This window comes from Platichthys flesus, chromosome 6, assembly GCF_949316205.1.
Source record: "Platichthys flesus chromosome 6, fPlaFle2.1, whole genome shotgun sequence".
Lineage (NCBI taxonomy): Eukaryota > Metazoa > Chordata > Actinopteri > Pleuronectiformes > Pleuronectidae > Platichthys > Platichthys flesus.
In genome coordinates, this window is record NC_084950.1 from 5,818,032 (window position 1) to 5,876,069 (window position 58,038).

General features: G+C 42.6%; 3 protein-coding genes across 6 annotated transcripts; 1 reads left to right on the top strand and 2 right to left on the bottom strand.

The window, feature by feature from the left end:
* Positions 1 to 252: 252 nt before the first annotated feature.
* On the bottom strand, positions 253 to 5,817 carry LOC133954787 (B-cell receptor CD22-like). 4 transcript variants are annotated; one of them, XM_062389273.1, is made up of 11 exons: positions 5,703 to 5,817; positions 5,336 to 5,411; positions 4,485 to 4,838; positions 4,126 to 4,362; positions 2,837 to 3,193; positions 2,537 to 2,764; positions 2,142 to 2,408; positions 1,556 to 1,640; positions 1,373 to 1,430; positions 863 to 951; positions 253 to 730 (listed from the first exon to the last, which is right to left on the bottom strand). In XM_062389273.1, exons 2-10 carry the CDS (start codon positions 5,388 to 5,390, stop codon positions 871 to 873), a joined length of 1,722 nt encoding a protein of 573 aa, XP_062245257.1. In that variant the 5' UTR covers positions 5,391 to 5,411; positions 5,703 to 5,817; the 3' UTR covers positions 253 to 730; positions 863 to 870. The 4 variants fall into 4 exon arrangements, with proteins under 4 accessions (XP_062245257.1, XP_062245256.1, XP_062245259.1 ...); XM_062389272.1 differs by having other exon boundaries at positions 2,142 to 2,420; XM_062389275.1 differs by having other exon boundaries at positions 2,142 to 2,420; positions 4,485 to 4,657; positions 5,703 to 5,757.
* Positions 5,818 to 9,868: 4,051 nt separating this feature from the next.
* cracr2aa (calcium release activated channel regulator 2Aa) lies at positions 9,869 to 25,314 on the top strand. Its single transcript, XM_062390552.1, has 18 exons — positions 9,869 to 9,937; positions 12,977 to 13,370; positions 15,981 to 16,092; positions 16,209 to 16,398; positions 17,943 to 18,089; positions 18,270 to 18,360; positions 18,465 to 18,560; positions 19,749 to 19,936; positions 20,323 to 20,394; positions 20,936 to 20,981; positions 21,077 to 21,165; positions 21,284 to 21,632; positions 21,819 to 21,951; positions 22,505 to 22,586; positions 22,755 to 22,869; positions 23,205 to 23,306; positions 23,637 to 23,713; positions 24,188 to 25,314. The coding sequence occupies exons 2-18, from the start codon at positions 13,173 to 13,175 to the stop codon at positions 24,273 to 24,275; spliced, it is 2,175 nt and encodes a 724-aa protein (XP_062246536.1). The 5' UTR covers positions 9,869 to 9,937; positions 12,977 to 13,172; the 3' UTR covers positions 24,276 to 25,314.
* Positions 25,315 to 26,675: 1,361 nt separating this feature from the next.
* On the bottom strand, positions 26,676 to 48,711 carry LOC133955626 (protein arginine N-methyltransferase 8-B). The gene is made up of 10 exons (XM_062390554.1): positions 48,286 to 48,711; positions 44,311 to 44,550; positions 42,221 to 42,376; positions 37,356 to 37,419; positions 36,606 to 36,748; positions 35,585 to 35,672; positions 33,812 to 33,927; positions 31,187 to 31,337; positions 28,222 to 28,343; positions 26,676 to 27,383 (listed from the first exon to the last, which is right to left on the bottom strand). The coding sequence occupies exons 1-10, from the start codon at positions 48,352 to 48,354 to the stop codon at positions 27,300 to 27,302; spliced, it is 1,233 nt and encodes a 410-aa protein (XP_062246538.1). The 5' UTR covers positions 48,355 to 48,711; the 3' UTR covers positions 26,676 to 27,299.
* Between the last annotated feature and the right edge of the window lie 9,327 nt (positions 48,712 to 58,038).

Sequence of the window (58,038 nt, forward strand, 5' to 3'; positions counted from 1 at the left end):
ACTGTGATTCTAATGGTTTTCAGATGCATCTGAGCTGAACGTATATGTCTGAAGAAACACACACACACACACACACACACACTCTATTAAACAGAGAAACATAGATCCACTTTCCCGTCCTCACTTTTGCAACCATAAAGCCCACCATTTGGACTTTCCACAATTTCCCTTGAACACTCAATTTAAGACGCGGACGTCTCCACAAATCCTTAATTCTTTATCCGGCAAAACAGGAAACATGCCTTCAACCAGGATTATTGCCACCAGATGGGTCAGATTTTATTTAAGAAAGAATCATAAAATCACGATACATAATAATTCATTATCCATGTAATAACCACATTAATATCATGTATAAGACACAAGATGAGTCACCAAGACGTCCAACATTGTTCAGGGGGTAACAGAAAAAAGAAAAATCTACAATAAACAACTTTAACAACAGGACGGCAAAATGGACAAAAGAAGGAAAACCCAACACACCGAAAGGGTTGTAAGATCTGAGAATCTTCCTTCAACCTAAAACAACATCAGAAATAAAGCTAACAGAAATAAAGCTCTGGAAACTGGACGACTGGACCCATCAGAAAAGAAAGAGAAAAGACACAACACAACAAATCTCTTGCTCTAAAGGTCATGCTGTACAAACCGCTGCTGCTGCAGCCGGGGACGGAGAAATAGATACTTCCTGTTCCCTCTCACATACTTTCATCAACCAATCACGGTGCACCTGAGGAGAAAAGAAAACAGGAAACCATGAGTAGAAAAAGAAATGTACAGTGTTTTCCTCTTTATTCAAAAGTGTGATCTTTTGTACTCTGAAGTCATCCATCTTGGTTCTGTTTGTGACAGTTTCTCTGACCTGATGCTTCACACCAGGTCTTCCTGCTCCTCTGTGTCTTCTGTCCGTGCTGCAGCAGCGTCGTTCTCATACTCAGGACAGTTGTCTAACTGATGGAGGAGAGATGACACAATATTAAGCCTCACTGGACTTTATTCATGAAACCTGCAAATAATCACAGTTCATTCAAAATAGTTTGAACGTAGTTGCGCCCTGACTCAGGGCCCAAGGACACTGCTCACCCAACTAAGCTGCGACCTGCACCCAGTACTAGCTGTCAATCACACGGTACCCATGCCCCAATGCCTGCGGTGGTTTATGGTCTATTTGTCTCTAAATGGATCGTTCACTTCACTTTCTAGACCCAGAGCCTACGTCCATTTTAATATACGGTCAATGGAAAGAACCTTTTACATTTTGGGGCAGATTCAAACAAAGTAGCTGATCCCAGATATGTTTTATCTCTTTCTCTAACATAGTGAGATGAAAACAGTGATATGGAATCATTCTTTTGGCCTCACTGTCTCTCACCTCCATCATCTCCACAGCTTCATTCGCTTCTGATTTCAAGCTCAGAGTTTTCTTCATCCTGGATCGAAAATAACAACAAACACAACATTTGACAAAATGAACTTCATAACAATGAAACTAGTGTTTGAAGACATTTGAAGAAGAAAGTAAAAGACCAGAACTAATGGATTTGTATTGTTTTACCTCGACCACAGAGTCCAGACAAGCACTGGAACCAGCAGGACCACCAGAGTCACCCTGATGATATTCAGGACTATCACTGACTTCCCTAGACAACAGACAGGAGACATTAGCAGTGTGTTTAGACTGATGACTCAGTTTGCCAGGTGATGCTGTTGGTCAGTCAGTATTGTTCATGTGCAATATGATGGGCTTGATATACAGCTGTGACACATCTGGAAATCCTGAGTATTGATGGTTTAAGGTACTGGTGCAATGAAAAGGAGGGGGGTTGTAGGCTGTCAAAGTCAGAGTGCTAAAATCACCTGCTCCAACAGTTAGATGTAGGGTGGTGTAACTACGTCCTTGTGTGTTCTGGGCCTCTCACTGATAATTTCCACCAAGTTCAGCTGTGATATAAGTGATTGTGAAAGCTTTATGGATGTTTAAACAGACGCTGGGTGGATTCCTCTTTGTACTCCTGATGATCTGACTGTGAATATTTATGTGGCAGAAGTCAAATGACCCAAATCTTCACATTTAAAATGTAGAGAACAGAGAATGGGACAGATTTAATATATCTTCACTTGATAAACTGTGTTTCACTCACATGTCACAGTAATAAAGATGTTTGCTGAATTCCTTCCCAGCTCATTCTCAGCTGTGCAGTAATACTCTCCAGAGTCTGATGACCGGATGGAGCTGAGGACAAATTGTGACTCTTCACTGAGAGGTTGAACTCGTGTATCTCCACTTCTCTTGTACCAGGTGTATTTAGCTGCTGGGTTAGCCTCACTGCTGCAGGTCAGATTCACTGAGCTTCCCTCCATGAGCTCACCAGAGGGACTCACTGACACAGTGGGAACCTTTGGAGCATCTGAAGGATAGTCTATATTAACACACAGGATGAGAATACAATTAAAAAATTCTCTGTATTATCTGTTAAAAGTTAACATTTAAATTATTTCCACATTATTGTAGCTCAATGAGGAGGAGTAAACTCACCCAATGTAGCAGAAGGGAAACTATGTCCTTCTATAGCACAGTGATAGCTGTCTTCAGCATCAAGGTGTTGGAGGTGAAAGTATCTTTTTCGTCCAACAGGTTTTTTGTTATTGTACCAAACGTAGGAAAGATGATCAGGGAGCTGACACCTGCTGTGACAGGTCAGCTCTATCCAGGTAGGAGAAGGATTGGCTGTTGATCTCCTCACATGTACCTGGAGCTGAGGGTCTGTGAACAAACATGTTATTTTATTTCAACATACACACTAACATTTCAAACTGATTCTAATGAAAATGTTACCTGTGACAGACAGAGTGACTTTAGAATCCCTAGAATAACCCATTCCAGGTTGGAATCCTCTGAACCTGAACTCGTATACAGTTGAGTCGCTCTCTGTCAGGTTAGAGATTCTCAGAGTGCACTTGTTGTTTCCACAGAGATTCTCCACACGACCTGAATACTCCGGAACAGTGCTTAGATTAACGTAAATCCCATTACTCTCTTGAATGAACCAGGAAGTTTCCCGAACTGTAGTTTCATAGTATTGGAACCTGGATGGGTATGTGTAGGTACAGTTAATGTCCACTGTTGATCCTCTGAATGCACAGATCTTAGTAGAAGTGCAACTCACACTCCAGTCATGTGGACTCCCTACCACTGTAACACAGAGCACATCAGAGAATCAGAAGATAAACTTATACATTTATAAAACTAACCCCATGTATTTTCTCTGTTGAATCACCAGTCGGCAGGTTTTCATTTTAAGATGATGACGATGCCAAGATGAGGAAACTTTCAGTTCACATAAAACACAGGGAAGTGCCCTTTAGACTTCAGTGTGAGGGAGAAACACACAGTTGGAGGTGGGGAACATGAGGGACCTTGTATGAGTTGCTCTTATAATGGAGCAAACTGGCCAATATGGGGGAAATTATCTGTGTCTTTTATGCAAAGTCGACCAAAGATGGACGACACGTCTCCACTTCCTCCCACTCTCCAGAAATGAAGCCAAAATATCCTGGATACCAACGCTGCCATCTTACACATTTGGAACCACAGTCTGCACATTAGTGATCCGTAGATGGAGCCACAGTATCATGGTCCCGCCCATACATGAGCTCGACCAATCCTGAGTCAGCCTCAATAAAATGTTCATATCATCAATTAACTAATTAAAACCAAACTTATGAGAAACATGAACAATAGAGTGTGATAAGAACGACCTAAAATGACACAAACCATCTTGAGAAAAATGTATTTGACTTTTTAGATTGGTCCGTGTCCTTCCCACTAAAGGAGGAGACAGGATGTATGTTCTATACTGCAACCAGCCACCAGGGGGGCGATCAAGATGATTTGGCTTCACTTCTGGGAAACAGTAATATCGGCCATCTTGAATTTACAGAAGCAGAATACCAGTACTAGGACTACACTAGTTTGTCAGTACTGAGAGTAGTATCCCATGAGTTCAATGTGCCCATGCAGAAAAACGTATTTAAAGACACATGAAGTTATGGTGCAATGCATTATCTCAACTACTACAGCATATGGTGCTGTGCTATTGAAAAAATATTGTAGATTAAACTCACAGATTGATCGAGAGCAGAAATCCTCGTGTCCTTCAACAGCACAGGAAACTCTGTATGGACGTCGAACAATATCAAAATAAGAGGCTCTTCCAATCACCTTCTGTTGATTCTTGTACCAGACGTAGTTCAAATGATCAGGAAGACGACAACTGCTCTGACACCTGAGCTCTGCTTTCATGTAACGAGGATGGTAATAATTGCTATCCTGCACTGATCTGTTCACCTGCACATGCAAATCTGTGTGTGAGAATAAGGAATTAATTTTAGTCCAAACTGACAACACACACATGCATATAAAACTGCACAGACACACTCAAGTGAACCAAACAAGATGTAGGAAATAAATGAATGAATGTTACCTGTGACCGACAGAGTGACTCCAGCTGAACCAGTTAAACTCCCAGTAGGTTGGTTTGTTGTTAACCTGAACTTGTACACAGCTGAGTCGCTCTCTGTCAGGTTATTGATTCTTAGAGTGCACTTGTTGTTTTCACAGAGATTCTCCACTCGACCTGCATACTCCGGATCAGTCCTTAGATCAACGTAAATCCCATTACTCTCTTGAATGAACCAGAAGGTTTCCTGAACTGTATCAAGGTTATTTAATGTGGATGGGTATGTGTAGGTACAGGTAATGTCCACAGTTGATCCTCTGAGGGCACAGATCTCAGTAGAAGTGTAACTCAAATCCCAGCCATTCTCACACTGTACCACTGAAACACAGAGAATCAGCTTCATAACGACACCAGAGAACAGAGTTCACCAGAGTTTACTTTTTACTTTCTGTAGAAAGGAAACACATTTCCCTGAGCAGCATTCCATAGCATTTCAACTAATGACTCCACACACTCATGACTATTCCTGCATCTGGAGGAGAGGAACTCAGTTATGATGAGAATAATGATGATAATAATAATAATAATAATAATAATAATAATAATAATAATAATAATAATAATAATAATAATTACATGTTTCAGACTGTAATAATTTGAGCTCTAGACGATAGAAACTTCTAAACAAAGATACAGAATTATACTGATGATAATTCCTTCATATATTTTCTTTCTGCATCACTTTAAATGTATGTATGATATTAAAATGAATGAATGTTTCATTTATATTTTTTCTTTCTTTCTCAAACTCACTTTAGGTGAATCAGAAGTGTAAGTGTAAATAGAGTGACATCATGAATGTAGATGTACAGTACCTGTCACAGTGAGAAGAAGGACAACAAATCCACTTGTTGCTGCAGTTACACTCATAGCTGCTGCTCTCGTCTGTGACTTCAAACAATAAAAACATCCACAGATAAATAATGTGCACAAGATGAAACGCAGTCACATCACAGACACGTCTTCCTACAACACGGAAGATTCGGAGAATAAAGACAGATTCTGGAAGAAAAAGATACCTTAAAACTGTTAACAACCCCCCCCCCCCCCCCCCTTCCTTCCTCTTTCCACTTACTTGCATGCTGAGCCGGATGGTGATAGATTAAACCAAAGAAAGAAATAACATGTTGTTTGTACAAACTGTTAAATTATTTATTTAACAGAAAGTGAGACATTACTTACTGTTTCCACCAAATCTAAATCATCCTCAACTGAAACTGTAAGCAGCGTTGAACAGGCCTGCCCCCCCTCGATCCAGCCAGTTGACGCAGCGGTTTACTTCTCTCAAGCATCCGACACTGCACGATTGAGAAAGATGCTTTTTTTCCGGTGTGGAGTGTGAAGCTGTGTACCTGCTTCCTGTGATGCACCAGTGTGAGAAGAACTAACTACTTTTTTGTGTTCCTGGATGGGCAGGTGTCACTTTAAACGCCACATCCACGATGATGAAATGAGTGGAATTATCTTAGAGGGTTTATATCATTAACCAGAATTAAAATCAAAGTAAGACGATGTCACGCTCCACCAACACCTGCTGGATCTGCAGTGGTGCAGTCAAGCTCCGGCCGTTTGATCCGTTTTCACGGTAAAAGCCCGACCAGCGCTCCCTGTGGTGCACCAGGCTTTTTACAGGAAACATGAGCAGCTTCTACTACCGAACACATCAGCGCTGATTTGAAGAGAAACTGTGAAGAAAGAAATCTGCAGCATCCCTTCCTACGTTTCTACTCTGAGGAGCCACGGCCAACATCTTGAGTCACTCTGCCGGCGGCGCTGGGGTCGGAACCAGTCGAAGACAGAATCCACTGTAGTCAATGAATAAATATGAGACAGCAGGTCGGAGTATGTCAGGTGCGAGTGGAGTGAAGAGAAGCTGCTTGGCAGTCTCCATCTTTTCTCTTTATCTAGCCATGCATTCAATTTAAGTTTGGGAACCAGCTTTAGCTACAAACAACATAACAACTCTATTATTTTGCAGTACATATAAAAACATGTTCCTGTCATTTCAGTTAGTTGTTATTTATTATTTTTTGCACAACGAGAGAAAGCAGAGACGTGTTGTTTATCTTTATTTGCAGTGTTTGTTTTATCTTCCACTCTTTAAGCGATGCAGACATTTGTCTTATTTACCTTTCGATAAACATAAAACAAGCCGGCACGGGCCAAACTGCTTCAAGGTCACATCACCATTCATTCACCGGTTTGGTTTACCAGCACAGTTCCTTCAGGTGGTTTAATCTGAGGGCAAACTGCTCGGATGGCGTGCAGTGAGATAATGGAAAAGTCAGTGTGGTCAGTGTGAACATATGAAGAAACCCATGAAACAACTGGAAACACATGTTTTAATATTCCCTCGGGGGGGAGGCCTACAGCAAGTGGTACTTACATGCAATCCTGTCTAATGGCATAAATCTGGCTGTGTGGGGGAATGAGATCCCTCATGCAAATCTACAGCACTGGTCGACTCAAGAGCTTTACTAATCAATTCGAGTTAATATGTTCATTATAAAGGAACCCGCAGAGGGCAAATGGATTGGACTGGTGAGTCAACTATGGCAGCATTGGAGGCTTTTCATTATGTCACACATCGGGCCGAGTCAGGCGCTCAGTATATCAGCAGCCACCTTGGAAATGGAGCGTGTAATAGCTTGTCTGGCACAATAAGACTTTGTGTGATAAGAAGCAATGGCAGCTGCATGTGCTAACCTGGGCCAGGGTGCCACATGAGCTCCCGCCACATCATCACCATCATTCTTGGACAGTAAATCTTTCACCTGTGTTATTGGGTAGCAGGGGGACAATGGAGGACAGAGCTGTTTGTGAAAGAAATACACACAAGCGATATTATAACTGCCTCTCCGACAGCACCAGATTCAAGACAAATCAACATCTCCACTTCATAATTTGCCTGCTCATCCAATTCACCGGAGCTGGAAAATTGCTTTTCACACAAGATGCTGTACATGAGTTCCACACTGGAGTCTCATCCTTCTCTCGCTTTGCTTAGATCATCCATTCATAAAATAATTTCTATGACTCGGCAGCAATAAATTAAGCATGACGCACTCTATCTCCGTGTCCACACCTCATTAGTGTGAGTGTGTTGGCTGAAAAATGAGTCCACACATGCTGAACTGGATTATTTCGACACATTACCCTACTCTAGAGTGCCACCTAGAGGCTGTGGTGAGAAAAATGACTCCCCAGAGCAGGCATCTATTCAATGCAGTTGAAAGGGAGATGATAAAATCCCAGTTATAAATAAAAAAAACACTTAATTCATGAACTTTGAGTTATTAAAATTAGATTAAAATGACTTCTTCTACAAATATATAAATAAGCCAAAGGTTTTTTTTTGTACTGAACTTGAAAACAACCAGGTTAAAGATAGCGACATATAAATATCCACTGAATCTTGAGCAAAGAGGCTGTGAAATAGATGAAGGACCTGGATGTGAAAGTAAGAGCGTTCACACTGAATCACAGGTGTCAGGACGGCTCTAAATCTGGAGGCTTTGTAGGTGATGAAAGTTCTTTAAAGTAGGTCTGCCCTACATTTGAGTTGTGGATTGTTTACCCAGACTCTGACAAAAGATCAAGAATCACTCATAAAGTTCTACACTCTCTCTGCTGCGGAGCAAGTTCTGCATGCGAATGAGTTCTTCAGTTTTCCTGAGCACAAAACCCCTTCATCGTTATGAGACTATAGGAGAAAAGAGCACGTCCATAGATGGGGAAACTGGAAACCGTGAGCACACAGATTCAAAATGATACAGTGAAAAAACTGTGTCTCTGAATGGAAGAACCTTTCACATGCATTTAGCCACATCAGCAGCCACTGGCACATCCCTGAACCCATAGCGTGATCCCTGAGGCCCTGGAAGACCAGTGGCACAGATGACTCCCCAACACAGTCCGAGACGCAGAGTGGAACCAGAGTCTTCCAGTGTGAGGTCAGTCCTTCCGAGGCCTTAAACCAGTGCGATGTGGCCACACTGGCAGAGCAGACTCTTTATTCCCAGTCTGCTCCGGTTCGTCTCTCCTCGGGTGGAAATGGCTCCCGGAGGTTCTTCAGAAGGGGAATCTTTGCTCATCTTCACAGGCTGGCTGCAGTTTTTTTAATCGATGGTGTTGGAACAGCTGCAGCTCTCATAAGACAAACCTGAGGATAGAGATCTCGATAAAGCTCTTAAAAGCTGATAAATCCATTTTTAAACAGCAGTTTTTCAGCATTTCAACCGATTTCTTACCTTTACTCAGGCAGAAAACAAACACTATTCAAATGATCATCCCTCACCGTCCTCCATCTGGCTCTGAGATCTCAGCTGGAGCGTCCACTTGCACGCATCTGTTCACACACAACCTGAAGATGAGACGGTTGGAGCTCAGGGGCCCTCATCGTCTCCACCACACATGTGGAACATACAAGTGGTTTCGGCCCGTGCATTGACGATGCATGACAGTGGTGGGGCCTGGGAGAGTGGTTTCACACCTGCTGCGCTGCTGCACGGTGGAGCAGACACATGTTTATGGTGCAGTACGAGTCTGTTCCCCCTGTAGATCACACCCACTTGTTGTAAAACAGAGTCCACGCTCATCTGGGCCGTTTATTACACGATATGTGTCCAGATGGGACATGAGAGGGAAAATCTGCTACAGGACGCTGAGAGGTCAAGAGGTGTAATAATATCTTCTATAGCAGCAGCTGATTAAATATGAGATTACTGTTTTATGACGGAACAACTTGTGCTGAAATGTTATTCATCCAATACGAGGAGCTATACTGCCCTCATCTGAGCATACCCGGTACTTCAACTCAACTCAACGTTAACGTTAATGTCAATATTGACACTTTAGAAAACAGATTTTTGCCATGTCACTCCTAATTTTACGTCGTCATAATATACATTTTATAATTAGTTGCTATAGTTGGATTTTTTTAATTTTGGGGGGGGATGTCACATGACTTCAACTAACTGAATTTATTTTAATTCCATTCCTTTATTAACTGATTTAATCTTTCAACAAAATCACCAGACAATTAAACCTTGAAAGAAAGAGGGCAATAAATAAAAAAATGAAAGAAAGAAAGAAAGAAAGAATGAAATAAAAAAGAATGAAAGAGACAGAGAGCAAGAAATAAAGAAAGAGAGAAGAAATGAAAGAGATAAACATGGAAAGAAAGTATAAAAGAAAAATGAATGATAAATATTAGAACCCTAACTTTGGGCACTTCCGTGTGGCTGTTGCTGTGGTTACGTACGATGACTCGCTGGAAGCCCCGCCCCTCCCGCACCGACTCTTAACGCATGTAAAGTTCACGTGAAGAAGAAGAAGAAGAAGAAGAAGAAGAATCAGCAGCAGGAGACGAAGAAGAAGAAGAAGAAACTCCACGAATCCTCTCTGTTCACTCTCTGGTACGTCACTCACTTTACTCTCCACCTGCAGCCATCATTCCTCCAGCCTCTTCCACCTGACTGTGTGTTACTGTGTGTTATTCTTTGTTACTTTGTGTTACTTTGTGTTACTGCTGTTGTTGTTGGGACTTTTGGGGAAGTGCCTCTGCTGCTAACGTCAAGAAATCCATCTGTCACAGGAAGTTTCACAGTAAAAGAAAGTGCGTCTATTGTCGAGGAAGTGGAAGTTTCTACCTTGTTGCACGTGCTGTGGCGAACCGGAGCCTTATCTGACCACTGTTTACATAATGGTTTCCTCCTGGACGTGTTGTTTACATGTAACATTGTGTTATTTACGTGTCAGGTGTAACTTTGTGTGTGAAGTTCTTCCTCCTCCTGTCGCTGCAGATCACTGAGGGTTGTTGTCATTTGTGATCACTCTGCAGGAAACGGGGCAGATTTTGAATTTGATAGCCCGGGTGCCTTCAGCTTCGTGTCAGATGTGTGTGTGTGTGTGTGTGTGTGTGTGTGTGTGTGTGTGTCACATCAGGCTTTTGTATGGATTGTGTTATATTTCTGTATATCAGTTAGACAATGAGAGGACACGAGGAAGAGAAACAGCATTGACACAAACCGGTCATTTGTCATCTTGGAAACCTATTTTAATCTGGTCATACTTTCAAAATGTTGTTTGTAAATGACGAGTGTGATATGATATGAGTGAGTTTTCACAGCTTGACGTTCCTCGGTGCTCTGCCGTACTGGTATTTGAGTGCAGACGGCACAGACAGCAAACGAGTGTCTCTTACAGATATTTAATATGAAGCACATTATGTCTATACAAATTGAAATTGTTGTTGTTGTTGTTGTTGCTCTGTTTTTAAAGTGACTTATAATCAAGAGCGATCTCTTTTAAAGCTGATGTGTCATCACGTCTAATGCTGTGTATTCAGATTGATTCTGTTGTGTCATTTGTGTTTTGCTGTTAGAATGAAGTGACCATTAAGAACAATACGTTTATTACAGTCTGTCCTCCATTAATCTAAATGGCTTTAAATAGAATTTAACTTTGAACTCAGTAACAACTGTGGCTACAGATGTTGTCTGTGGTTAAACACTGTTGAACACAAAAAGGTGAGACAGAAAGAGCCAGCATTTAACCACAGACCATAGAGTAATGGAAAATATCTTTGTCTTAGAGTCACAGTTTAGTAAAGTTAGACCAAGTGTGTGAGAATGAATCTATAAGCACAGACAGTGTTTTATCCGTAGATGCACAGATCTGTATAGAAGCTAGTGTTCTTTTAACCAAGTGTTATTCTTGTCTGTTATCTTTTTGATCTAATACAAAGTCGCTGAGACGTCTCAACACCAAGTTTTAACAAAGGATCCATAAACGAGACAATACGTGACTTGTGTGTGTCTGAGGTTAAAAACACAACTCTGTGTCCATATAATAATAGTTCCTTCTTTTATTTCCTCCTCGCCTTTACTTAAGTTTTGTCCGTTGCACTCTGTGGGCTGCAGACTTTTCCTCGTGAGGTTCGTCATCCTTGAAAGATGTTGCACAATGTTCAGGCTCAAATGTCCAATTAGTACATCCTAATAAAGAGTCAATATCACATGAAGGTCGCATGACTTTGTTAAAGGAAATATGTGATGTTGACATCCCAATTCGTAAATAGAATTATTTAATTTCTTAATAAAAGAGTTTGTGTATAAAATACAAGGAAAAACATAAAACACAAAACATTAAAAGCAACACAGGAACACACAGGAATTCACATTGTAAATTAGTTTTATCTTATTAAAGAGATAGAGCTTTATAGGATGGGAGAAAGTCAAACTGAATTACTTCACTGAGCTCTAAGAGCAAGAAGGAAATATAGATTCCACTTTGAGACGGGTTGGACGAGCTGATAGTCTGAATCTGTGCGTATGAGGTCTCTGCCCTTTTACCTGCATACACAATTGTCACTTGTCCCCCCCTGTCCTGTCTCACATATCTACATGTGCGTGGGTAAACATGAACACTGTCAGATACTCTTGTCATGAATCGACTGAGCTCAGCTTCTGGAAGGCAAGTCTTCCAAACCACTGCACAAAACCACTGCAGCCCCCATGAAACCCACCAAGTGAGTGACATCAGTCAATATTTCCGATCAGACAGGACCCTCGCCTTACCACAACTTTCTTTCCAAATTAAGTAAACTTTTGACTTGTCAGACGACATCAGTCTCAGCAAGGGGCGGTCACGTGCAGTGAAGGAGAAGAGCAGCGGCTGTTTCAGGTGCTCAGCATAAAGAAGATTAACGTTTAATATTCTTATATCAATATTTAAAACATTACTTTCGGAAGTTAATGATCACATTTTCTTAATTTCTGTTAAGGTTAAGGTGTTTTTGAATTCTTAATGTTCTGTTGCTTTATTTTTGATTTTATTTTTATGGATCCTTTTTTACAATAACATGTTTTGATGCACTACATTCATTTAGAAGTCAAGGTGAACTTAAAGGTCCAGTGTGTTAGAACTAAGGTGAAAGGGATCTATTTGCAGAAATTTAATATTTAAGAATTCCTATTGATGTTTTCACTAGTTTGTTACATCTTAATTGTCCAATTCTTGTTTTCTTTACCCTAGAATAGTTCCTTTATATTTACATTGGAAGCGGGTCCTCTGTACGGAGGCTGCCATGTTTTTTACAGTAGCCCAGACTGGACAAACTAAACATCTTTTGAGTTTTTAGAACGACTGAAGTCTGCCACATGTTTGGAAGGGGAGGTTGAGGTGCGGGGCTATTCAGCTGCCACATCCAACTTCACCACTAGGTGTCACAAAATTTTACACACTGAACCTTTAATAGTCATCCAGACCAGAGAGCACAGCAGAACAAAATTCGGTTCAAGCTCCATGTGCAGCTCTAGTAAGTAGAAATCAGACAGTAAACATAAACCTTGACATTGAGCTGTAGTAGAAATATGATATTTCTATGTTGAATACATACAGACAAGAGGCTGCACTTATTTATACTGAAGATTCTGCTCCTGTCTATCTCCTAGGTTTCATCGACTAATTAAAGAGGTGGTTGCTAAGAGATGATGATCTGGGACATTGTTTAAAGCCTCTGATGTTCAGCAGCCTGAAGCGCCACTTCTCCGGGATCTCTCTGCGTTTTTTTTATTTTCCCTGCACCCCTGTCTGCACCTGGCTCATGTGAAGTGACACGACAAACGCTTTTGCATCAAGGCGAGCACCATGGCGGCTTTTACTGTTCCCAGTACCACCGCCAGCACCAGGACCACCGCTGCAGCCAGGACAGCAAGCCGGCAAAGGCAAGGAGGCGGCGGGGAGAATAGAGACGCGGGACAAAAAAGCTTTCATGAGAAGACCCACGAGTTCTTCCAGATGTGTGACGTCGAGAACAAGGGCTTCATCACCCGGCGCGACATGCAGGTGAGGCTGCTGACACGAGGAGTGAGGGAAGTCCTCTTAAAAAGGAGAACTTGTTTTTTATGTTTGTATAAAGTACATATAAAGTTATACTCCACTGGAGAGTCATAACAACACACTAGAAGATACACAATAAATAACTTTAATAACTTTTGAAGACACCTAATTTCCTTAGTCAAGTTATGTTTCACCCCTTTTTTTGTTGGTTGGGAATAATTCATGGATTTTTTGTGAAAAACAAATCAGGCTTATTAAGGGAACTGACATTTGAGTTTGTGAAATTTTACGCAGCCTGATTGAATTTATGAGCACTTGTCGGAATAGAGTTTTATTCTAGTTAATAAAATATCAGTGTGGATTTTATCATCTGAAGTAGCAGAGGATTCTATCCACATTTTTTCTAATTTACAGAGATATGATCAAATTTGTCCAGAAGGGGCATAAAGAGCAGACACACTCATTAATGATTCTGAACAAGACATGAATAGGAAATTTGAACCTTTATTCACAGCGGCATAAAAGACACTGAGACACAGGGAGCGAAGCGTTGTCATGCCTCTCCTCCACTCACGTTATTGTGCAGATTCACTTGTGCTGCTGATATTCATCCCTGACGTTGATAATCCTTTGATGAAGCACTTGTGGGCTCTCACTGCAGGAGCGTAAATACATAGAGGAGAGGCTTTGATCCGGTGTTTATGATAATGGATTTTGAAATTAGATGGGGAGCAGGACAGCGGCCCGTTCAGCCAAATTGTACTAAAGAGCTACACACTGTATTTAAAAGGTTAATATTAGATCACCGTATTAACAACGTTGATTGAAATTTGTAGGGGTTAGGGGATAGAGTACTCATCCTATCATAGGACTCTGAAGAGAGCCTAGCTCCACTAAGGCCAAAAGCCTTAAATTCAATCAAGTCAATCGATAGTAAACACTGATAGAGTTATCATTCTCCTTGGAAACGTAAAAAAAAAAACAATGTTAAATAAAGCAACAAATCCTTGATCCACCCCCAGAACATAAGAAGGTTCTTCTATGTCCCTTTCTGAACTTGAATTTCACGCTTACTGATGTTTGATAGTCGGGTCTGGTGGGACTCAAACCAACAAACTTATAACCACTTCTTTAGTGCTGATGGTAGAAGTCCACCGACCTGCTCCAGGTTTCGTGGTAATGCCTCCAGGCGTTTTTGTGCAGCGCTAATAAACTGTATGGATAAGACGTTAGAGTCCGTCAGGCAACAATCAGCAGGTACCTGAAAGATAAAGTGCATAAAAAAGCCATCTGCTTTCCATTTATTTAAAACCTACAGCATGGACATGCAGGGCTGGACCTAGAGGGTTCACGAGGTGGACGGCTTTGAGAGGAGTCTGGTTCTCATAACACTAACATTAATAAGGTAGTTAGCTGGGTTGGACGGGTCTTTTAAAACCATCAGGCCTTTCTTTAGTAGTCTGGCCTCATTCACCACCTTCAGTGATTTGATGCTTCGCCTTGTTCAATCATGTCTCCTCCTCTGTATACATTTCCAAAGCAAACAAGCACTCGATGGCTATTTATTTAACATCTTCCACAGATGAGCTACACACTGCTTACTCTTTTCAACACAGTGTTTTCAGTGACAATATTTCCGTGGGATTTTCACAGCGTAAAGTTCGTTTCACACTGTGACCACTAACGGACGAGCTTTACAGCTGTTTGCTGACATGAGGGATATGGTCAGCCCTGATAACACATTTTTACAAGACACAACCGAATGTCTTGCACTGATGCTATTCTTTCCCCGGGTTGCACGGAAGGCATTGGTCAACATTCGCACCAGTGTCAACACAGTGTAAAACACCGAGCTGGTTACAGAGGTGTGGCACTGTTGGCTTTTCTCGTAAATCATCCAGCAGTGACTGTCGGAGTCAGAAGGTTTTTTCTTTCTTTGGGAGGGTCACACATCGGATTATCTGCTTACTAAAGAAACAGCTGTCACTCCTGTCTCTAGTGTTATCTCTGTCCATCCTCTTCAAACACCGCCGCTAAACCAACTTCCAACTTACTGTGGAACTGCTGGTAATTATAGACACTGTATGTACACTGGGATGATCCCCGGAATGTGCCAATACTTTAAAGTGTCTGCTCAAAATAAGAATTAGAAAAATCTTAGTTCACACTGAAGAACGTTGGGTTACTTCATCTGTACTCAAACACATTTTCTGGGTTATTTACTGGGAGTTGGATCTTTTTTATGGAACCTAGCTGCTGCTTTAGCATTTAGGTCACCAACACAAAACATGTACATTATAATAAACTATTTTATCATGTAAGTTAATGCCAACACATATTTCTGTAAACTACCCCAACTGGGTTTGTGTTACACCTAGCGTTTTAAGGCTGTTGAAATAAATCCCAGATCCTGTGTTATTAGAGCTAATTAACTCTCATTTAGACTGCGAGGGCTTGAAACTATAGGAGACCATCACCGCACCACATGATCCCTGCTGCACAAATGACTGTCCTCTCCAGGGTCAAGTAGCAGTTGTTATAGCTACAGTACAGTTAATGGTCTTGAGGCTCTGTCATTGCCAACAGCAGCTGTGTTTTTTGTGTCTTGCTGAACAGAGGCTGAACGGCGAGCTCCCTCTCAGCGCAGAGGAGCTGGAGAACGTGTTCGATTCCCTCGATTCCGACGGCAACGGATTCCTTACCCTCGACGAGTTCTCCTCGGGCTTCAGTACGTTTATTGTCTGTTTCTTCTCCTAACAATCCCTCTGGGGTCCACTCTCAGACCAGTCTGGTGTTTTTGATTGTACTCCTGAGCTTTTATTCTTTTATTCTTTTCTTTTACAGGCCAGTTTTTATTTGGCCAGAGGGTTTCTGTAGAGGAAGACATGGGGGACCATAACCCCAGTAAGAGTTCACCAGAGGTCCTGTACCAGACGCAGTGGGAGGAGAGCCTGACGGGAGGAGACGACGGTGAGGAGGAGAAACACTTCTGCATGCTAATGGAGAGCCTCGGAGCCAACAGTGTTTTTGAAGAGTGAGTACTGTGTGTGTGTCTGTGTGTGTGTCATATCTTTGCACACTTTGTCAACATTTCCTTTGAGCCCACACTATATATTTAGGCGACTCGGCCTGAGACCGTAATCAGCTGTGCAAACTCTACAGGAGTTGAAAGTTTTCCACTCTCAAACAAAGCTCCTGTGCTGCCACTGAGAGCAAAGTGCTCAGATCTCCATAAACCTTTTTCACACCGTTTGAAACTGAATTCATTTTAAATCTGAAGTAGAATTACCTCCAGAAGAAATTCACTCTTATAAAAGCATGTCTAAATCTCTGTATTGGTATTTCATACATTAAAAAGCCATCAGTATGTGGAGTGGAGGTCTGTTTAGGCAGAGAGACAGATGCACTGGCAGGATCTTATGAAACACATGACTAGACTCACCTTTAACAAACAACTCAATAAAAGTAAACAGCAGTGGAGGTGGATGCCAGATTTAAACATCCTATTGACTTCCGCCCACCTGGTCTGAGCTCCAGATGACATCTTGGATTAGATCACATTGTGCAGCGTTAACTGAAAGGGACTGCGACCAGACTTCAGGACATTGTCTGTTTGACTTTCATTCACTAATCACAGTTCACATCCACATCACATTGTTTCATGTGTCAACATGATTACATCATTCATTTGTTTCCTGGCATCGCATAGTTTTTGTGCAGAGCAACAGTCTAAACTACTTGTTAACTACTAAATACTGTATGTTTTGTTCAATACAAGAATAGAACTGACTGTCATATAATAGAGAATACAGAATTAATAAAGCTCTTCATTGATTAGATCATTGAACAAATTCCTTTTGCGTTAGTGATTAGTTTAAAGCTATAAAAAACATTGTGCATGTAACGCAATGCTTTCTAAAGATGTTGGTGGAGAAAGTAGTGATTTATGTATTGTAGTGAAAGTGAAAAGCGCCTGAAGATAAATCTACTTAAGTAAAGTACATGAAAATAAAACTAACTAAGTAAATGTACTTTGTTACATCCCACCACTGAAAATGACTCCTCCCCCAAAGTGAACCTTAGTGCCAAAGTGAACTCCTCCATGTTAGTTTATGGGACATGGAACAAACTAAAAAGTACAAGTCAAGTAAATTTTTGTCATAGTTTCTGTAATTTTAAGTACTTGTTAGCACACATGTTCGTTCAAGTTTCTGATAAGTTTGGTTTTATTTAGTGATTTGACTCACGATTGGTTGAGCCTTGCATTTGCAGCATGGCAGCGTTCCTATCAGGAATAGTTTACTTCATTTTTTCCTGTAATAATAATGAATGGATTTCTGAAGGCAAAAAACACAATGTCCTCATGAAAAACCACAATAATCTGGTCGCTGAGCTGCTTCAATGTTTGTTGCTCTGCTAGAATTTCCACCCATCTCCTTACAGTTTGATTTCTATTCCAATTCCAAAAGGGATAATGAGTTCCTCGTGAAATCATGTGGCAAAAGACTTCAAATGTTATTTTAAGAAATCAACATGCTGCTCTTCATTACATGTGCTCCGTCCTTCTGTCCCTTGCAGTCCTGCTGAGGTGCGTGGTCTGTGGGCTCAGCTGCGTCGGGATGAACCACATCTCTTATCCAATTTTGAGGACTTCTTATCCAGAGTGACGTCCCAGATCAAAGAGGCCAACCAGGACAAGAGGGAGATGGAGAGCGCTCTCGAAAGGTCGGACCAGGACATCTTTGAGTATTTGATTATCTGAAGATGTGGAGGTTTAAGGTCAAGGTTCATCTAAAAGGATGTATTTTTCTGTCTAGAATAGGTGTTATTCATTGAAAGAAACTCTGATTGTATTTTGGCTATCAACTGGCCGTTAGGTAACGCACCTGTATTTCATCCACACAGAAAAGCAGCAACACATGACGATGAGATAAGACGCCTCTACGAGGAAATGGAGCAGCAAATCAAAAATGAAAAAGACAGGATCGTGCTGCAGGTACACACCGATCAGTAACGTCAAACAAGTCTTTCTCCTTGTGTTCAACTCTGTCATATACTGTCGATCTCCTTCCTTCTCACCCTGTTATCTATGGTCTTAAGGACTACGAGCGGTTTCTGTCTCTGAGTCAAGACCTGGAGCTGCAGCTGTCCGGTAAAGAGAAAGAGCTGGAGCATCTCTTCCAGAAGCAGAGAGGGGTGAGTGAGATCCATCAAAAAGTGATTCTCCCCCCAGAGTGCAATGCTGTCTTCACAGACGAGGAGAAAGACTTATCTCAAGGTCTCACGTGAGGAAGTTCAACTGTCAGAGCAGCTGAACACATGAGAAACAAGACGAAAGCTGGACTTACATGGACATCATAGTTAAATACTCAGGACTCCACGATGTTCTGCTTTCATGCAATGCTAGCTATTGAAGCAATGCTAAAAAGATATTCACGATAAAAATTACGAGCAACCAGCGTGAGTAGTATGTACCCCAATGGCTACACAGATAAATATAAGATAAATAAATATACTGATACAATTCCTAACATGTTAAAGTACTTCAATAAGTCCAAAACAAAAATATCATGAAAATCTTAAGTATTTTTTGATACTGAAGGTTGTTTTTACTGCAGCAACCAACTTCCTTTAATAAGTGAAAATATTTTCCTAATTTAATAAACATGATAATTGAATATTTCTGTCCATCTGCTGTGAAAGACTTCTATAATAGCAGCTTTCACATTTAACACTCAGTCATATGTCATTGGTGTAAATCCAGTATAATCCATGGTTCCTCAATGAGTAACCACAGCTTGTGTTGACAAGTTCTGAGAGACGTTAATGGTTTCTGGCTCACACCTCCAGTCACAGACTCTCAGGCTTTCCAGGCTCATTAGTGAACCGGGATTAATTCTGGTCACACCGAGGAGGACTTTTCCTGAGCACCACTGAATAACATGTCGGCTGTTAACTGAGTTTCCTGTTTGCGGGGAACATCATTGTCCCTTCAGTGGAATTTATGTTACAACAGCAGTTTGTTGAGAAACACTCAGATATTGTATCTTCACATCATGTGGATTTTGCTTTCTCATCCTCTGACTAAAGTCGTTGCACATTTAACAGTCATGCATTTGTAGAAGTCAGAGTAACACTTTTATCTTCCCACACACAGGGACTTTAAATATACTGTATAATATGCGACAAATAATCATTAAAATACGACTCAACCCATTTTATATATTGTGTTTACTTGTGTACTTAACAAACTTGGTATTATCCTTGTGGCCTGAGTTTGATCAGAAAGGCAATAACTCTGTTTATCTAGAAATATTTAGGAATCTAAGCTGAGATCTCCTCACTTCTCTTGTTCCCTTGTCTTGACCCTGGATCTGACTCCAGCTGGAGCGCCAGTGCAAAGACCTCCACAGCGAGCAACACGTGACCAAAGTGGAGAACGTGAAGCTGAAGCAGACAAACGACGAGTTGGCGCGGGAGCTGGATCAAACCAGCCAGGAGCTGAGCCTGGCCCAGGAGCAGCTGGGGTTCCTGCAGGAGCAGTCCACACGGCTCCACGAGGAGAAGGAGATGTGAGTCGTCCTGAAGCTAATCTTAACAACTCACATGTCACATGTTCTGCATCAGTTAGTTTAGTTTTACTGGTCAGGACACATCACAAGTTGTTGCTGGGAACAAATTAAGAGGTAACATGAGGGAAATAGATATAATGGTAACCAAATTATTTTGGTTTACCTCATTCTTCTGATTCCTTTCTGGTTTATAAATCTCATGCCTACACTGCTGTGATCTTTAAGAGAGGAGATGAGAAAGGGTTGTGTTTATGTGTCCTATTAACAGATTTTTTTAGATCTGTCATATTTTTATAATTTGGTGCAGGTCATATTTTTTTATAAAATACAATTTCTTTTCATTTATACAGCTTTTGTGTTCAAATATTCTTTGTTGTTGAACACAGGGAAATCTACAGACTGACCGAGGGACTTCAGAGAGAGAGATCGAGTCTCCTCAAACAACTGGACCTGATGAGGTATGAGAGGAAACACAGAGGAGCTATGCAGGGAGAATAACAGCTGGATTTGAGTGTCAACACTTTATGCTGTGAATTATTTCAAGCAAACTACATAATTTAGTTTGGTTAGTGAAAAAACTGTGAGTTCATTTGAGTAACATTATTTATGTCTCTTTGCTTTTGTCACATATATTACTTGTAAATTATTTATAGTAATGGTCAGAGGACGGTTACTAAGTTTACATTTTTATTAAGACAAAAGGCTCGTCTGGCATTTTCAGCTCCTTCTCATAAATGTTCTTCTTAAAAACTATTTCTATAGTTTCTTACAGCTCGTTCTTCAGGCGGCTGATCCACTGACTTGTCATGATCACGATTAGCCACGTTAAGATGTTGGTGCAGAGCTGTTTGTATCACAGTCCTTATAGCTTGTGAATTATTCATCAGTAAACATCATCTCTGACAAGGCGAGGTATTCAAATTGTTAAAGACTAAGGTCAGTTGCACAACACTAAAACGTGTTCGGTAAGACTGAAGGTTTTCTCTTTGTCGAATCCAGGGAAATGAACAAACATTTACGAGATGAAAGGGACATTTGCTATCAGGTACGTGTTGTTTATTAAATCATTTTTCATTCTCAGACTGAACCTTGTATCTTGTTCCAGTGCATGATTCAAAACTTCATGTTCCATTTCTGCAGAATCCAAAGAATCACAACACATCACCGGGTTATAAGCAGAGGCCTCTAATCGGTGCTGTCAAACAAATGAACACAAACATCTTCAATAGGTAAAACATCGAGTGATGATTTAATAATTGAATTTCTCTCTAGGCAAGACGGTTTCTAATGTTCGATCTGCTTTGTTTCTCTTCCTCCCGTGGGTTCTATGTAACTTTCTATGAGCAGCAGGGATGAGGAGGAGCTGACGTCCAGCACTGTGAGGCCGAATCTAACCAATGGCTCCTCTCAGCCGTCCTGCCCAACGGAGACGAGGGGTCACCTCCGGAGGATCATCTCCATTGAGGAGGACCACCTCCCACACTTGCTCCTGAGTGACTGTCAAGCACCACCTCCTCTTCAGGAGTGTAGTGAAGGAGAGGAGGTCTTCGACAACAAGGAGAATATTGACTTGGTGATGAGCGATATTCATCCGCGTGCGTCTCCTGCCCAGCAGCAGAAGACTGGAAATATGGATGAAAGAGATACTCCCACTTCTCCAAGGGGTCAGCCTGTTGGCAAAGAGACCAGTTTAAATGTAAGACTGTGGACAGGGATTGATAAACTGCAGGGAAGGGTCACTTAATGTAGACTAATGTTTTATATAATTGTTTTTATTCTGTGATCATTACTTGAGGTTATCGTTACTCTGTTGTTAGACGTGTTAGAAAGCTCCTGGAGCCTCCTTCCTCTCTCTGTTCCCATCATGCACCTGTCTCCTCAGGAGGAAGGCGGCCTCTCGCCTCCTGACCGCCTCTTCAAGGTCGTCCTGGTGGGGAACTCGAGTGTGGGAAAGACCTCCCTCCTTCAGCGATTTTGTGACAACTGCTTCAACCCGGGCACCTGTGCCACTGTGGGTACGTGTCTCACGGTGCAAACAGACAGAGGACGTCATCTGTTGGTTCCTGTGAGCGAAGGCGTGAACACAGCCTGTGGCTCCTGAGGTCAACCTCAGACTCTGCATGTGTTTGCTGACAAAGCACTTTGATACCACATACCCAATGGTTTTAACACTGAGACAACAGGATGAATAAGATAATATTTTTTTCTCATCAATGCTTTTTATAGTATATATGAATATATTGTATAAACAGTATTTAACGACTTAACTTCAAGCCTTGGTAGAAGCTGATAAAAAGAGGTGAGATTCTCTCAAGGACTTTTGAAAAATGTATTAAAAAATAAAGAGCCTAGAGTTTTGATCATGCAGCTTTCATTATAAATAAAACTTTTACCACTTTTACTTTTTCAGTTTCTTCCACTCATCCATTCATGTTTTATTCAGTCATGAACATTTTCACATTTGATCTTTGTATAGTTGTATATGTTTCTACAGTCATCTGTGGCATATGTATTTATTTATATATTATATGTATGTATAATAATAGTTTATCTCGTCTGAATACGCAGGTATAGACTACAGTGTAAAGACAATAGCAGTGGACAACAGCAAGGTGGCGCTGCAGGTGTGGGATACAGCAGGACAGGAGAGGTGAGGTCAAATTCCTAGTTTCTGGGAAAACCTAAAACATTAATATTACACAATGTGGTTCAGTGCATCTCAGTAGGAAACTCAAAGTTATCTCCTGCAGGACTGAGGAGGTTTTCAGGGATTGTTGATGTAACAACTACCTTCTTCTTCTTCTTCCTCCTCCTGCAGGTTTCGAAGCATCACCAAACAGTTCTTCCGAAAGGCTGACGGCGTTGTTGTGATGTACGACATCACAGCAGAGCTGAGCTTCACTGCTGTCAGACACTGGCTGACGAGCGTAAAGGTAACTTGATGAAATTCAACCCGTGTGACGAACATCTTTAACATTTCATACACCAAGAAGAAAAAGTTTTAGTTTTTTGTTTTATCCCTGTGCAGTTCTTTTTCTGACTAGATTCAGTTGACTGAAATCCGCTTTCTAAGAAATGTTGTGTTCAAAGTATAATAATGTAGAAATTATAAAATCATATATAGACCAGTGTCTGTTCCCTTCTGATTGGTTTTCCATATGGGAGCAGAGAAAAGGTGGTGGGGGGGGGGGGGCCTCAGTGGCTCTTTAACCACAGTGGACTCTCTTAAGAGGATTCTTCCTTTGGTCTGTGTTCTTCCCTTTTATAGGAAGGAGCTGGCGACGACATTCCCATCCTGCTTCTGGGAAACAAGACAGACAAGGAGATTGAGAGACAAGTTCAGAAAGGCCTGGGTGAAAGACTGGCCAAGGTCTGTGTCTGTTTACTACCAATTACATCCAGTAGTGCTGTTTCTATAACTTATGATAATGTGAGTTTTGTGTGCACATGAATCTGGAGTATTGAATCTCTTGATAGTTCTTTATTCCTCTGGTCTCTGTTGTGCTAATTAGTTTCTATGGAAATTGGAAAGTACTTTGTAAGCCCAGATGTTCTATTACTAGAGGATTTAGTTTTTTGAAAGGCCTCCACTCATCATGGTGCAAGAATTTAACATTTATAAAGTCTTCTGTAGTAATCATCATCATCATCATCATCATCATCATCATTATCATCATCATCATCATCATCATTTTTGCAGGACGGCCAAATGGCCTTCTATGAGTGCAGCGCCTGCTCCGGACACAATGTGATGGAGTCCATGGTTCATTTAGCCAGGTGAGCATGTGGTTGTGATCGACGTCACGCAACAAGAAAAACAAAGAAATCCAATGTCCCCGTCCTCCCCTCTGTGTGTGAGACATGGCACTGGCAATGTTTGGCAATGAGCTTCATGTCTTTGCTGTAGAAAACTGAATCAGTGCCATTAATTCTACATTATTGCTAAAACTCTCAGTTATCCACTGTCACTGATTCTGCCTCGAATAATCATGTTGATTCCAGTTAAGTTAGACTGGATATGATTGCTCTGCTATATTTACAACATGACAACATGTCAGCAGGGGGCGCTGCAACTAGCATTTGTTTTAAAGTGGGAGAAAACAACCCCTGCAGGCTTTATGCAGACCTGATGCAGCAGTAGCCACAACAAACACATCCGCCTTCACAGCATGAAGTCTAATGGACACAGGATATTATTGTGTTTCCTGCTTTAGCTGCTCCACAAAATGTATATCTCCCTGTTTTCCTCAGAATTCTGAAGGAACAAGAAGACAGAGAGAAGGTGAAGACGGTGGAGCTGCACGGCAGCCAATCAGCGAAGAGCAAATCCTGCTGCTAACAGTTAAACACACACATAAACACACACAGAGCAGCACTACCCTTTACTTACACAAGTCAGTGAGCAAGCTTTATTTCTAAGTGGTTTTCACCTGCTCCTCAGCCTCATAGCAAAAACACCACAATATCTACTGTCACAGATGTTATTGTACTGGTACAATATTCTTCTACATTTGATTTATCAAACTAATTAAACTAATTTAGTTAAAAGTAACTTCAAATGTATTTTCCACGACGATGTAGTAAAGTAATAATATTATATCAATGTTAGAAATGTTTAAATGTTCCCTGTGAGGGTTTGATATCAAAATAACTGAACAAACTCTTTCCACACACTATCAACACTTTTTCACTTTTTAAAATTGAACAGAAATGTTTCGTCACTCAGACTGAAACTCTCACATATTTATGAAATTCCCTCCATCTGAGAATTCTTGCATTTTAATGTGTGTAAGAATGTATCATCCAGTGTTATGTGTTCATTTTTTGGTGTTTTGCTTTGTCACTTTGTGTTCACATGCAGAACATGACATGAAAACACAAATGTGACTTATCTTAATCAATGTTTGTGATACTTCAGAATAATGTGTCTCAGTTTCTGACAAATTACGAAATGATCACACAGCTCAGAACAGAAGTAATGTACCGAAGACAGATTTTTGCCAAGTTTAAATGAGAAGTCCCAGGATCAAATGTAGTATTTCTTTCTTTGCTGTTATATAAAATATGTGTTCATGTTTGTACAGTAAGTTGTAAAGAGTTGTGTCCAGTTGTGTTGAACTTTTTAAACAGTTGGGGAAACAAAGCAGATATTTTCCCTCTCACGGACCAAATGAAGTTTGATTGCACAAATTATTTTTTCTGTATCTGGTGACGTTGTCAGTGTGTCACAGCTGCACAGGGTTCGGGTTTGACTCTTTAAAATATTCACTAATAGTGCTCCACTACTGCCAGTATCTTGTACATCACTTTCATGTTTATACAAAAATGTAAATAGCACAAAAATAAACAAATGTGTCCATATTTTATGTACACTAAAAAATCTTGTATACAAATCATTTATTCTTGAGACAGTGACTTGGGTTTGAACATTGCTGTTTATTCAGTATTTTTATTTGACATGACAACATATTCAATAGAGGAAATACACCTGGACTCAACATGCCAATTTATTAGAATCTGTCAGATTTATTTAATTATGTGAGAATCTCAACATTGGTGTTAAAGACGCTTTTCCTCCAAAGGTGCTCTCTCAATTCTACCATTATTTTGAATAGATAAGAAGACTTGCCTTGTTTGAAAGCATAAATAACATGTGAACACTGTATTGCTTGTTATGCGGCGCCCCTGTTATACAGCTGATTTTTAAAAGCATTATTTCCACGCGTCTTTAAAACTGATCGACTGTATTTCCTCCTCTTTGTGTTCACGCTGCACTTTGGTGACAGAGGCTGTTTCTGAACACTTTGGATTTCAGAGAAACACACAAATTACAGACTGGGAAAGAGTCAAACTTTTAAAAGAAAGGATAAAAAAACATTGTGTTTATATCTGAGGGAAATGTTAAAGTGATGATGTAATAAAATCCCCTCAGTGTGTACCTTGGCGGTGACGTTAGTTCAGTAAGAGCATAGGTGAAGTGGAAAGATCTTCTTCTTCCTCTTCGTGCCGTCTGTAAACTCCACATCATGGAACCCGGCACAGGAACAGTGTCTCCAGTTTTCATCATTATTACACTCGCTGCTCTATGAAGGTCGGAGCTCGTTAACGGCAGGAGAAGCTGAGAAACATCTGTTCTCAACAGCTTCCTGCTACAAAGGGATTCATGAATGCATTTCAGGTTGGACTAGTTAATATCTATTATGTCCAGGTGTAGACCGAGGGGTGAATTGCTGTGGTTTGAGGGAAGTCTTATCTCAAACCAGTAAAGAGTGCAGGAGAGAATTAGGCTCAAGAGAGAAGAGGAGAAGAGGAAGGTTTTTGCACTTTGAGAATAAAGTCATAATATCATTAATTCACCTGAAATTTAAAGATTTAAGTACATAAACACAGTGTGGTAATCAGTATTAAGGATATCGATGGCTTAACCAAACACCGTCAAGTTGTGAAGTCAGTTATTTCTGGACTTGATGAAACAGAGGAGTGGACTTTATTGTGGAAATGGCAAAGAATTTATCTTCCTCTGATTTAGTTTGACTTCATTCTCAACATTTGGATCTTATTCTCTAAAATGTTGAAAATGCAAAACAAAAATCTCCCTCTCTTTTATTTGATTTCTTATTTCTTATTTCCTTAAATTCTCCTGTGAAGGAGCGTGGCCGGTCAGAGGCAGTTGGGATGGGCAGGTCTGTTATTGGCACGTCAACCTCACAGCTCAACCCGACGACATGGGGGGATGGGGGGATGGGGGGGGGGGGGGCACGTCTGGACTCCAAGCTGTGCACCAGTTACACACTCACAGATAGCTACTTGTACACTGACGATGCAAACACGTTACCTTTCACATACACGGCACGTACGCAGGTGGGTGGGTCCTTGGCTTTGGCGCTCGATTGCTGCCAGTTTTTCCCCACATTGTTAAAGTTACACAACTATAATCAGACAATCATTCCCTACAGTACATAGTACGACATAAGACCTATGCCTTCAAATGGATTCTCTACTCGTAACAGAATGTGAACGGAACATGCGTCGCTCCGCAAGGTTCAAGTAATCGTTAAAAAAAGAGAACACAGAGGAACATCACTCCATCTCACACCTCATGCACATCGATTCATCTTTGACAATCATCGAGACCCTGACCTCTTTTTTTTTGGTCAGTGTTACATTCAGAGCTGTTCACCGTCAGTTAGTGACTTCCTGCCTTCATCTGAGTGACAATAGTGATGTTGTCAGTGGGGCCCCTCTCGGCCCTCTCCTCGGCCTGGTCTTTCCTGGTCTACGGTCGGGGTGGGGGGGGGGGTGTGTGTCTCCGTCTCCCTCTGGTGGTCAAGGGTTGGAACTCGACTGGGCACCGGGGTCAAAGTTAACGCATCTTGTAGTCGTGACAAATGGCCGCTTCACACAGCTGCCCCTTAAAGTTCAGCTCGAAGGTGAAGTCCAAGTCGCGCTGCAGGTAGAGAGAGAGAGAGAGAGAGAGAGAGAGAGAGAGAGAGAGAGAGAGAGAGGAGAAAGTGTCACGTGATGAGCAGGGTGGGCGAAGAAGGAGAATGTCAATTAGGGCCCTGAACTGAGGGGGGGGGGGGGCCAGATGGAAGCCTTTAATTGTGTTAATCCACATCCAAGGACAATTTAGTGAGAACCACCTGAAAGTCTGTGATTGGCTACGTACCGGAGACTGGAGCAACAGCAGGCCAATAGATTACTGCCAAAAGCTTCATGGACCGTTCTAGAGGACTGGGGGGGGGGGGGGGGGGCTGCAGTTAAACTGTATTATCTGACCCTTAATTATGTTAATTAATAATCATGTGCTTTGGGTTCATGTTCTTCTTGGGGCTTGGGGGGGGGTCTGATTTCATGGGGGGTCCTCCAGGTCCCTTTTGGCCTGGCGCCTTTAAATTACCTTAAAACCCCTCCTGGCAATGAGTGAGGAAACATATGTTAAGATGTTAAGAAACCCTGTTTTGGATTTTCACCTGCTGGCAGAATGAGGTTTTACATAAACACAAGCTGCTTGAGTCGGACAACAGCAGAAAGCAACATGTCCTCTCCCTCCGGGGCAGGAGAGGAGCCATGATGATCTGCTGTTGCTCGTCTCGAGGTGGCTGCGGTGCTTCTTCCTGTTTGACCACAATCCAGCATTGAGGGGAAAACCACCTGTGTGGGTGGGTGGGTGGGTGGGGAGGGGGGGGGGACAACTCAGGAAATGAGTCATTCCTTAGCCGCTGCCATTATCAGTGTTAGAGTGCAACACACAGCCATCACAGTGTGAGTGGTATCATACTCACAATGTTCTTCTCATTGGGCTTCATGGCGATGCTGCCAACGATCTCCTCTCCTCTCCGCACCGTCAGATACTCCTCCAGGTAAAACACTGTCTGCTTCCAGTGGGTGTAGGATGCATCTGGTGCTGCAACACACACACACACACACACACACACACACACACACAGACAACACACACGCACACAAGGTTTAGAAATTTTATTCGATAACTCCTTGGTCTTAAAAAAACATGCACAAATGATATCTGCAAATTCTGATATGACGGATTATTAAAAAAGAAATCCTTAATAATGATTGATGATCGTAAACGTAGCTTTTGTCACTGGTTTAAAAATAATAATTAATAAATGCCTCATTAACTATGAGGAAAGCTGTTTTGTAGAATTTAGGCCTTTTATAAGGAAGTTGTTATGAAAGCTTGGCAGCAAACTGTGTCGGGGGGGGAGAAACAGTAAATTATCCACGATGCCTAATTGTTACACCCAGTTAATAATTTTCACTGCTGCCGAGGATCTGATGATATTTAAATTCTCTGTGTGACACAAAGAATAGACACAGACAGAGGAAGAGGAGGAGCAGATGAAGGGAGTTGAGTCTGTGTCTTCGCCCCCCCCAGACGAAGACACTGACGTAAAAGCCAGAAAAGGCACAGCTGCATTCCTGACCTCTGCACAGCTGCTCTGCCTTCATCACCATTTTCTCTCTGTGTGTTTGTGCTACTTTGTGTGCGTTGTTTTGTGAGTGATGGAAACACACACACAAGTAAAACCTGGAAACCCAAGAACCCCCCAAAACTAAGGTAAGTGTATTCCCCAGTGGTCGGACCATCACTGATCGCTTGGCTGAGATCCTAAAGGTCAACGGCTCTTAAATCGAATATCTGCCCCAGGACAACGGGTAACGTTGTCTTCAGAGACGAGCTCTTTGTGGGTCCACACATTAAAGCGAGCTGCCAATCAGGTTGACTGGTGCACAGACCCGGCTCAGTGAGGAATTCACACAGAGAAAGGTAGAGCTGCGTCTCCTATGCTAATTCAGCAAATGAGATTCCAACTCTACCGACCAGCGAGAAACTCTGACTGCTGCCTGAGTCCGCGTGCGTCCGGTTGAACCATCTTTTTAAGACTGAGCGGGGAATAGAACGTACACTTTAACGTGTGCGTTAGATCTGTATCTTAAAGTTTTAGATGAGAAGCTGATTTCAAGACTGACACGAGAAAACTTGTCGCAGGTACAAAAATCAAGTGAGGGCAAAAAATACTTCTTCTTCTTATTGTTGTTGTTATTATTATTAATAATCATACTTTACAGAACAAACTGATAAAAGCCTGCAAGCTAAAATGTATCATAAGAAGCTAAATGAAGGAAGGAAAGAAATCAAATAGAATAATATAACATAATGAAAATAATCTAATAAAATAAGGGACACAAGGATTTAATTGTATACAAATTTGTGTCATCAGATTACTTACAAAAATAAGAGCACGTTCAGACCACAATCTCAGAAAAAGCGTATTTAAAGGAAGATGTTTTAAAAGAGGATAAGGAGCCAGTCAGATTTTCTCTCTTCTAATTAGTGCTAACACACAATCATCAATGTCATTCTTAAGTATTTGTTAAGAGATGTAATTCACTCGAGCACCACTAGAGGTCACTCCCACACTGATTTTGAACCAGGCCCCACACACTCACCTCTGCAGCAGCATTTGACTCACATCCTACTGATCTGAACTGTTTCTAACACAAAGTGGTCCACGTCTTTAAAGCCTCTATAAGCTCCACGTTATAAAGTATATAAGTACGATCAGAGGAATTTCAAACCATCACGAGGAAAGATGACAAAGTCGATTCACTCAAACCACAAAACAGACGTGTTCCATTTCCTGTTTGGGAGAAATAACCAGGTTATTTATTCGTTTAGAAGCCGCTCAGCTCCCGGAGGAAACAAGATAAATGTCAGATTTATTGTACGTTAAGCCGCTGTAATGCCTCGAGCCTGGTTTGACTTCAGCTGTGTTAATACAACAAGTGGCTGGTGATGCTGTTCTGAGTCTGAGCGACTGAGTTCCCGACCCCTGGAGGTTTCATTTCAAACATTAAATGTCAACGGTAATTCAAACCAGTGTTTTTACAAACAAAACACTTAAAACGAATCAGTCATGTGTTCGTTGGCCTTTGGAGCCGTTTACCAACAGAGACGTTTATATTTATCTCTGACAAGGAGGTTATGTTTTCACCACTATCCACTTGTTTATTTGTTCGTTTATAGGTGAGATTTCACAAAACAGGAAGGAACTTGGTGGAAGGAAGCGGGGATGAGTCAGGAAAGAACCCATTCAACTGTGGTGCAGATCTGGATCATGGACCGGATCAAGGATTTTATCACTTTCCTCTTTACCTTTGTGTTTGTCAGCATTTTCCATTGTAATAATTTACCCCCCCCCCCCCCCCCCAAAAAAAAAGAGGTGGTTGAGTTATGCACTCTACTTATAGTTTGAATAATACTTTATATGTGAAGTTCAGAATTTTGTCATTTATTTGTTGTTAATTATGTGTTGCACTATTTGGCTTTTATATTTTGCGACAGCAGATGCAAATTTGGTTTATTGCTAACTCTGGCTCACTCGGTTGTGTTGAGCTTGGCCCCTGATAAATAAACTAATAAACTAATAAACTTAATGAATAAACTAATAATTCCTGCCTTGCCATCATATGAAGATCTTGCAACAAACAGGAAATACTAATGTGGAACCAAAACAAACAAACCTCAGCTTCAGTGAAGAAACCACTCTGTCATGGCCTTTGTGGCGATACAGAGCTTGACCACTGGGGGGAGCTGTTTCCTTGCTGATGTTTTACTCATACAGCTCAGTGAAAGCAGATGAATAAAGTTTTAAATTTGAACCGCGCAGCTTGAATGCTTTGGAGACGCAGGCGTAATGGAGGGGAAAGCGTGCGGCCTCTCACCGGTGCTGAAGCCAGTCTTCTTGTGACACTTGGTGAACTCGATGTTGAAGAAGGTGACCAGAGCGTGGATGTAGTCGTTCCTCTGGATCTGCAGGCAGAAGGCCGAGGTGAACGAGAGGTCCTCCGGCTTCACCGTGTAGATGTCCACCTCCTGAAAGAGTAAAGAGCTCGTCTCACGTTTATCTGGACCACACAGACACAAGGGCGGCGGTTCGAGAGAGCTCAACTGCGAACTAAGAAAACACTTTGAGAAGTTATTGAAAGTCTGCTTCTCATCAGTGGTGAGGGAACTTTGAGAAGCATTGAACTGCAGCCTGGTTCATCGCTGTCTTGGGTCCCCTGGAAACTCTTATTTGCTTTCTTACGGGTATATAGTTCATTTAATGTTATGAAGCTACCACAGAGCTGCTAATGGAATATACCCAGATTTAATGTAACGTTTAATGCACAAAGAAAAGAAAACAGCATTAGGAAGTACAGTTCGCCCTCTTCCTGCAGGAGATACTGTGTCACCACCAAATCCTACAAGCCCAGATCCTATTAAATGAAGCCAGTATAACGAGGACAGGGGCCTGAGTCATGCACGTTGCTGGATTCCGCGTGTAATTCATGCATGACAGTGCTATCGATTCAAATCTGTGAATGTCCCCAGGTTCCCATCAGTCTAACAGGGTATCTGATATCTCATCATGCCGCTAGGACTTGGCCGTCTTCAGCGAGGAACATGATGTCCCACATCTTGGTTTGCTGTGTAACAGAGGCGGAGTGCGGCTCACCTGAAACCTCCACGCAGGGTAAACATGTCGGCAGAGGTGTGATAATCTAGTTTCATGTACCATCTGCACGAATAGAGGCTCATCGGCTTCGCTGCCAGATGCCACGTTCACTGCAGAGGAATGAGCTTTATGTTTATAGGCAATAAAAAAAACAAAAAACGCTGAGATATTAATGTCAGATTCTCTCCACTGGCACATTTACTGGATGTTTACTGTGGTTGTGCACTTCTCAAAGACATGTTTCCAAGTTGAAGACGGCAGCATGAGTGTTGCAGTGAGACGTTTACCCTTGGAAAGCAAGACACATCTTTGAAGAGAACTATTATGCAGGTTGTTAATGTTAATGTGTTTATCTTCTGCAGGCTGATACCTGGTAATGACGCTCTCTGAGTGTTGCTACCCAGGTTTCACGCAGCAGTTTAATAACCTGAGGTCCCGTGTGTGCCGCTCCTCCAGCCCACAACCTTAATGAGGTCAGTCAGTAATCCATTTAAAGACAATAAAGCTCGTCAGCGGGAGAAAACGTTGTTGTACGGCTTCTTTCTCCAAAGAGGAGCAGCATCCCCCAGCAGCTTCACAGAGATTTTCATTAAACTCTCGTGTCCGATAACATCTCTGCTGTCTCACTGTATTGTTATAATGAAGGAAAACAATCTGTTTGACCGTCCGAGGTGGAAAAGAGGCTGAAGTGGAGGTATGATCGCAGAGCAGGGTTCCTCCAGGAGAGAGGTGAGACGGGTCCGAGCCGTCGAATCGATGCCGGCGATAACAAGGTCACCGTGACCAGGAGCACAAACAGCAGGAGGAGACAGGTGGCTATTGACATGCATGGCACCGCTCAGTCTGATCAGTGTTATCCACAGAGAGAGGAGCAGACGGGGCAGGTGTGGGGGGGGGGGTGGCACACATCAAGGTTGAACTCTACCGGCTGCAGCACATCACACAAATCATGAAATCATCACAGGTTCTAATGCACCAAGACGATTCACTACACAATAAAATCTTCCTTATTTGTTATCAGTCATATCGTTTTCTCCACAGCTTACCATGGTGCTTATGACGTTCATGAGATTTGAGATTTAAGTCGTATTAAATTGAGCTTCAGCGTAACAGCCCATCTGCCAAGGATGATCGTGATATGATCGACAGTTCATAAATGATGGAGGAGAACTGGGTCCATGTGTAAAAGTGAGAAGAGGAAGATTCATATTCCAGGAAATAAAGTCAAACTAAGACAGGAGATTGACTTTATTTTGCATTTCGAGAATTAAGTTGAAATGTTGAGAGTAAACTTGATGTTGAAAGTTGGACATTTTTACTTCAGATTTCAGTTTTAGTGACAGGGAAATTTGATTTACAATAAAAAACGTTAGGACAACTAATCTTAGTAACCCTCCTTTCTAGTGGCAGAGAAACTTGGACTATGGGCAGAAAATTGGGAAGACATCAGACTGGAAGGTCTCTGGTTCGACTCCAAGGAGTAACAACAAAAACGAACCTGGATGGACAACACTTGGGTCTGTCCAAAAATTCAAGAGGATTCTCCCTACCCCACTGTCTAGTGCCCCTGAGCAAGGCACCTTACTCCCCCAACATCTGCTCCCCGGGCGCCTTACATGGCTGCCCACTGCTCTGTGTGTCCTGCACCAGATGGGTTAAAAGCAGAGGACACATTTCCCTCAATTGCATGAGTGTGTCTGTGCATCTTGTATCTTGTATTGGGTTATGATAAAATACTGAACACATTGGAAACCCTCATCTGCACTGCGTCCGGTCTACAGCTGACATGTAGCCCGGCTTTGTGATGAAACAGTTTCTCAGCCAGAATCTGAATATGTACTTGACTGACCTTGACCAAGCAGGAGTTGGTCACCACCTGCTTTTGGTCGACCACGTCCACCAGCGGCTCCCTCATCGCCACGTTACGGAGACAGGTCATGTCAAAGCCATATACGTTCTCCCACCCTGTAAAGGACATCAGCATTTCATTACATCTTTGATTCTTATATCACAAATATACGAGGAATCTATAGTCTTATAACGTTTCTAGGTCACATGAGGTGCAAACTGCAGATGCATTGTGGTTTTCTTAAAAAATGCTTGAGTCGGACACTGGAGTTTGACCTCGTTGAACGCTCTTACCTCCGGTTTCCTTGCTGCTGAGGCTAAATCCACTGATACATTGTTCATTCAGCTCCTTGAAATAACTGTCGTGACCCAAAAGGAGAGAAGTACTTGAGCGCTCGGAAGAGTCGGTGATAATGAACAGGTCACAAACCTCCGGGGGCTTTTTGTAATACTGTATTTGCATTGCATGCTGCCGACTTATCTAAGGCAGAGGAGCACTAACGACCACAGAATGCTTTCAGAATACCAGAGTGTTTCACCGGGCCGATTCCCACTCGGTCTGAAAGGTCATTTTTGGCCGTCTGCCTGGAGAGAGAGAAGCTTGTGGTCAATATCCGCACTCCACTCCCTCCAGGCCGGCCGGGTGTATATGCTCCTGAAACACAGAATAATGGCAGACTAAATTGAAGTGTGATGGGAAGGCTGGCGCTGCAGTGAGATAGAGCAATATTACTTTGCTCGGATATTATCTGGAGCACTGTGGTTGTGTAATTTCCCGGCTGCATGGGGAGAGAGTGGGTAGGAGGCCTATGGGCCATTGTGCACTTTGCCTGGTGTGATCGAGGTTGTGCGGCGGCTTAAGTGCGGTGCTTATGCTCCGGGTCCGGCAGTAAAACCATCACCCACAGTCCTCCTGTACAGTTTGGAGTGTGATGAAACACGGATGGAAAGATTGTTGACTTATAACGATTTCAATTATCGCCCCCAGGTTTTTTTTTACGCCCCAGGAAAATTTCAGAGACATTTGCAGAGCCGGAGAGGTTGTGTGCTGTGTGAGCGCACCCCCGTCTGTGTGACTACAATGTGGATGTGTGGATTGTGTTGTACAGGGATGACTCATTTATAATGTAGGGATATAATCCTGGTTATAGACACCTGAGAGCTACACAGTGTAGAGCAGGGACAGAGTAAGGAACAGCTCAGCACAGATCCAGGTAATAGGAGCGCTCAGCACCGTGGTGGAAGAAACACTAATATGATAGAGGATGAAGGATGTCTTTGAAAAATACTAATTTACAAGTAAAAGTCCTGCCTGAATCGGCCAATATAAGTAAAGGTGCAGTAAGAGCTGAAAAATGTTAAAGTAAAAGTACCGGTTTGTTCGATCTATTATTCCAAATAGGTACTTTTCCCCCACATTCAAATGAATGCTGGAATTTAGAATAAAAAGTGACGTATAAAAAAGTATATTATTATACACAGGGACATCAGGTTAATCTGAGGAAGTGTGAGATTATTAATGGGAAACACAAAAATAAATAGTTTCTGAGTTTCGGCTCATATTTGATTTTGGTGAAATATTGGATCATTTACAAAATCACTATTCGGTGATTAACAACATGGATGTCTAAACTCCATGTCGGGAGCCAGAACTATTAACTGAAGCTGCTGAATGAATGAAGTGGAGTAAAGAGTAAAACAGTAAAACACACTACTTGAATGAATGTACTTAGTTACTTCCCACCACCAGCATTCACACACACACTGGACTCACAGTGTATTTTGAAGTCCTTGTACTGCCTGTCTTCGATGGCCACCACGTACAGTGAGGCTCGGTCAGGAAACATTAATCCACCGGGTTTCTGTTTGACAAATGAGGAGAAGAAATGACTCAGCGATTTATCCTGAACACATCCCAAAAAAAAGGTGTCGATTACAGCGTCGGTGACATTTCATTTCTCAGCCAAGAACATGTTTCCATTATTGAGCTGTTCCTGCTGCGCTCAGACTGGAACGAGTAGACCCACTGATTTATAGCACAAACATTATTTTACAACAATAATTGACAAACATAAAAATTATGTCGTTATTCATAAAGAAATATTTCTTATTTTACAGACTTATAAATCAAATGGTATGTAATACAACCTGCATGTCGTGTTCAAGGTTTATAATTAGATTTAGCAATTAGCAATGAAGTGAACAATTGATTTAAAACTGTGGTGTGTGAGATTATGTTGAGTTGCATGAGATGGGTTAATGGTTATTAAAGATTTTTCAGGCTAGACTTGGAGACCTATTGTCCATCTGCATGTACAAACTATGATCTCCATGAGTAACCTTAACTTATGCCATTATACATGTAAGACAGTATCACATCTGTCTATACATGTATAAATAAATATAACCAAAAGTGTCCATTATGTAATAATCAACTCCAAAGCAATTAATCAAAAAACGTATTTCTGCCCCAAATTCAATTATTGTTACTTTTTTGTGCTGGATAATTACCAAAATTCTACCTTCTGAAATTATTCATATTCAACTAGAGAAAAAACTTTTTGAGCTCAAAAGCTGAAAAGGTTGGAAACTTTCAATGATTACTTTTTAGATAGAAATGTCTACTTAAATACATTTAGGGTAGATGTTGACATTAGATATTTTGTTGCAGGTTTGTATTCACTGAAATTACATTTCTGTTCTGTTTAGTTCCACCGATCCTAGTCTTTCATATTATTATGTGACACATATTTAAATACTGTGTCAGTCTTTCCCACAGACTCCACACGTCCTACCAGCCACTTGTCCCTGGCGAAGATGACGGTGTTGAGCATGGATTCGTAGAAGAGGCAGTAGCCCATCCACTCGGATATGATGATGTCGACCTTCTCGACGGGAAGCTCCACCTCCTCCACCTTGCCCTTGAAGATGGTGATCACTGGAACACACACACATGTCTTTTAAAACCAATATCGATGCGCATAACTTGACATGAAAAGAAAAACCTTGGACCAATCATGCTAAACATACTTTCATTTACATTTTAGGAACACACGAACGAGACACGTCTACACAACCACATCTTTGCTGATTGGATGGGAATCAGTGGGGGTGCCTGTGATGAGCCGAGTTCATGTGTGTTTATTCGGCCTTGACAAAGAGCTGCAGGAGAGTTAACGTGAACCCTGTCACTCCAGCTATTGTCAGCTCGTGTTTCGATTACTTGTGCACACTTGATATTCAAAGGTTTACAGCCGGGCCATTTGCTGACAGGGAGGGGGGGGGGGGGGGTTATGGTAGATGCAGAGGTGTCATGTTTTAACACAAGCTGTTTATACATGTGAATATAAATGAGCAGTCTGATCATCCTCTCGGTTTTACAGTCGTCTTCCCCTCTTCTTCTTCTTCTTCTCATGCATCTCCTCTGCCGGCGCTCCCTCCTTCCTCTACATGTCGGTCACGGCTCTAACCTATTTGCTGCCTTTCGCAGACTGAAGTGCAAGCGTTGTCAAAACAGAGAGATAAGGAACAGCAGCAGCTCTTACCGCTGTGCAGGTGGTTGGACTTGATGATTCTCTCGGAGTACTCTGATATACTGGAACATTCAATCTGGCAGAATGAAAAGGGAAAAAAGGAATTAACCGAGCGCACATGAAGGACTGTGATGCTTCCTGGAAGAATATACTTAACAGAACCTCCAATGCTCATGTCCTCAGTTTCCCTGTAACGCAGAACTCACTGGTGAACTGAAATGGATTCAGCTCACGGCATCACCACACAATCGAATTGTGTTGTGTTGCATAAGATGATGATATAATCATTATATTTTTTTTCATGTTCAATCTTAATGTTATGGTTCAGGAGGTAGAGTGGACGATCCACTGTAGAAGATCAGTGGGTCCATCAGCTGTCCCCCAGCTGAAGTGTCCTTGGGCAAAAAACTCAACCCTGAATCGCTCTTTAAACAGTCAGAACATGTTTAAAGGTCCAGGTTGGGTCAGGTTCTTTATCAAGATCTGTATTGTCTCACCAAGGGGACATTTGTTGTGCATCAAGAGTTCGCAAAGAGACAAAAAACACAGGGAAGATGATGTGTCGTCATACACTACACAAGGATTTATGTTTTGTTATGGCCTCAGTTCCCTCTGAATCTGTCCAAAGGTCCAACCTCAAGAGTTACGTGTTTATTTTTGGATCATTGCTCCGAGCAAGAATCTGTCTGTCCAGCACCGCAGCCACACATCAGGTGATCTGTGGTGTAGAAAACAAGGTCACATGCTCGGAATGAAACACTCGAGGCCTTCACGTGGTTAAAAAGGATGACGAAGCTTTGCCAGTTTAAAGGAAACTTTAGTTTGTGGAAACTCATCGTCGAGGGCTTTTCCTGTGTGATTGCAAGAAGTAGTTTTTATCACTTATTGTTCATTCGTGACGTCCGAGCCCGAAGGCGGCGAGTAGGAGCAAGTGAGTTTATCCTTTGACTTCCTGCATCGAGGTTAATGAAGCATTGTGACAGGAGTCCTGGAGTCAAGCTGAAAGTAGAGGAAGGTTAAGCGAATATGAAAGGATGGATTTTTATGTTATCAGAGAGGCTGAAGTGCTGTCAGAGCATCTCGCTTTAAGTAATTAAGGCGCCGATTAGTCGCTGCTCAACGGCAAGCAGCCATTTATCCCTAATGTAACCTCCAGCCGTCGTTCCATTATTCTTTTGACATTTTTATATTGCTCTCACATCCCTGCTCTTGTCCCATTTGTCTCCTCCCCGAAGTATCTCCACCTTTTCCCCCTTTACTCGTTTCCTGTCTTCTCCTCTTTCTAAATCCTGAGCTCTTTCCCTTTTATTTTGTAATTCCCGTCCCGCCCATCGATCCACATCTCCGGCCTGATTTATGGGGCCATCAGCTATAAGAGAGTTATAATTTAATGAAGCGCCATCATTCATCGGAATAAAAGCTGTGGACATTTCTAGTGAACAGTTTTCAAATAAAGCAGGGACACAGGAGGCATTCGTCAATACGGTTTTATTTCAGCACCAGGTAGTCCGGGGGTATGGATTTCCACTCGAGTGTGTACGCGGCGTCTTACCCACTAGGGGACTCTGTTTGTCAGAGGTGTGCAGACGTATTCAAGATGCTGGAGAAATCCATCTGGCCCCAATCAAACTCTTGAATGAACTGGAGGTGCTCCGGATCATAAAAAGACAAAGCGAGACCGGGACCATTGTGGAGAACTGGTGAATGGAAGCTGTGCCTCGGCTCTCGTGGAGGACTGATGAGGTCTAGGCAGTCTTTTATTTTGGAGGCAGGAAGTGATTAAGCCTAAATGGGCACCACACCAACTGTCAGGTGCACAAATAAGGTCATCTAGTTTCAGATATTTCAGATATTTCTATTTTTCGTCTCAACTATTTACTTGGCAAACTTGCTTTCTCAAGGTGACTCTCGACTTTCACCTCATTAGAAAACCTGTGTTTTAATGATGGCGCTCTTGTGACTACTTTTATTTCTTTAAACCGAATAAGATGGCGTAGTAGAAAAAAAATAATCAGCTGGATCTTTGCCAGTTTTGAGGAAAAAATGAGGTGAGCCCAAATATTGTAAGCATTAGGAAGAATGAGGTGTTTTATTTTGGAGGAAGGAAGTGAGTAGGGCTTAAAGGGCAGCACACCAACTGTGAGGTCCACAAATGAAATCATGCAACCGTGTTACATTATAAGTGCAGCTTGAAAATAGTTTGAGGGTTCAGTGACTTTCGATTGGTTTAAACGACAAAGGAGTCGATAAAAATAACAGTATTTTTTGTCCAATATTCAGCCAGAAAACATTTAAAATATCAAAACTCCTGATCAGAACGTGGTGTATTTAGAGGAGTGGCAGCTCTTCTGGGTTTAGGAAACCGGGGATCATGGGAAACTAGCTGAGGTCTCACTGAGCCTGGACTCAGGACGTCGGGACTCTGCCTCCCTGCAGCAGCCCCTGATCGCTGCTCCCTATTAGAGGAGGAGCCGTCAGGAGGCTGCTGGTGGCGCCCACAGCCCTTCTGGCACCGCGCTGATCCATCTGCCCATTAAAAGAACTGTCAGTATCAACTGTGCAACCATACAGCGATGCCCAGTGCTGCAGCAGGTGTGAGGAAGGCACGTGCACCTGCAGAAACACTTGTGTTCATGTATTTGTGGGTTTTCTGTTTGTGTGCTGCCAACGCCGGGCCCCTCTAATTGGCAATAACACTTCATCTCTTGCTTGAAGCGCTGTGAGAAGAGACAGCCATTAGCCATGTGTCCATCAAAGTCACGCCTCATTGGGAGAACTGAGGCCTCAAGACGTGTTTACATAGTCAACACTCACACACAAACACACACACACACAAGCTGCCCACTAGTGTCAGGAAGAGTCGCTGTGACTGTGCTCCTCCTTGTGGACTAGATCTTCTGACTCCTCCCAGGCATCTCCTTGGACTTCTTACTCTGGAATATCAGGAGTTGGGTTTGAATCAACACATCCTGGCCCATTTATATTGCCTCATATTCTTAGAAAAATATTTGAATGCAAAATATAACCAGCGGAGGTAACGTTCCTGATGGTTGTTCTGTCCTCTTTCGTTGGTTTAACAGAATCTCAACTACAAGACCCCCCGCAACTTATGAATCAGTTCATTCATTCGCCATACTTATTCTCATTTACGGGTCACGCTGGAGCAGGAGCCAATCCAAGATGATTTATGGCGGCAAGAGAGTTAAACACTGGACATGTACCTGACTGGAGCATCTGGAGCAAAAAACTAAAACCTAATTCAAAAGTGAACTGAATCCCTGTAATCTTTAGCCCCTTTTATGAGGCTAAAACCCGACCAGCTGGAGAGTTGTACCACAAATCTGGAGCCAAGCAGAAAAAGATGTATGATAGAGAATGAGTCAGACAGCAGAAGGCAAGCAGGCAAACAAACACACAAGGCAACACATGCACAAAAACATACACAAACACATAAGTTCAAACAGTAAAGCTCAGAATGAGTCTCTGGGAAATTAAAAATTGAATTACTCCTTCCCTGAAGCAAATACAAACAGTCTGGAGCCTCCTCACTAAAATAACAGGGGGACCATGCAGAACACGCGGAGAAGCCCCGGCCAGCTGTTTGCGATTAACCCGGAACCTCCCTGGTGTGCGGCCACGGCGCTAACCACTGTACCACCGTGCCACTCAATAAAAACATGAAATGATTTTGTGTGGTCCCAGGTGGAATCAAAGCCTGTCAACGAGCACTGCAAACAAACATGTGAGCCTGAGTCAACACATTTAATCACCATGTTGGCTTCCCAGCATTAACTGTACTGTATATCAGAATGGACGACATGGCAGTTTGGTCTCAATTACCTGCTGGGAGCTGTCTGCATTATAGGCCATGAACCCTGCCTTCTCCATGTTAGCAGATGGGACACGGACTAAACAAAATTTGTGTACCCGGGTTCATATTCGAGACATGTTTAGGCTATATACAGTCTATGTTTATAAGTGGTTTTACATTAACATCTAGAAATCATTAGTTCTAAAGTGTGATGTTATATTTGGGTTTTATGTATCAGGGTAACGGGCCCTGACAGAGTCATTTATGGGGACTCAGTCGATCCAGGGTTTAAGTTATCACTTTAATGAGGTCCGTGTGATAGAATGATGTTGATCTTGGCCCAGAAGCCAGTTCTTCCATCTTCCACCAGACCTGGCTTGGAGGCCGAGCTTTAAAGCCTCAGGTATGAGAAAGGTGTGAGGTTCTGGGGCGTAGCTATAGATGAGGGGATCTAAGTCAAGCGTGAGGTAAATCCCGGAAATCTTGGCCCCATTTATGAGACTAAAACTTTCCAGATGGACAGCAGTAACTCAAAGGTGAAGAGATATTAACTTTAAAGTAGAAAAGCAGGGAGATAGAAAGAAGGGGGAGAGAAGAAGAAGTACAATCATACATCAGGCAAAGTCACAGAAGGTCAACTAGTTTAACTCGGAACAAGATGGATATTCCAAGTTTTATCATTCCCTCCCTGAAGCAAATATCCACCGCCTGGAGCCTCCAATGCAAAAATAAGTTCCACGTAGTCAAGCTAGTGATGTGCATCCAGCATGTATATACTCAGACATGCCCTGACTAGCAAGTACCTCTGCTCCAGTACACGATAACAGCACTCAAATCGCCACGGCTCGTTCTGTCAAGCTGCCTGAGAGGCCACATGCTTTTATCACCTGCCTGTCAGACAGGATACTCCTGGACGATTACCGGGAAGCTGACAAAAACGATCCCACTGCATTTACCAGTCGTGCACATGTCTTACATGTGCAGCTTGTCAGACCTGGCACTGCGGCGATCAGCCCTCCTGGCGGTCGGGCATTATGACGCTCCACTGAAGGGACACATGTCTTACCCCGTACACGTGCTTCGCCCCGGCCTTGGCCGCGAACATGGACAGGATCCCCGTCCCGCTTCCGACATCCAGCACTATCTTGTCCTTGAAGACGTGCTTGTTGTGGTACATGGAGTTCCTGTAGGTGAGCGTCCTCACCTCGTCCTTCAGCATCTCCTGGTTTAAGCATATGATGCATGATGTCAGGAAAAAATAGTCACACAGCTAGAACCACCCCCCCCCCCCCCCACCACCCAGGGAGAGAGATGATTGTTGAATTAAATTAACTGGCTAGACGTTGAGATGTGTGGACAAATAACCCACAGGCTTCATCTAATCTATCCATCACAGTTCCATCTCCGACGAATGGTCCTACAGTTAAATCCACCGCCTGTGTTTCTGATTAAGCCCTGTCTGGTCTCTGGTCTCTGTCTACGAGTGTGAAGACTGTTAAGAAATTACAAAAATAAGCCTGGCCTACATTCCCAAAATATAAAAAGGAAACTAATCTCACAGGTCAAACAGGGAACTTTTTATAAAGACTCTAATGCTTTGTCTGCTCTCTTGAGAAAGCAGCTGAACTCTGAGGGAGGAGATAACCAGGAGAGACACATTATCTTGAATGGTGGCGGCTATAAAAGAGAGACAGATTATTTTATGTCTTAAATCATGTCTCATTCTTGATAAGGACTAAGTTTGAGAAGTTTAAAAGTTTCAACATTCCAGAGGATTGATGGATTGCCTCATGGAACCAGGCGGTCACATGTCCAGGGTCCTGCAGCCAATGGGGGACCTTGGCCTCATGATGTATTAATAGACGTAATGTCCATTTTGTCTGATAGGTGTTGTTGTTTTTTGTGACTGTAAATTAGGACATTAAATCATGTTTTAATGTGTCATAATATCCAGGATTTACTCATCCAACAGTTTGACTTTGACGACCTGATGAATGAATTTTTTCTAAAGAATATTTTCCACTGCAGTCCTGTGGCCCTGTACCACATTTTATGTATATTTATATACATTGCAAAAGACATATTGACATGGCGTGTAAAGATAACAATAGAAACATTTGACATTTGTGGTTGTAGGTTTCTCTTGGACACACAAGTACCTTTTGCTTGTGAGGGTCGTTTTGTGGTGAAGATAATCTGTTCATGGTCCTGACTGTGTGTAGTTCCTAAACATGGCAGCCTGCCTAAGTGCAGCCTCCCATGCAGGCGGATGTTTCTCTAGAATAACGATCAGATCTCATGTTCTTTTTTGAAATTGGCCGAGTAAAACCTCAACCACAGCCCCAGCAGTCTGTGATATGATGCCTTTGAATTTAAGAAGTCGATGAGGGAGGTAGAGATCAGGAGGATAAGATATACGATTATCTTGTATAATCCTCATGAGGTACTTTAGGAAGATATAGTAAGGGAGCTTTTAAACTAGTGTCTAAAAAGAGTAAAAGGAGTTTCGCAAACCATCATCTGCCAATAAAGTCAAGTTTTATGGACCTTTTTGACTCAACAAGATGGGAAGCTCTGGAGATTTCAGTTACATTCAGCAGATTTTCTTCTGTTCGATATGGTGACATTGAATCAGCTCGACTCAACGGACTCGTAAGCCGCACTATTTATGAAACAGGAAGTCGCAAGTTTAACTGTTTTATCGAAGCCATTTATGGAAACGCCAAAAGCAAACATTACTGCCATTGTAAATGTCAACTGGGTCTTTAGGGAATGTTTACGGGTTCGGCTTGAATCTTGGATTCCAGAGCACAGTTTTACAATCTCATTACCAGATGCATTCACTTCTGGTGACTGAGCTCTAAACCCAGGAATATACGATGTGGAAAAAAACTGTTGTATTTATACCTCTGCTGTAAACATCTGTGTGTTTCTATTTGAATTTGTAAATTCATACAAAGAGTGGAAGATGCCTTATCCATAGAATGGAGTATTAAACATGAGATGCAAGAGCTTAAGTTTGTCCTGGAGCTTTTATTATTGAAATTTCTTATCGATTGATGTTAAAAACTGTTGCTTGATTCACATTTGTCTAATCATCAAATCAGGAGAAGAAGAAGGAGCTTGTATGTAAGTCACACTGTAATGGATCAATACCTCGTGGATACCGAAATGGGCGTAGGAGTCGAAGTAGTAGTCTCGTGAGGTCATATCCTCGGGACTGAGGAACTTCTTGCCCCGCCCCGTGCAGCTCGGGAGGCTGGCAGCGTGTGGTGTGTGCGGCGGGAACGGAGGCCTCGTCCCGTGCTGGATGGAAGGCACAGGTTTGGGCAACGGGGTGGGCTGCGCCGACTGGGATGGAATTATGCGGATCGGCTGTGGCTGCGTCTGTGGCTGCTGGAGAAGGGAGAGAGAAAGATGAAGAAACACTTGACCCAAATTTCGGGAGGTTAAAACCTTTTAGAGCAAGAAAGAAAACAAGGATGTGAAAGCAAATCAGATGTTGTGGTTTGCGTGGGAGGACAGTAATTGGCTCAGATTCATCATCCATTCCCCTTAATATCTCCATCTGCTGCCAGGAGCAGAGCCCATGAATCTGGATCGTCCTCTGATCACCGACATGAAGTCTGTCAGCAGGCAGGAATACTCTGCTCTGCACAGAGGGGACATCCATAATGTCCTGATTCTCACCTCTACAGCCTGCTGAGAAGATCTGGCTATTGGAGTGTGTGTTGGTTTGGGAGTCTGACAGAGAGAGAGGTGGGGGGGGGAACAGACGCCCAGCTTCTCAGCACCGAGCGAGGGGAGCTGCTCTGCTGTTAATTCTCATTACAATGTTCAGGCTTCTAAAAATAAATGATTAATACTTGGCACGGTGGACAGAAATATGTGCTTTCCACAGCTGACAGGGTTTTTGATATTTCACGTGGAAGAAGAAACGTTTTAGGTTATAATGGTAGGAGCAGGATTTTCCATTTTAAATGTATCTCCTCTCAAGTACTTTTTTTAAAAACTGTGAAACTCAAATTGTCCCTGCTGGTTTTCCCATAGATGTTTTTCAATTAAATTAGAAAAGTGTTATACAAGTGGAGTCGATTTAAAGCAACATGCTCTGATATAACAACTATAGTCTCCAGCAGTGAGTCGAATTTATCTCTTATTTCTGTGACTAAGAGTCTCTTTTAAAATAAACTATGACTGTATTGAGTCACTTCAATACAATGCAACAGGACTGACATGTAACAAAGTCAATAAGATGGACAACCTCATTAACAGATGGAGTCGTACTGCTGTGAATGACAGCGACAGCACAGTGTGACACATGGATCTAATGCACTTAAAGTCCGATTTCTGTCAGAGACATTGATTTTCATTGTGTGTGCTAATTCCCTCTTATTTCACCTCCTTTTCCTTCTCTCTGTTATGTATTCCTTTGAATGGAGATACAGGTTTTGTATTTGTCACAAAGACACGGAAACTCAACTGTGGAGATATAAAGATTAAATATTCGTGTTCTTAGTATTTGTCATCCTGTTGATGACCCCCTGACTTTTCATTGAGCATCATCATCAATTTAAAGTTTTCCATTTCCTTGGATGATGACCAGATGTCTGCAAAAGGAAAGACGTTAACCTCGGATGCACTTTAATGGTGAACACGGTTGAACTTTAAATCAGCACTCTGAGTGCAAACCAGAGAGTTGTACATGCTGTACACGTGTAACATCAAAAGATAGACAACTGAATAATTAATTCATCATTGAATAAATCAATAATTAATGCAAAAAACTGCTCTGCTTTTAAACTCTAGACAACCATAATAAAATAAACTGCAAGCGCTGCCTTTCTCTTGTTTTCACAGATTTGAAGGTGATGCTCGGTACAAACAACCTCAGTGATGGATGAATAAAAGATCACACGTCTAATAAATGTTTGACTTTTGATTTAAAAGCAAAGACCTGCTATTGAACGTCTCTTAATCCTTTAATCTGTGCTGCTGATCTGCAGAGGCTCAGTGCACCACAGCCACGACACTTAACCCACTAACTGTGATGGAGATATCATCACTGCATGTTAATCATTAGGGTCATCAAATGCACTTTGTCTGAGTCTGTGCTGTAATTGATTCCTTTTCATTGAATCGTGCAGCGACTCCCCTCAAATAACAGTGAGGTCAGAAATAGGATGTGCACGCTCCCGGGTTCAAAGACTGCAGATTACATTTGGGGCGTCTTTCTAAAGACATCCTCGTTGGATAGATAAATGGCTAAGGGCCAATGCTAAGACTCGATGATTGCAGGGTAGGGCCGCAGAGGAGGTGATTAAGGATGCCAGGTTTAATTCAAGAATCAAAAGGTGCAGTGCAGAGGACACACAATCACTGCAGCGCCACATTCAGGGACAGATTAGAGCTGACTTCACAGATGAGAGCAGCTGCAGTGAGTGTAACCGAGACGCCCTGACACAGGAAGGAGAGGGTGGCACACGTCCCTGCTGTTAAGCACATCTGAGGTTCAGACCCTCATCACTGCACCTCCAGGGGGAGACCTGTTATCTGAGAAGGACATTCACTTGATGCATAGGTTACAGAGTCACTTTGTAGACCCCTGTTTTCCTCCTGAAGTCAGTGGTCGGGTCAGAAGCTGGGTTGGTTGTTAAACTTCAATTCAAAACAGGACAAAGTTTGATGTTGAACTTCAGATCTTTAAAAATAAGTGTAAGAGCTTTTGACTTTCAAACGGTAATAGGAAATCAGCATCTTGATTTTTTCATTCGATGGAAAATAACGTCTAACTTTTAGGAAGTAGGATCACTTTGGTTTTCTGCCATCACAGCACTCAGACGCATTTGATAACCCAATTTTTCCAAGACATCAGAGAAGAGGAGGGCAAAGCTCATCCATCCTGCCTCAGGCCATTTATTGCAATTGACCAGTTGCCTTCTTGCCCTCAGACAGAAGCATACTGATAGAATCCTGAGAGCTTGAAAAGAGCTTCTCCCATGAATGAACTCATTTTGAGGGAACGTTTTGTGATGAATAATGTATAATGAAGCTACATGCAGCTGTCGGCAACTTCACAGGGAGCTGGAATCTTTTAAAGGATTCCAAAAAAGAAGAGACGTGCATCGCTCCTGTAGCATTCAACCCCTTTTATGAATACAAATGTGGCACATGGAGTCAATACCACACGGGGGGTTGTTGAGTAGAAAGTGAGTCACAGCCCTAAAGACGACCCATGCAGGCAGGGTGGATGGATTCTCCACTGCAATGTGTCAGGTGGATCTCGCATGAGGGGGTGCATGAGGAGAGAGAGGTGGGGATCTGGAGACCACTCCCCTGTGCCGGTGATACATCATTCCTCAGCTCACCCACTTCCTCTAACTCGCTCTCCTATTGCGCACCAACTCACAGCTTTCCCCGGCTCGCCTGCAACGTGCTGCAGCACCTTGGACAGCGCAGATCTGATCTCAGAGCAGCAGCAGCAAATAAAACATCTAGTCCTCCTCATCCTTTTAAAACCGGTTCTTCACATGTAACTTCACGAGAATACAGTTAGATCCGATGGATGCCTGTAGAGCTGGCTGGAGGGAGAACACGTACTTTTGGTTGCTTCCTCTCACTATCCTGTCTGCTATAGTACAAAATAAAAGTGAGAATAATCCTCCTCCTCTCACTGAAAACACCTGCACGGCTTCTTAACCTTGGGGGCTACACCGGTAACACCATGCATGGGAATTCTCAAGTACACTCGATTCTTGCTGGAAACGCTCACTTATGCGTTATGCGTAAAATGCCTGTTGTGTCAGGGTTGGTGGTGGAGAGGCGGTGTACACGTCCTTGCAGACAAGAAGAGAAAGAGAGAGAGAGAGAGAGAGAGAGAGAGAGAGAGAGAGAGAGAGAGAGAGAGAGAGAGAGAGAGAGAGAGAGAGAGAGAGAGAGAGAGAGAGAGAGACACTTTTACTGATATTGCTGTCTCACTGACACCCAGCCTCCTGTCTGCATCGTGTCCGGGATGCAACTTGTAGGTTGCTTGCTGCAGGACGCGCTGGTGCAGGACGCATCGGACGGAGTCCATGCCAAGTGACCTCTCGCATTTCAGCCTAAATCATGAGAGGTGTCTCTCACACTTACCTCACTGCTCTCAGACTCCGCCATTTTTCTCCTGAGGAGCATGCAGCGGGACGAGTGTCTAATTCCCATAAGAGCCAGAAGAAGGAGGACAAATGTGCACACACTTGATAGAAGTGAAGGAGAAAACTAAAAATGCTCCTCCTCGATCTTTTTTCCAGGCTCTTTCTCAACAGTTCTCATTCACATCCCAGCCTGCAGTTCTGTTTAGAAATCCCAAGCATGTAAAAAGACGCCAAACTACACCAGCAGGTTCCAGAGGCATCGCAGCAAGCGTTCCTGGAGAGCGGAGCGTGTTCCATGGTGCAAAAGTTTGCAGTCCACCGGTTCCTGGAGAGCAGGAGGGGAAAAGGCATCAGCTGAGTTGAGATACAAACGAAGAGAGAGAGAGAGAGGGAGAGAGAGGGAGAGGGATCTGAACACTGCAGCCTCCTCTCCCATGACCCGGTGAGCAGCAGATATGAATCTCAACAGACTCCAGCAGGAGAAGCAGCGGCGTGTCATGAAAACACGGTTGCGGCTCCAGGTTGATTGATTCCTCCACCGACACAACGTTGTTTCTAAAAATAGAAACACAGCCGCCGCCGCTGCCGCGCGCAGAGGAAACGACTCCCGAGTGCACGTGCAGGAAGCTGATGAATTTGGTAAACGTGTCCAGGAATCTCTTATTAACCCACGGAGGTGTTTTGGTCCCTCACACGTGCTGCGTGTATCCACTGTCCATCTCCAACAAGTGCTCCCGAAGAAGTTGGTTCACTTCGCTGCACACACATATACACACACACAGACACACACACACACACACACACACAAACACACACACACACCCTTCGCTCTAACCTAAACCATCACCATGTCTAACCTAAACCTAAATCTAATCCTTATCATAACCCTTAAACAATGTCTTAACCCTCAACCAACCCTTTGAAAAACCAAGGACTGGTCAAAATGTTCTCAATCTGTTGGGTCTATGCTCAAAATGGTCCTCAGAAATATAAACAGTATGTCTCCATGAGTTTAGAGGGCATTATATTGACTTACATTGATTTCCTGGAGACTATAAGCACTTGTTGAACCCAGACCCAACCTAGTGGTAATGAGTAATACCTTGAACACACACACATATACACGTTTTAAGGAAATTCCCCTCAGGTGTTTATCATACAGTTTATCCACAACCAGCAGAGACTCCAGCCCCTCGAAGCGTCAGTGGTTTAGATGATGGATGGATGATGAAGTGTCTCCCATCACGATGGTTGTCTAGTTCACCACAGTTGTCATCTTCTGACTCTGGTAAAACATTGAATTGATCAGTGGCTACATTAATGTCAGCGTGAATTTAGTCCAGAGGTTGAATCAGACTCTTCTACTGAAGATATAGCATCAACATATCAAGCCTCATAAATTAACTTAATTTGTTCTTCTGTGTTGAATCTTTAGTTTGACCTTTTACTAAAACCAGATTGTCTCTGGAGATCTAGTGTTGAAATGATTAGGTCACACGCGATCCTGCTCACGTTGCAGTGCTTTGGATTTTTTTGCAAATTGCAGCAGAGAGGCATCGCTGTCGGGACCGTTTCATAACTAAAACATGTGCGATTGTATCTCGTCCCTGAAGTCTTCTGCTTTTGCACTGGAGTCTATTTTGAGGAGAGGCCATCCCGCTACCGCCCACACCACTCACCACTTGTTACATTATTCAACAGAGAGGGTGAGCAGGCACGCGCCAGGCACTAAGGCGGGTGCCAGGATAGAAACCTGCTCTGATGCTGTTCTGGTTGCCCACACCTTGAGGTCAAATACGTGTATAATGCATTCAAAAATGCTTGCATGCATTATGTGGTCACTCACTTTATGTTAACCGCGGAAAACCAATATGACAGGCACGCAGGACAGGGTCAGGTCGATCACATGCAATCTGCACTTAGAGACATTTATAATGGGACTGTATGTAAAGATGGACCACACCTCTCTGGTTCCTCCCACTGTGCAAAAAAACAACAAGAAGAAAAAGATGAAAAAGTTAAATATCCCGGATGTGTGTGCTGCCACCTAGCTGTCATGTCATCCATCTTTATATAGCCTCTAACATGCTAGAGTTTGCATCCTAGTGGAAAGGGGATTCACCATTTGGGGTCCAGGATATCACTTTAAAATCTTCCTACCAAACCATCTCTATAGTTGTTGAGATATTTAAATTCTAACCAAAACAATGGACTCCAAAGACTGATGATAAAGGTGATGACCCATCTCTTCTTCCTCCCACTGCACAAAAATGATGCCAAAATAATACGGAATCAAGACTAGAGCCACATAAAAAGACAAAAAAAAATCTTTCACTTGTAGTACTTGGATTTTGTTTAGTATGGCGGAGGTCCCATCCACTAACATGGAGGAGGTTCGGTTTGTATTAACAATACTGTGCCGCAATCAGTATTTCACCACACAGACGATCGACGATGCAGTCGAACAGATTCCCACTGAGATGTTGTTTGGTCTCGTTGTGGTGTCCCTCCTGTAAATGTGCTGTGTCATCTCCTCGGAATCTGAGCTGCACCGAACATCTCTCTGATCCTCTCGTCCTTGCATCACTCTGATCTACAGCCTCCGGTCTTTCATCATCTCTGACTGCTGCTAGCAAACACCCTGTCACTTTCATGTCTGATGGAACAGAAATGCTCAGATCAATGGTAATAATACAATGTGCAGTTACAATAATTGCTTCCTGCTGTAATGTAGAGAGGGGACGTGTTTGGACTCTCCAATTGTGTGAGTGTGTGTGTGCATCTGTGTGTGTGTGTGTGTGCAGAAGGCGCTGGCCATAATCTTAGCGAGGGCTCTGCAGCGTTGCGAAGCCCAATTACCCGATTGTGCGTCCGCTGAACCTGCTCCATTGTAGTCCCACTCTCACAAACCAGCGGGTATAACAGAAGCAGCGACTGACTTGGACTTCATTAACCTCCGTGTACGATACGAGGCCACAGGAACAAATGTCACACGTTGTTTAATTACACACGCTTACAGTTTAGGATTCTGCTCCGGCTGCTTTGAAAAGAGCATTCGCATTTGCATTCGCCGCTGATACTTGTTCCTTCAACTGACAGGAAGTTCAGATTGACTGTTTCTATTTACCCACATTTGTTCTCCCAGAGTTCATTGCGAGTTCATCTGCAGCTGAGCGAAGGGATTTTCCAGCTATTTTTTTAAACATTATCTTGGCACGGAGCGAGTACAAATGTTTCTTACATAATTTGCGGTGTTGATACAAAGTGGAACAGATGCTCTGTGCAGATTTACATGTGTAGTGTAGCCACAGAGCTGTGATAGGGAGAGTTGATGCCTGTCAAGTTCTCTAAAAGAGGGTTTCACATCTTTCCTGATTAAAGTCCAACTCCTCGGAATAAAACTTAAAGAAATCACCTGTGTTTCTTACAAATACATGTGCAGAATTCAGCTTGGACCATCATCCTTGATATGTCAGAGTGGCGATCGGGGACGGAGCTGTGGTCTGTCCCACCTACACGTGCATCATTAACTGAAACCCCAGAGTTACATGAACTACTTTAAATGACAGAAAACATCTTTTAGGAAATCTAGTTTTGCTTGAATGTAGATTTATTTGGGCCCCTCTCCCATACGCTAACACGGAGGAGGTGGGACTGATGACCTTTACTGCAGTCAGCCACCAGGGTGCTTTCAAGACGCCTTGGTTTCACTGTTTGGAAGCAGTCATCTCGTCCATCTTTATATATATGCTCTGTGGTTTCTCACCCATTGGAACAAAATGTGCAAGAAAGCAAGATTTGAGTCTTTTTCAGTCTTCCAGCTTTTTGGTGCAGATTTGTAGATTTAAAATATTTTCTTTAAAATATCATGACTGAAACCGGGGGCCATGCAAGGTTAAATAGTATATTGTGTAATGATTATAGAAAACGTTATGTGATAGAGGGGAAAACAAGACAGAGGAATATGGAATGTAATTCTTTGTTTATGTCATATCTCAGTTTTTGTGTTTACCAGTTTCCAACTTGTAAATGAACTCAGACACTCAGAAAAATCAGTTTGCAAACACCAAAGCGGCACGACAGCCACGTAACCTGTCGCCCTCTAATCACACACCCGTCCCGAGGTTTGTGATGTGAACACTTACAAACCGCAATCACACAAATCATCCCTCTAATCACCCACTCTATTTGACACACGAGTGCAGCGATGTCTTATCTGTGGGATAGTTTGGGGACGCGGTGCACATGATCTCCCTCATTTCGATTCTGGCTCAATCCATCCCGTCCCGGAGATAATGAAAACCTCGGGCGATCTAACTTCTGTAACCGCTGCGGCTTCTTACAATCAGAGTTACAGACTCTGATTGTTCGCTGCTGGTTTGCATTATGCTGTAACTGTAATTTCCTGGAAGTATGACTTTATGGGAAACCTGAGGCTTGAGTTTGGAAATCTGCTTGATTTCATTATGAAGCGTCGGGTGGAGAGGTCTGGTTTTGAGGGTGGGGCAGGGAAAAGAAAAGAAGCAAATGTTATTCTGCCTTTGTAAAGTTCACTGCCGTTCATTGATGACTATCTGTGCAGTGTCAGGTAGGTCTGATACAAGGGATCATTCTTCGACACCCTCTGGATTGTGGAGGAGCCTGTGGAACACTGCAGCCAGCCACCTCCTCCGTGTAAGTCTATGGGACAAGAATCAAAAGACAATACACGTCCATTTTTTTCACAAAGAGGATTTCTGTCATTTTAGATGGTTTATTTGTTTATAATTCCGTTTTTACAATAAACAAAAAAGGGTCAAAACTGTTTCTAATAACTGATGAAAGATGAAAACACAACCTCCTTTGTAGAGGTAATACTCACCATCAAAACCTGTGTAGTATCCTTCTTTTTAAATGCATTAAAGCAGCCCAACTTAAATAGCTTGTTAATCAAACCATTAACTTCCCTCACCACACGTGTCAGGCCAATGGAAGAGGGTCCAAACTGGTAATTAGGGGCTTTGTAGTGACTTTGAAATGGGACGTAACTCAACTTTGCACACACAGACACAAATAACTATCGTACGCTACCTACATGTCCCTTGTCCAATCAAAGTGGGCCTCACACCGAGCGGGCTCACAGTACGACAGGGTTCCCAGGTGGCTCATTGGCCGTAGTGAGGCAGGTAAGCAGTGGGACCTCATCACTGCTCGTCAGCGCCGTGTTGTTTTCCCACCATGAGGCCCCGTAACAGATGGGCCCTCTTGCTGATAGCTTTCTTCCCACAATGCATCAATCTCCCTGACAGTTTCCAGCCTGATTTACTCCCCCCTCGCTTCCCCAACAAAAACAACTCATAAGATGGGGGAGCAACAGCAGACCTGATAGCTCCTTATTAAAATGATGGTTCCCTCGCTGTCAGTTATTTCTGCGTTAGAACAAACACTGAATAATTTCACATCGGATTACAGGAGAGAAAAATGCTCGTCCAGACCACAATTAAAGGCTGGTGCTGTTTTCCTAACATGGATATCTGTGTTGTTTGGCTCTTTCTTTGGTTCCATGTTGATTAGAACTCTGTCATTCATGCCTATTTGCAACCCAGTGTGTGATGACTTGATTGACAGCTCTAAATGTTGCCTGGGATCCTTATTATGCTGTTGCTGTGTGTTGTTGTTAAATGCTGCTTGATTGTATGAGGCTGATTTGAGCTGGTTTGTTTGGTACCCAGCCGCCACGGATTGGCGGCAGCGGCAGTGATTGGCTTCTGATGACAAACGTGTGTTTACACAGGCACTGGAATGAGTCATGGTGAGGTTTGTGCCTTACAGCAGATGATGAAGCCATTCTCCTGCTTTGCATTGTCCTAAAAGAAGGGTTTTTTGTTTATTTGTGTGTGAAGTTGGAAAGTTGGAAGCTTTATATAATCAAGGCATGTGTGAGGACAGTGCCCCTGAGAGCTCGACGCACGACAGCTCATGGAGACACACGCAAACAGACCAAACACAGATGCATGTCCATGTGATTCCCTAAGTTACCATGCACCGAGCTCTCAGGGACATGCACCATTTATTTGCCTTTTGATATGATGACAGTGCAGCCTCCTGATTTATTTCAACTCGCATGTGACATACGCAACAAGACAGAGCTCAAATCAACATGAGAAACCGCAGGAAACCACATCAGTCATTCCACTCAGAACTCACTGATCCTTCCTGGAGCCGCTGCACATACAAGCTGCACGCGGAGGAGTTTTTCTATCCCTGAGACGGAAAAGCTTAAAAACGATATGCATCACAGTTTTACCGACTTCAGTTCACATTAGAAGTTTTTTTTCAATTTCAAAGACGAAACCGTGTGTTTCCAGCTCATTATCAGCTGCTCCGCTCAGCGCTCTGTGGGAACCGGCCTCTGCATTGGAAAATGGATCAAATGCAGCCGGAGGAATTAATTGACTGTCGCTTTTGTTTTGACTTTGATGAGTTGAGGAGGCAGGAGCTGATTCGAATGCTAAAACAGGAAAGTATGTGCACAATCCACGTTTGCATGCCAGTTCTACTCCTCATTCCCAATATATCCAACACACACACGTGCTCATACACATACAAACACACACTTTAGTCAGTCCAATGTCGTTTCTTTCCTGTTGCCTTGTTCATGGGACTGGAATGTACACGACAATCTGACTATTTGTTCCATGTGGCTCTGAAGAGAAACCTAACAAACCTGCTGCTGTCACATCCATCGGACTTACAGGAGGCGTCAAAGTTAGAATGAATATTGTGCACAAATACTGTTTTCTGAAATACATGATTATTTGTTTGTCAATAAACTGCATTCAGTTTATTGACAAACAAATAAAGATGGAGATATTGTGCAGAGTAGGCAAACAATTTAATCAACTAAATGGAAAAAGATAATTGATTACCTTTAGTCATTTCTATGTGCATGAGCCCTGCTAACAGAACAATACAATCACTCCTCCTTCACGTGGAAAGCTGAGATGGTTCGGCCACCTGATCAGGGTTTTCCTCCTGGGCACCTTCAGTTGGAGTTCAACGAGCTCGCTCTACCGGGAGGAGAACCCGGGGTAGAGACAGAATTCACTGGAGAGATTACATATCCCATCTGGGCTGTGGACACCTCGGGTTTCCAGAGGAAGAGCCGGAAAGCTTAGCTACCCTCTGATTTAATGACTACCTCCTGGACATTGAACACGGATGACAATGGATGGAGTAATAACTTGAATAAAGACACCACCTAGAAAACAAAGACAGATTCCTCCAGAAATAGATGTTTATAAAGGCTGAGTCACTCTTCTGTCTTTCCCACAGATCCATTCTGATGAGGCATCAGGTGCATGTCCCACAAGCTTCGGCCCAACATCCAACAACTTCAAGGACTAAAGGTGAAAACGTCTTCTTGGGGTCAGTGATGATTAAAAATACAGATGTGACTTGATATTACTGATAAAACACAGAAACTGTAAAATACTCTAATATTTTACACAACTCAGTGTAAAATGATAAAAACCAAGAGCCGAATCTAAACAGAAAAACACTGTGTGCTGGGAACAGTGTTGTTGTTATATACATGTAGGCAGAGCTCAGAGCTACACTGAGCTCAACTGAGTTTCTTTAAGAATCTGTGCCTGTGAGAGAAGATCATGGTGAATGCAAATCATTAAGAGGACTGCAGTGTAGTGTTGGAATCAAATCTTCCCAGGGTGCTTTGTTGTGGTTGCTCTTGCACTCGTTCCTCCTCCCTCTCCCCGTCTTCCCCTCTCCCTCAAGTTCCTGCAGTTGTGACATTCTCCAGGGAGAAGATCTATATTTAATGACCCAGCTCCGACTGCATGGAAAGGGGCCAGAGAAGCCAGCAGCAGGCACACCGGCTCCTTTCTAATGCCCGCACAGATATTTTTAGCCAGTTAACTTTATTCACGTTAATGAAAAGACATCCATTCCCCAGTGGGACGACCATGGCAGGGTGCGAGCTCGACTTTCCGAGGAGTCATGAGCAGAGAAATCTGAATATAGGAGGAGAGCACAAGGTGGGAGGCTTTAAGCATTATCCTTTAATATAAGTAGCATCTTAGAAGTAGAATCAAGTACAAACATCTGGACCCTCAACATGTGGCTTCATTTATCCTCACAGAGTGCCTTCACTTTTTTGCAGCCTGCTCAGGTACAATTTGTTCAGCACTGGTTCTTCTAAGATTTCACATTTCACTCATGAAACTTTGTCGAACTCAGTTTTTTTTATAGTACCCAAATCAAGGCACCAAACAATTGGAGTTTAACTTTAAAACCATCAGGACAGATTGATAACTTATTCTTCTTGTGCTCTGCTGGTAAACTGGGAGTCCATCCTACAGGTGAGACCCCAACATGATGTGGTGCAAAGGCTCAGGAGATAAACTGATGTCAAACTTAATTGTTGCAGCAATTCATAAAAGACATACTCAACAACTACTTGCTGATTCTCTGGGAGGACACCGGTGATACCAGAGCCCGACTGTTCATCTCTTTTCCATCTGAAACGTGGTCGAAATGGAACAGAAAGCGTCTCCATGCTGACCTGATATTCATTTTGAGTCTTTATAATGAAGCTCTTATCACTCACTCCTTTTCAATAAGAGCTGTCCCATGTGTGTGTGTGTGTGTGTGTGTGTGGCTCACTCACAGCTGGGTGTTTTGTTAGCCTTATCATCACTAATCTCCATCTCATTAACAGGAGACAGAAGCCCAGATTGATGATCACTATCCTTTTACAAGCTCTTCTACTGAAGCAGAAGTGTGGTGGCTCAGATCACGCTGCCCGGCACACAGTTCACAGAATGTTAATCATCAAATGACTACAAGAAAACGAGGCACTAAACAGTTATGTGTATGCATTACAAACGTTCAAACCTAAAAATCAATGGTGCAGATTTAAAGATTAGACTGCTGTTTCCCTTGAATAACTAATAATCTTTATAATCACTGGAGAAACACAACTGTTAATTATTGTCACGTTATAATACAGTAAATCAATATATTGAAAAAGATGTTTGACATTGATTTTAAGGCCACATGTCGTCAGAAGCTTTGTATATGAAGATAAACCCTGAATCCTGCCTCCTCCATGTTAGTGACAGGGACACCGGCCGAACTTTAGATAGTTCTAATCACACTAATGTTTGTCCAAGTGTTTATTTTTGTGTCATATACAGATTTAGGTCTTTAATTTTCCACACTGTGGAGTTCTAACATTCGGTTTCTTTAGCCGGTGTAAAATCCTTTCATTTAGATTAATAATAATAATAATACATTTTATTTCACAGCGCCTTTCATGTCACTCAAGGACGCTTTACAATTTAAAACAGGAGCAAACAAATAACAAAACAATTAAAATTAAAAGTGCAAGTAAAAAACAGCATGGCAACTACAGTGAGAATGCAATCCTGAAAAGGTGGGTTTTGAGAGAGGATTTGAACTGAGGGAAGGAGTCAATGTTTCGGATGTCAGGTGGGAGTGAGTTCCAGAGTTTGGGAGCAGAGCGGCTGAAAGCTCTGCTCCCCATGGTGGTAAGCCGGGCAGAGGGGACAGTTAGATGGATGGAAGAGGAGGATCTGAGGGAGCGGGTGGAGGTGGCAGTGTGAAGGAGATCAGACAGGTAAGGAGGGGCAAGGTTGTGGATGGCTTTAAAAGTATGAAGAAGAATTTTAAAGTTGATACGGAAGATTGGGATTATCACCCTTCGACTGGGGTGTGATGAAACCTCCAACAA

Bases quoted from the DNA above. Each gene is read 5' to 3' on its own strand.
- LOC133954787 (XM_062389272.1), bottom strand. From the start codon at position 5,390: ATGAGTGTAACTGCAGCAACAAGTGGATTTGTTGTCCTTCTTCTCACT. The intron at 1,641-2,141 runs GTGAGTGAAACA...TCTGTTGTCTAG, and splicing joins CATCTTTATTACTGTGACAT to GGAAGTCAGTGATAGTCCTG. The intron at 1,431-1,555 runs GTAAAACAATAC...TTTTCGATCCAG, and splicing joins GTCTGGACTCTGTGGTCGAG to GATGAAGAAAACTCTGAGCT.
- cracr2aa (XM_062390552.1), top strand. From the start codon at position 13,173: ATGGCGGCTTTTACTGTTCCCAGTACCACCGCCAGCACCAGGACCACC. The intron at 20,395-20,935 runs GTATGAGAGGAA...TGTCGAATCCAG, and splicing joins AAACAACTGGACCTGATGAG to GGAAATGAACAAACATTTAC. The intron at 23,714-24,187 runs GTGAGCATGTGG...TGTTTTCCTCAG, and splicing joins TCCATGGTTCATTTAGCCAG to AATTCTGAAGGAACAAGAAG.
- LOC133955626 (XM_062390554.1), bottom strand. From the start codon at position 48,354: ATGGGAATTAGACACTCGTCCCGCTGCATGCTCCTCAGGAGAAAAATG. The intron at 37,420-42,220 runs GTAAGACATGTG...TCATTCTGCCAG, and splicing joins GGGCGAAGCACGTGTACGGG to ATTGAATGTTCCAGTATATC. The intron at 33,928-35,584 runs GTGAGTCCAGTG...TGTCCTTTACAG, and splicing joins CAAGGACTTCAAAATACACT to GGTGGGAGAACGTATATGGC.